The 69,682-nt window shown below is 53.3% G+C and overlaps 2 protein-coding genes across 2 annotated transcripts; both read left to right on the forward strand.

Moving 5' to 3' along the window:
• Window positions 1–4,180: 4,180 nt before the first annotated feature.
• Window positions 4,181–32,549, forward strand: SLC25A33 (solute carrier family 25 member 33). The gene is made up of 7 exons (XM_070404029.1): window positions 4,181–4,453; window positions 15,481–15,660; window positions 26,197–26,274; window positions 26,935–27,035; window positions 28,824–28,890; window positions 30,310–30,590; window positions 32,065–32,549. Exons 1-7 carry the CDS (start codon window positions 4,398–4,400, stop codon window positions 32,265–32,267), a joined length of 966 nt encoding a protein of 321 aa, XP_070260130.1. The 5' UTR covers window positions 4,181–4,397; the 3' UTR covers window positions 32,268–32,549.
• A 5,448-nt stretch (window positions 32,550–37,997) lies between these two features.
• Window positions 37,998–59,501, forward strand: TMEM201 (transmembrane protein 201). The gene is made up of 11 exons (XM_070404030.1): window positions 37,998–38,203; window positions 43,868–43,988; window positions 44,545–44,739; window positions 45,799–45,975; window positions 47,337–47,689; window positions 48,455–48,658; window positions 53,239–53,471; window positions 54,924–54,995; window positions 55,548–55,847; window positions 56,227–56,361; window positions 57,288–59,501. Exons 1-11 carry the CDS (start codon window positions 38,091–38,093, stop codon window positions 57,383–57,385), a joined length of 2,001 nt encoding a protein of 666 aa, XP_070260131.1. The 5' UTR covers window positions 37,998–38,090; the 3' UTR covers window positions 57,386–59,501.
• Window positions 59,502–69,682: the final 10,181 nt, after the last annotated feature.

Below are 69,682 nucleotides of genomic sequence, written 5' to 3' on the forward strand. Positions count from 1 at the left end.
TAGCCCGGGTTTGCTGTGAGAATTATAATAATTTCACAAGCCGATCGTGTACAGGATTCTCTTAGTAAGTCAAATAGAGAAATTACTTACTGCAAACAAATGACAGATTAATCACACTATTGTTCCCGGCAAGGGGAGGCGAAGGAATAGAGTCCAGATTTCAACAGAGGTATGCCTTTTGATGTGAGTAGGCACTGGGAGCGATGGCAACCAACCAAAGAACTGATTTCCTGCTGCCAGCTCAAAAGTGCAAGTCCTGGGTTGCTAGGGCACGTTGCTAGGGAACGGAGATGCCAGCGTTGGTGGGCGGGCTGATCTCTTTCACCTGGAGCTGAGATATCTATCCCCACTGTCTTCCAGGAGAACCTCACCCAGACAGGACAGGTGCCCGGGGTCTTCTGGACGTTTTTATATTAGCAGGAGTCCCTGCGTCCAAACTGAAACTCTCAGATCGTCCTTCCAAGTTCTCAGTATTTTGCTGGGGTCCAGCCCCAACAGGTCCAGGGATCCCCAAAGGTGTGGACGGAGTCGGCGAAGAAGGAATGACACGGAGTCAGCGTTCAGTTGATCCGCAGCCTAGCCAGGATCTCTAGCCAGGAACTCCAGCCAAGTTCTGGTCAGGATCTCCAGCGAAGTTCTGGTTAGGATCTCCAGCCAAGTTCTGGTCCCAGGTTCTGGTCAGGTTCTCTTGCCATGTTCTATCCAGGTTCTGTCTCTAGGTTCTTCAGCCAGGTTCTCTCACTAGGTTCTGTCTCTAGGTTCTCTCACTAGGTTCTGTTTCTAGGTTCTGTCTCCTATTGTCTTGTTACATCTGTATTTATACCAGTTGATTTTAATCCTGTCAATTTCTATTCCAAAGGTTAGGGTGTTTCTTATCTCCATCCCAGGGATGATGTAGCTCAAGCGTGATTGTTCTTAGTTAAGGTGATTAACTACACGCCGGGCACTTAGTGAAGGGGTTTTATTCCCTCCCTAACTTCAGGGAAAAATCCCTACCTGGAGAAACAGCCTTTCTCGGAGAGGTGACCTTGGTTAAAACACATAGCGCCAAGAAGGGGAGCAAACATATTAAGAACAGTATGCCATATACGCCAGGTCCCTTGAAACATATGCTGTGCAGATGTTTCTTCCCTGCAGCGACTGTGTCAAGCAGTAAGGATGGACCAGCTCCCGGCAGTATTTTATCATCTAAATGTCCCTTGCCATAGCTGCTTCCCCACACGTTCTAATGGATAAGCTCCCAAGGGGGCCCCAGTAGCTAGGCTGCTGACTGCTTATCAATGACAACAGATGTAAAACGATGACATCCTGGCATGACTTACTTCATTCTTATACAAAGCCACTTTTTTTCCCTTTGTCATAAACAGGTGGATTGGAAATCATATTAAAGCAACACACACCATATGCTGAACTTTACTGATTGATTTTGGGATGTGAAACCAACCTCCCATTCCTGGGGCAGATCTCATCTGACCGTGAGATACCATCCCTTTCACCTATTGCTGGGTCTGATCGCTACCGTTTTGCTAAATATTTGTACCCGTTTTAATCCCTGCTGTATCCTCAGAGCCTAGAACACTGACTGGAACAGAGTAAAAGCTCAACAAATATGTGCTGAATGGGTGAATGAATGAATGGGTGGATGGATGAATCGGAGAGCTTCCTCTGGCTGGCCCGCAGCGGAAGGGCGCTTCCTAGGCAACAGCATGTCCCTAAGCACCGAGGCATGAACGACTGTTGCATCAGCCACTAGTTAGCTGTGTGACCTTGAGCAAATCTACCCTGCTTATCCATAAAAACAGAACGAAAACAGCAGGCCACACACATTGTGAGCACCCAACAAGATAACATACATGAAAGACCTTGGAGAAACTGCAACCCAAAGGCAGCACAACTATGAACAAGCAGGTGGGGAGGCCTGTTTATATGTTTAGCTCAGCCCTAGATGGCAGTGCCTTCCCCCCCACACACCCCCACCCCCACCCCACACACACCCCGGAAGAAGGCAGGAGGCTGGGTGCTGCCTTGGCGTCAGAGGCCTGGGTCCCAGCCTCAATCACCCCTGTGAGAGAGCATCCGAGGACAGCAGTGTCTCCTCGGGGTTAGAATTTTACCAGGTGGGCACAGCTCCCTCCTGGCTAACGGGGTCGCATTACTTTCTCCTCCTCTTTCCTTCTGCCTCATAAATCTTCAGCGAAGACCAACATGGACTTCCTAAACAACCAGAGCCAGGGACCTGGGAGACCCAGAAAGCGTCGGGATCACTTTTTCTCACTGCCTGCCTTCTTTCCTTCCTTTTTCCCCATATGTGGAGTGTTGTAGGGCTTTCCCTTTCTAGGTCTGGGAGTAATGGTTTTAACATGGAGTGCTCACTGTATTTGTATTTTGGATGACTGCCCCCGAGAGCTGTTTTTAAAGAGCCAGCAATCAAATCCCCAGCTCCTGTGTTTGCACACATTCCCCTTCTACTTAAGCTCTCCGTGTGTTTACACACAGGACGTCTAGCAGCTCTGTCTGGTCAAGGTACTACTTTGACTGGAATCCGCAGCAGCCGTGGAAGGAACACAGAGAAGGGGTGGCGCTTTGGAAGGATTTTAGGAGATGGAAGTGCCAGGTGACTGGTGGACTGTTGGGAGAGGAGAGAGACAGAGAGAGAGAGGAGTTCAAGGTAACATGAAAGTTTCTGGCATTGGTGGCCGTGCAGATGGTGGTGTCATCGTATTTCCAGGACAGGAAATAAAAGAGGCCTGGAACGATGAGTTCAGTTAGGGACATTGACTCACTAGTTTTTTGGGTGTTACTAGTGTGGACGAAAGGGGCCACATGCTGACCTGACAAGCTCAGGAGAGGCCTGCATGGCAGTTTTGCAGACTCAGAGACCTAAAATAACCACAAAGGATGGTCTGAAATTAAACTTTAACTAAAAGCAGTTACGTCCTAAGCCGATATCTTCACTGATAAGGTCAACCTTTACCGTAACTGAGCCTGTCTGTCTTTTTGCATCTAAGATAAGATATCCTTGGGATGTCTGGGACTTCCCTTTTTATGGAGCCCCTGGGGCACAGCCAGGTGTGCTGGGCCCAGGACAGATGCCGCAGATTCTTTCATTTATCATGTTAATTGTTCCTGCACCCACCTAAGTATGTGCCCATCATTTTACTTTTTATCCTATCACAGAGGTCCCCCCGCCCCCTTCGCTTAATCCCACCTCCTTAAATCTGTCACCAATGAATCTCATGTATAAATACGGATGTAACCCTGCCATTCTCCGGAGCACAATCTCAATTCGTTGAGGTTCTGCTTCCCGGCATATGTCGACAGTTTGGCTCAAATAAACTCACAAAAATTCTTTACAGGTTTCAATGGTATTTTTACGTTAACACTAGCCTCAGATACTTTGCCAGGAGCAACTGCGAGCAAATGAAACAAGGTCCCTGCACTCCTGAAGCTGACATTCCACTGGCCAAAGGACAACTTAACCAAATTGATCAGCAAAGTAGCGACAGAAACCTACACGAGGAAATTACAACGGAGGCATATGGTAGACGTGGTAGCCAGGGAAGGCCTGCGTGTGGGGACCTGGAGGTGAGAAGATGCCAGGCTGAGCTGGACAGTGACCCAAGGACATACAAGCAGAGAAGCAGTCTGGAGATGATCAGAAACGATAGGCCAGAAAGCGTATTGCAGCATGTAATGCTATTTCTAGAAAAATAAGAAGTATACAAAATTATACTAGGGGCACACTGGGGATTTTAGAGCTTTTGATCATGGTTTTTTCCCTAAACTGGATGGTGAGTACAGAGCTGTGAGATGTCATATGTAACTTATATACCTTTTTGCACATCGTATCACAAAGTAAAGGAAAATATAGACTAAAAAGGGAAAAAGGCCAGGGCCTCCCCAGCCGGCCAGGCCCAGGTTCTCAGCCTGCGAGCAGGTACCAGGCTGCTGAAGCCGGTTCTCCTTCCACCGCGAGGGCCCAGGCTGGCCCCGCCCCGTCTCGCGCTCCAAGCGGAACCCCGCCCCGGCTGTGCGGTAGCCCCGCCCACATCCGCCCGTCGACCAATGGGAACAGAGATCTGGGTTCACACCCCCGCTATTCACCGCCCCTACGCGCGCCGCCGCGTGACGTCGGACCCGGCCCCCGCCACGTGACGGCCGCGCGGTGGGGTTCCACTGGACGCCGGCCTCCTGCCGCAGAGGCCGGTGAAGGACCGGCGGCCACGCCGCGGGGTGTGCCGACCGAGGGAGCGGGTCGTGGGGACGCGCCCGCATGGGGACGGCGCCGGCGGACGCCTGAGAGCAGCGGGGCTAGCGGAGCGGGCCGCCTCGCGCATCCTTCGAGCCGCCTCGCGCCTGCGGCACCGGCGGCGGCGGGCCGCGGCACCGGCGCGGCCATGGCGACCGGCTCTCAGCAGAAGGAGAACACGCTGCTCCACCTCTTCGCCGGCGGGTGAGCGTCCCGGCCCGACCCCACCCCGCGGCTCTCTGGGCCCGTCCCGCGCCCTCGGTGCGCCCTGGCCGGTGACCGGCCCTCCCCAGGCCGACGCGCCGGCTCCCCGAGGAGGAAGCCCCGGCGTCGGGGCGGCGAGGGGGCCTGGGAGGCGTCGGCCTTCTTCCCTCCCGGGGCCCGCATCCCCCGAGCGTGGCTTTGCCCGGAGCCTGCCGCGTCCCCACGCCCCTCCCCCTCCCCGTGGCGTCTCCGGCCATTAGTCCTTTTAAACAATTACCGGCTGGTGTGACGAGTGCCGCTCGGGGCAGTCCGGCCCGCTCCCCGTGTCTCAGCCGCCCTTGGCAGCCCCTCTGCCTGGATCTCCCCACCCAGGGCCCGGGGGTCAGATGGATGCTCGGGTTGGCCCCGGGGTTCCGCGGGGTAGCTCGGGCCGAGTCCAGACAGCCGGGTGGGCTGTAGGTGTTGGGTATCCGCGAGGGCCTGGGAAGCGCTGGCGACCGAGATGCAGCCAGCAACCTGTGGGAGTCTCTTGGGGGACCCCCCTCCCCCACCGCCGGGAGAAAGTAAGGCCCGGAAAGCGTGTTGAAACGCTTCTTTCCTGCGGGTAGACGCCTCCAAGGTAAGTCGTTTCTGTTTTGAGAGCCGCGTTCTTCGTTTGATCATCACGCTGCTGCTGCTGCTGCTGCTGCTGGTTTTCAGTGGAGGCGACGCATTGTTAAGGAGGTTGGGTGATGACGGGGTTCATAGGGGAGCTGATTTGTTGGTTTCTTCAGAAAATAGATGAGTAAATGGTTCTGAGTATTGTTAGCTATTGTTTTCTTTCAACGCAGCCGGTGGCTTTGCGTCCTTGAGTCTTCCTGGAGGACCTCGCAGGCCTGCCGCAGCAGTTGTTAAGGACAGGGCATTCTGTATAAAATGGAACTTATTCTGGACTGTCATCTTGACTCGAGGGTGTTAGTTGCAGCTTAGACTGCGGCCTAGATATGTTCCTTGTTACAAACGGGTGATGGTTGAGAACTTACCTGTGAAAATAACTATGGCGAGAGGGTTCTGAGTTCTATGTGCTTGTTGTTGTAGGTGCTCAGGCAGTGTCTTCTGTTTTTCCAGCCAAAACATTCATCTCTTCCCCATCATTCCCTCTCATCCTTTCACTTCATCTCCCCATTGATGTTTTCTTCCCATTGATATTTCAGCTTGGGGAGAGGGGCAGGCAGCAATTCTTAAATTATGACAGTGTTCATGGGTCATTCCGGAGAATTTTAAACAAGCCGGCCATGTTATTAAAGCCAAGAAGGATAATTCTTTCTAATGAGGTTCTACTGTGATTTCAATTTATTGTTTTTAGTGAGGTGGTCTCTTAAGAATCCTTTGTATTTCACACTGGAGAGTTGCCCGTCCGGAGCAGTCTCCGCGAGGAGGCGGAATGGATCACCCTGTCTGGGTGAATCTCTCTGCACGCCCTTCACAGTGCCCTCTGGCTGCTGATTCTTCTACGGAAGCGCCAGCCTTGTGATGGAGGAAAACTGATTAACATTTAGAGAGTTCATTAGGGTAGTGCCTGCAGCCCTGAATGTAACAGGATTTAGTTCCTTCACTAGCAGCACTTCAGGATTCCCTAAGACACTCAAGAAAGAAAGAAATCTTCCAAAAGGAGGCTTTCAGAGTCACTAAATGGATTTTGATTCCTTCCCTCTAGCCTAAAATGCATTTCTTTTAGGGAAGAACATTATAGGAGCCAGGTGTTGAATGGGTATATTATATATACAGTTACAGTCAGTCAACCCCCAGCTTGGTCCAGTGGATGACATGCTGCTTTGCTGGAAGTAACTAGTTTCCATGTTGTTAAGCTGGCATCTTTCCAAAGAACTAAGCTCATTTCCTTTGAAAAGAAGTCAGCCCCAGCTCTTTAAATGTCACATGTCTCCTTTTATTGAATAGCCATTGGAAACTAACATCTAACAAGTTTAATGCTATCCCTAATTAATGATATTGAGTAAATATTATATCAGGTATTACAGGCTTATGAATGGATAAAATTAATTTTAGATCCTTGAAAATAAAAGCTACACCCAAAACAACTCATTAGTCTTTCAGGTTTAATTATTTCTTTTTTAAAAGGCAGTTTCTTGGGTTCTTTGCAAAGGTGAAAATAGCCCTACGTTAAGCTGCAAATCATCTTTTTAACATAGTGTTGCCTTTCAAGAAAAGAACTGGAAGAAAAACCACCCACAAACCAACACCGAGAAGTAAGCACTTTATTTATTTATTTATTTATAAATATACTTTATTGATTTTTTACAGAGTGGAAGGGAGAGGGATAGAGAGTTAGAAACATCAATCAGCTGCCTCCTGCATACCCCACACTGGGGATGTGCCTGCAACCAAAGTACATGCCCTTGACGGGAATTGAACCTGGGACCTTTCAGTCTGCAGACCGACACTATCCACTGGGCCAAACCAGTTAGGGCGAGAAGTAAGCACTTTAGAAAAAGGTTCTGTGCATGTATCTGGACCAGATGTAATTCTTTTTTTTAAAATATATTTTTAATGATTTTCTACAGAGAGGAAGGGAGAGAGACAGAGAGTCAGAAACATCGATGAGAGAGAAACATCGATCAGCTGCCTCCTGCACACCCCCCACTGGGGATGTGCCCGCAACCCAGGTACATGCCCTTGACCGGAATCGAACCCGGGACCTTTCAGTCCGCAGGCCGACGCTCTATCCACTGAGCCAAACCGGTTTTGGCCAGATGTAATTCTTTAGTTAATTTTAAAATAGGCTCATATTTTCAGAATTGCTTTCTTCCTCGTAATATATTACATTTTAATGGTAGTGAACTCTCCACGTATACCTTTAGTGGAGACTTACTGTCCAGTGGTTGCAGTGAAGAGGCAAACCAATTCCAAGCCCATGACGAGTTCAGTGAGGATGTTAACAGTAACTTATGACAGGGCTACCTAACTTACTCGGATTACATAACTTCTGATCTCTCATTGCTGTTTGTTTGTTTGTTTGCCAATGTAAATAACTGGACATCCTTATGTGTGGATGTGTAGTTCTTTGATGATTTCCTTTGGATAAACATTAGTATAATTGCTGAGTCAAAACACATTTTTAAGGCTTTTTTTTAACTTTTAAATTTTTTTAATGTGTTTGTATTGACTTTTAGAGAGAGGGGAAGGGTGAGGGATAGAAAGATAGAAACATCAATGAGAAACATAATTGATCGGCTGCCTCCTGCACACACCCTTACTGGGAATCGGAGCCTGCAACCTGGGCATGTGCCCTGACCAGGATTCCAACCAGCGACCTCTTGGTTCCTGGGTTGACACTCAACCGCTAAGCCACACTGGCCAGGCCATTTTTAAGGCTTTTGCTATCTACCAGCACGTTCATAAAACCATGTCTTAGGGTGGTGACCTCTGTGTGAATGGACCTCATTCATTCGATGTTGACTTTTAGTATGGTCAGGGATTTTACTGTTTTCTGCTTTCTTTCCTCCTATCTCAAAATCTGGGTAGTAGTATCAAAACACAAAATGTCCTCACACAGATTTTATTGTTATTACATAGCAAAACCTATCATTCCTTTTCTACTATTTAAACTTAACATCTCATTAAGAGAAACAGTAACAGTCTCTCCCTTGTCTAGGCCTTAAGTCTGTTGAGAAAATCCCTTACATTTTCCCTGCCTGATGACGGGGCTCTGGTGCACATGTAGCCTTAGGGATGTCCTTCCCCTGCTGAGCAAGCGGTAACATCCGGGTGCGATTAGGAATGTTCTTGGCACCTGAAATAGACGAAGCTGTCATTAGCTCTCGAGGCTAATGGCCTGGATTATATGCTTTAGGTTTTATTTTTATGCCATGATTTTTTTTGTCATCAAACATACTTATAGAGGCTTTAAAATATATCTTAATGCCACTATGGTATGTTTAAATATATAAGATATTTTTAAAATTCAGTATTTCCCCCCCCCCCCCCCCTATTATGGACAGCTGTCACCTAGTATACTCCTGTACTATGCTTTTGCCTACAAGTTTAATCTGTACAGGCTAATGGTTACTTTTGAAGTGTTGGGCATGTGTTAATATATTTGCTAGGGGGACAATGTAGAGAAGATGCAAGACTTATTTCAAATGCTTAAAGAACTTTTGATAAGACAAATATGTGCACATATTTTGTATATGGCTCATATAAGTATGCTAAGACTATACATTGATTTCATCCAAAGTATTTCATATCTACAATAAACACTTTTAAAAGCTGCGTGGTGTTCGGATGAAAGATTGCTGCTAGAATTTAGCTTCCTGAGCATAGTAGCCATGTCTGTTTTCTTCACTGGTACATCCCACGTACAGTGTCCCACATGTTACAGATGCTTAATGGACACTTGTTTAATGACTAATTAAGTGAGTAAAGAGTATTGTGGGTCATGCCTGGGAGTATAGATTGATGTGGCTTGTTAAATTGTCCCAAATTCAGAGAAGTACTTTATTTGTGAATTGTGAACATGGTTCTATATTAAGATTTGCTGAAACTATATTGGCATAGGTAACATGTATTTTTTTTTTTTTTTTATTGATTGAGTTTAGAGGGAGAGAGAGAGAGAAATATCGATTTGTTGTTCCACTTATTTATGCATTTGTTGGTTGAGTCTTGTATGTGATCTGGTCTGCAATTGAACCCGCAACCTAGGGATGATGCTAACCATGAGATAGAAGACAGGAACTAGCATCTAAAGGATAATTAGCTGCATCAAAAACTATGCATTTTGCTTTGACCGAATGAATACAGAATTTGCATAATCAAAATCATCTAAGCCTTATGCCAGAAAATTCTATGTAAAGGAGTACTAGTGTTTTTCAAGGAGTGACTACAGAGATAGCAGATGAAAGGGGAAACTACAAAGAAAGCTCCAGAGGTTGGAGTCACAGGGTCTGCCAGTATCTTTTGTGGGTAGAGTCCTTGTCATAGTCATGAAAAAGCTGTGAGTCTGAAACCCAGTTTCCTATCAGTCTGGTGGTGATTATAATAAAGAGTGTATTGGTCTTGACTATATTGCCTAAAAATGTCCGTGTGTGTAGAAAACAGAGGTCTTATTGCAAATATCAAAGTTTTTAAAAATGGTACTTGTTACTTGAAATTCAGAGTTAAAGAGTAAAAATTTGTGTGCATAATTTAATATGTCTCTGATCGCATAAAGCTATATATGTACTAACAGTCTAGCTTTGTTCTGCTATAAACTGGAGAGGAGCCTAATTCACAGGGTAGGGCGGAGTGTGTGTGTGGAGGGGATCAAGACAGGCCTATGTGGGTAAAAAGACAAACAGTTAAACCTATCTATGTAATAAAAACAAGACTTCAGTTCTGGGCAGGAAGACAGAGAGAATGGGAGGATGAATGTCTTCATAGAAAAAGAAACAAGTAGTAAAAGAGGGAAAAGGCCCAGAAAAATCCAGGTGATAGAGTTTTTAGGAGACTGGGCAGGTAGGCTTCAGAGAGCGACAGTGGCTCTCCTGGTCTTTCTGCTGCTCGGTGCAGAGTCTTTGGGTGGTTTTGCTGAATGGAATATCCCAGAGAATTTCCTCTGGACTTTGATGCCAGTGACTAGAGCGCTACCTTAGGGGCAAATTAAATTAACATCCAGGGAGTTCCTCCTGGCTGCTAGAAACCTAGCCTAGGAGAAACACAGTCCTAACTGCCTTTTGGAAGATTGCTGATAAGAGTAAAACCCTTTAAGCAAAGCATGTCAAACTTGTGGCCCCGCCGCCTGCCCCCGCCAGTCCTTGAAAAGCTTGTGTGTAAGTAAGGCTTTTTGACTAGGCTCATTTAGGAGGCTTTCAGTTGTAAATAATAAGAATTTCATTTCCTACTGGCTTGGTTATTGAATTCTAGAGAAAGCTAGGCGTGGTGAGGACTTATCTAAATAGCTCGACAGCATCACTGGGACCTCAGCGATGACTGCTCTGCCTTCTAGAAATGCCTTCTTGACTCCAGGGTTGGTCCTTACATGAACACAGCATGGCTAACAGCAACTCCCAGTGTTTGCCCACCATTGAACAAGTCTGGCTGGAGCTTAACTCTGGACCAACCTGGACATGCACCGGTTTCTAGACTAGTCATTGCTCCCAGGGTATCTATGCTGCTTGGGCTGAGTCGGGTGCGCATTGCTGAACACGTGGCAGTGTTGTTGATTGGGTCGGGGCTAAACCTAGAAATGGTTCAGTTGCATCCAGACTGTATGGCTTAAGACATCTGGGATCAATCTTCTTAAGACAGGAAGAGGGCATGGATGCTGGGAGACAAGCAGCAGTGGCCTCCACGCTACTGACACTGCCTTCAAATATCTTGTCCATTTTATTGCTCTCCAACCTCAGCCAGATGCTTATTTGCTTGGCGTGGGGCAGGGCTGTCCTGTGCATTGTAGGGTGTTCAGCCGCCTCCTGACACCCACTAGATGCTAATACCCCTTCCCCCAATGTCAACATCCAAAAATGTCTCCAGGCATGGCCAGATGTTACAGGATGGGGGCACATTGTTCCGATTGAGAACCACTGGCCTAGAATAGTGGTCTTTAGACTTTGATCACACAGCCCTATGATTAACATGTTTGTGCATATCCCCATGTGTGTTTATTACTCTTATTATATATGTATGTATGTATGAATGAAACATGCATTATATATATATTAGAAAACATGCACAAAATAGAAATTAAAGGTAGAGATGATAATGGTTAATGTAACAACTATTTCTCTGTACTACTTCCTTCCTGTATGTCTGTTGACCCTTAAGGATGTCCCCCACTTTGGATATTAGGTCTAAAGTATTGGTATCTCATCAGGATTAATCTGTTTCCTGATGCCCACACTGTGTCACTGTGTGAGTGGATTGCCGGTTGGCCGAGCATCGGCTTCCGGGCCCTGGGCTGGACCCCAAGAAGCCTGCTCCGAGACCTAGAGAGGGGGCAGAGTCTGCCGCCTGCACCAGCTGTTCCACCCGGCTTGTGTGTGCAGAGCAGGAAGGTTATAGCTGTCAACGTGGTGACATGTGGTGTTGAGAGGCCTTTCCTGTCGCCGTCTCTCCCTGTCCCCACCCCTGCCCTAGGGGCCTGGGCTCCATGCATTGAGGGAGCTGGTGAGGCTGAGAGGTCGCTTGCTCCATGGCAGAGGCTTCCTGCAGGTGGGAGGCTGCTGCTGCATTAGCCTAGGTCTGCCATGGGCAAGCTACGGCCCGCGGGCCGGATGCGGCCCGTTTGAAATGAATAAAACTAAAAAAAAAAAGACCGTACCCTTTTATGTAATGATGTTTACTTTGAATTTATATTAGTTCACACAAACACTCCATCCATGCTTTTGTTCCGGCCCTCCGGTCCAGTTTAAGAACCCATTGTGGCTCTCGAGTCAAAAAGTTTGCCCACCCCTAGCCTAGGCCACCCGGATGAGAAGGACTCCGGTGACTTCCTCCCTAGTGCCAGTCTTGTCGCCTTGTGGCCGGCATGGGCGGATACTAGGGCCCCAGTGGCTTGGTGGCAAGGAGCATGAGGACCAGAGGAAGGAGAGGACCTAGTGCTGTTTGAAGGGTTGCCAGGCCAAGTAAGGCTGAAAGGTGATTGGGGGAGGGACTACTGGTGGAACCGATATGGGCGTTCCCAGTGTTGGGGCTAAAAGTTACCAGAAAGTCATGGAACCTGCCTGTGAATCACAGGGGGCATTCAGTAGAGCACCGCTGAGAAGCAGCTATGGGAGGCTGCTGCCTCTGCTCTTCGTGAACTGGGCCCCCGGAAGAGTCCTCTTAGTGAATTCTGCCAGCGGTGGGTGGGGCTTCATCCAAGCTAGCGACCAAGGTTAGGAGCCAGGCTGACGCTGAAGGGCTTCTTTGTATCAAACAACTGAGAATTGACAGGAACTCTTCCACAAAGAATGTAATTTGTTGTACTCTTAAGTGCTCTGTAGCCAACATGATGAAATATTTTTAGAAAATTTTGGAAAGCCAGTCTGGAGAAGTCAGCATTTTGGTTCAAATGATTGTCTTGTATGTGTTGGCTCATGAAGAAAGAAAAAGAAGTTGAGCTGAAAGATACAGAATTTTGCTATGAAAGGTTTAAGTTTCAGGAAGACTTCTTTGGACATTTCAGTTGAATATCAGGTTCTTCTAAGAGTATTATTATACCACAGCTTAACGATTTAGAATATCCTTTGGACATTTTTTCATCTGAGTTTTTTCCTGGTGGGTAAGAAGGGACTTACTTCTGATAGTAACGTTGTTTAGAGCGCCTTACTTTGTCCCCTGGTTAGTGGTCCAGAAGACCCGGCGGGCGGGGCCTGTCACCACCACCACTCAGCCATGGGCAGTGTGCAGCCCATGCCAGTGGCTGGGAGTGAGTGTGGCTTGCCATCCTCAGAGTCCACCGCCTGGTTGATAGTAGGACGTTTGCCTAGTTGGGCAGCACACCGCCCCGAAGGTCATCCTTTGATCAGTGGCATAGGTTTGGATGACAGTTGGCCAGATACGGAGGGCAGCTGACCTGCGGGCAAAGCAGAGGTGGTTGACCTGTGCCACATTCAAACTTGTTGGCTTTCTGATGAAAGAGTTTCTCAGAAGCTGTTTTATGTTGGGTTTTTTGTTTGTTTTTGGTGACATGGAGTCATGTTATTGAGCATAAATAGGTTTCAGCTCTTCCTTTATCTGATTTTGTAGCATCTAAATGTTCTCATGTTTTAAAATATACCTTTTAAGCACATGTTTATGGTAATAGATAAGAGTAATTATTTTGTGTAAATAGACATGGTTAGGAAGGTATTTTTTTAAACACTCCACATTATATCCTATTTTCTTTAGAGCCAATTATTACAGAACAGCATTCAGTTGGGCTCACAACTTTTCTTTTCTTTTTTTTTTTTTATTGCTTAAAGCATTACAAAGGGTATTACATATGTGTCCCACAACTTTTCTTGATACAAAAGGACACATTAGAGTTTTGAAGCCCTACTTGTTTGATCAACAGTTTTCCATTTTGAGGAAGAGTGAAACAGCGTACATGAGCTGGCAACACTGTCTGCACTACCCTCTTCCCACAGTGCTCCCAGAGAGGAAACCTGAGCGCAGGCAGGCGAACCAGGCTGTGGACACGGGGTCTGGATTTGGGTTTCAGACTAGATACTGAGCTGCTTTGTGACCTCACTGAGACCTAGGTTCCCCTGAGGGGTAAATGCTGGCCGGTTCATACATCGAGCCCTTCCTGCCGGCCTCCCGCCCGTTCTGACCGACCCCCTGCCTTGCTTTGTGGTTGATGGGCTTTGGCTCACAGTTCAGAAGACACTGTGTATATAAACGGTTTGTTTTATCGTGACGGTGTATTGTCATCATGACCTTAAAGCAGGCTTACCGAAATAGCCCAGAATGGCTGTCCCCACCCCAATCTTTTACTCTCTTTTTTTCTGACATTTCGATTCCTTGGGGTGATTTGAGGCTAAAGAGTTCCTACCTTGAAGGATTGTTGGAGGACTGCATGCTTACCATGAGGTAGTCATTCACTCCATGGTAGAAATGCTAGCATTTAAACCGCTAGCTTCCAGCTCACTCTGTGGGGCTGCAGGCTCTTGATTTTAAAATACTTCACAGGGCTTTACTCTGTTCCTTACTCAGGCACCATGCTAGGTGCTGGGTTCACAGCCAGATTTCCTAACTTAATATTCAGACCTTCTGTTCCTGTCACCACTTTTCCCCTCAGAGATACTGGTGCTGCATCGTTTCTAGTGTGCCAGGCACTACTGTCCCCTAGCGAGGTGCTCCTGGGACAGTCACCTGTGATAGCAGGCAGGAGGAAGTCCTATGTTCAAACATATAGATCCCATAAAAGACACTCTCCTTGAAACTTCAGTTTAATAATTCCTTTGCTTAGCAAATATTGTGTGTGAACTTGGAAGTCCTGCTGCCAGGGAAACAAAGATGAATAGACACAGGCCCTGAGCTTCCATGTTTTCCGAGGGGTAGAACCTGCGTGGCTGGTGGTGCGGGGTGGCTTTCGATGATACGTGACATTGTTAATTCTCACCAGCCCTTAAGAGCGCAGTTTCATAGGTATTGTTTAAGAAAAGATGGAAGGAGATATTTTAGAATAAGTGAGTTGTCTTGAAGAAAAATACTTAAAAATTTTAATACAGGTAATATTTTGGTATAAAATATTGTAAAGGAGTTCCCTGACTCAGACTGTGACTAAGGAAAACAGGGTGAATTGATTGGTGGTTAAAAGTAAGCTTTAAAAAAAAAAAAAGTAAGCTTTAGCCTAACTTTCAATGGAGTCCAAATTAGACTTTATTAGAAGTCCATTGTAGTAGACAATGATTTTCAAATAGAAGCATTGCCTGAAGAACTATTTTGTTTGGCTGAAAAGATGCATTTTCTAGAATATTCATTGCAACAGGGTAGTGAAATTGGAAATGACATTAATGTCTAACATTCGGAAATTGATTAATATATTATACATCAATATAGAAGAATAGTATTCAGCCATTACAGATGATGTAAGTGTACGTATATATTGACATTCACAACATCTAGACAACTGGGGATTGAAGAGCCAGTACGGAAAAGCCCTAAAGGATGTGCTGACATAGTAACAATGGTTATCTCATTAGCTGCTGTGATTTCAACTATAATTTGTTTTTTAACTCGCGTATGTTCTAATTATGAAATGAACATAAGTCTCTTTTTTAAAAAAATATTTGTATTGATTTCAGAGAGAGGAGGGGAGAGGGAGAGAGAGGTAGAAACATCAATGATGAGAGAGAATCATTGGTTGGCTGCCTCCTGCAAGCCCTACACCGGGGATCGAGCCCGCAACCTGGGCATGTGCCCTGACCGGGAATCGAATTGTGACCTCCTGGTTCATAGGCCAACACTCAATCTGGACTCAACCGGCCGGGCTCTTTTTTTAAATAAAGAAAATATAAATTTCACATTTTGCTTCTGTAGAGAATGGTATGGCTTTTCTGATCCTGTTGTGATTTCTTTTCTTACAGGTGCGGGGGCACGGTTGGTGCTATTTTCACTTGTCCACTCGAAGTCATTAAGACAAGACTGCAGTCTTCGAAATTAGCTCTGCGGACAGTCTATTACCCTCAGGTTCACCTGGGGGCCATTGATGGAGCTGGAGTGGTGAGACCAACATCAGTGACGCCTGGACTTCTCCAGGTTCTGAAGTAAGTTCAGTCCCCAACCTGGACTCCTGCCACACCCCTGCCCCCAATGTCAATACCGAATGTTTATTAAGCCTATCAGATGGATCTCCTGTTTGCACAGCCTAATTCCAAACCTAAGAATTAGGTTTCTGTACCAATACCTTTGAACTCTGACCTTGCTCCCTTGGCAGCTGGGCACCCAGTGTGCATGCGGTCACCATCCAGGGACAGTTAAAGCAAACCTACAAAGCAAACTAAAATATCATGTTCAAATTGTTGCATCAAAGTGTTCTTGCTCAAAATCTGAGGGCTAGCGGAAGCTATGGCGTGATAGAATGAAATTAAAACTTTTAAATTTCACAAGAGAAAGGTTTTGAATATTTGAAGGGGAAGTAATCTGGAAACAAAATGTTTTAATTTTTTACTTTTTATTTGGAAATACTTGCATACTTATAGAAAAGTTTCAATAGATACTTAGTAAAATGGTTTTTAAAATGTTTGTTTCACCCTAGTTGGTTTGGCTCAGTGGATAGAGCATTAGCCTGCGGACTGAAGGGTCCCAGGTTCAATTCCGGTCAAGGGCACATGCCCCAGTTGTGGTGCGGGCTCCATCCCCACCCAGTAGGGTATGTACAGGAGGCAGCCAATCAATGATTCTCTCTCATCATTGATGTTTCTCTCTCTCCCTCTCCCTTCCTCTCTGAAATCAATTATATATATGTTTTTATTGACTTTTTACAGAGAGGAAGGGAGAGGGATAGAGAGTTAGAAACATCGGTCAGCTGCCTTCTGCACGTCCCCGACTAGGGATTGAGCCTGCAACCAAGGTACATGCCCTCAACCAAAATCAAACCTGAGACCTTTCAGTCCAGAGCCTGACACTCTATCCACTGAGCCAAACCGGTCAGGGCTAAAAATATATTTTTAAAAGAAGTTTTGTTTCATACCTTGGTTACCTGCCTAATTTATTATTTTTACTTCATTAAAAATATCTCATTTGCTAATGAAGTAGCTAAAGGTTCATAAGTTGAATTTGACTTACTGGTATCTATGCTTAGAATCAGAAATCAAGACCTCTTGATGGTATCTGAATTTTACCGTGGGCCTGTGCTTTAGAGAGATGTTCAGCCCCGGCCAGTGTTGCTCGCTTCATTGGGCATTGTCCTGTGCACCAAAAGGTTGCTGGTTCCATTCCCAATCGGGGCACATGCCTAGGGGATGGGCTTGATCCCCAGGAAGGGGGCCGTGCAGGAGGCTGCTAATGGATGTTCCACTCTCACATTGATGTTTCTCTTTCTCCCTTCCTCTCTCTGTAAAAATCAATAAAAATATTTTTTTTAAAAAAGAGATGTTCAGTAAATGATAGTTGAATTTCACTACACCTGATATCTGAGACTTACCTCTGGAAGAGGGTGAGCCCAAGAAAGACATCGCCGTTTAAGAGTGTAGGCGTTCAGCTGGGAAGTGTTCGAGAAAGATGCAGTAAAGTGGAAGCACTTTGGACAGAGTGCAGTCCCAGTTTAGATAAGGAGGATGCGTTGGAAAGCACTGGGTTTATTTTTAGGCATGTTTTGTTTGTAAAGCCTGCTTGCAAGGCACGCAGGCCTCCATGCCAAACGTGGATGAGCTGCATCCAAGCTTGTCGAGCAAAACTGAACGCAAGACCAGCTGCGGAGGGCAAGGTCCCAAGTGAAGAACCAGAAGCCCAGCGAGAGGAAGAGGCTGGCACCCGGCACCCCAGAACCCCCTTTTCAAATTAAACCCTGAGGAGGAGCGGAGGCACAGAGCAGCAGGTTAGGGACGGGCCCAGGAGGCAGGGACGGGGTCAGTGATGGGAGGCCCACTCGGACCTCAGGAAGGAAAGGGACAGCCCCACATCCTCTAGAGGACATGGCTGTGAAAGCATCCCCGTCCTGTTTGTCTTTGTACACGTGTGGGCAGGGGCAGTCTCAGATGGCACCTTCTGGAGAACATGAGCGCTTTGGACAAAAGGAAAGACGGGTAATTTGCCAGCTTTACTAACATCCTCCATGAACTTCCTCTTGCATGCTTGCAAATAACTCATGACTAGTGGGTTTATAGGCTTACTGTAATTGGGACACGGTTACCCAAAAGTTGTGGGTGTCAGTGGGCCAGGCCTGGAGGTAGGTCAGGTAAGAGGCTTTCTGTAGCTCAGGTTTTTGCATGTTCTACATATATCTCTGCTGTCTCTCTAGCTCCAACAAATCTCTCTCTCTCTCTCTCTCTCTCTCTCTCTCTCTTTCCCTCTCTCTCTCTCTCTATATATATATATATATATGTATGTATGTATGTATGTATTTTCTCTCCCCAGTTAGGACCATTGTTTATTAAAATGTAAATCAAATTTAAAAAGCTTCCTGTCTTGCCTGACCGGTTTGGCTCGGTGGATGGAGCTTCGGCCTGCGGACTAGGGGGTCCCGGGTTCGATTCCGGTCAGGGGCACACTGCACGGCCACCCGTTTCACCGCAGTTATTGGTTAAAGTAGCCACAGCTACACAATAACGAGACACCACTTAACACTTGAGTACTTTTAAAACCATTTATTCTATATCCACATGAAAATATAAATAATGGGATTTTAAGTAAAATTCTTGTTACAATATTTTGTTAAAAGGGTTTGTAAAGTGGCATTTTTTTATTCAAAAGCATTTTATTAAAGCTTTATTTCATCGGCTTGATCTATGTACATTATTAAGATTCTCAGCTGATATTTAATAGCTTTCTATTGAAAATTGCCACTTTTATGTAGTATTACTTTATTGATTTTTCACACCAACCCTATGAGATTAGCACTAAGGTGGGATATCACCCCATTTTATAGATGAGGAAACACAAATTGGAGTTACACAACTTACTCAAAGGCCTTTTTTTTTTCTTTTTAAATATATTTTATTGATTTTTTTACAGAGAGGAAGGGAGAGGGATAGAGAGTTAGAAACATCAATGAGAGAGAAACATCAATCAGCTACCTCCTGCACACTCCCCACTGGGGATGTGCCCGCAACCAAGGTACATGCCCTTGAGCGGAATCAAACCTGGGACCCTTCAGTCTGCAGGCCGACGCTCTATCCACTGGGCCAAACCGGTTAGGGCATCTTTTTTTAAATATATTTTTATTGATTTCAAAGAGGAAGGGAGAGGGAGAAAGAGATAGAAACATCAATGATGAGTGAGTCATTGATCGGTTGCCTCCTGCATGCCCTACATGGAGCCCACAACCAGGGCATGTGCCTTGACCAGGAATCGAACCCTGACCTCCTGGTTTATAAGTCGACGGACATTCAACCACTGAGCCATGCCGACTGGGCTCAAGGCCATTTTTAATGTCTATTCACCTATTTCAAAGGAAGACTTGAAGGGGCTCGGCTTCTACTGGAGCCCAAGGTCATTCAGAGACGCTGGGACCACCGCCCTTCCCCCCTCCCCCCACCGCGGACTAGCAGCCTCTGGTTGGAGGCCCAGGGCTCAGACCCGGCCTCTGCTCAGCTGCAGTCCTGCTGCCTGTTTGACAGCTCCTCCTGGCTGTGCGATGGCACCCAAAGCAGAACTGAGCTCCCAACCTGCCGCTCCCGGAGTCTCGAAGCAACTCCGGCTTCCCGCTCCACGGACCTAACGCCTCAGTCATCCTTGGATCTTATTTCTCACACCCACAGCCAGTGCTGTCCCTCTGCCTTCAGAATATGCACAGCATCTGACCCTTGCCCCTGCTTGTCAGCACCCACACCTGATGGAAGCTGCCAGGTCTCACCTGTGTGACTGCATGAGCCCCTCACTGGTCTGGCCTGAGGCCTGCTCCCCTCCCATCCTCTGTCAACTCAACCCAGATCCTCGCTCAAATCCCTGCAGGGACTGCCTGTCCTCTGTCCCTGCGGCCTCCACACAGCTGCACCGCTCCCATTGCTTTGCTGATGTTTCTCCTCCTCCACCCCTTCAGCTGTTCCTTTAAAAGGCCAGGAACATTGGCACATTCCGCCTCAGGGCCTGGGTACCTGACCTTATCTGCATGGCTGGCTCCCAGTTGTCACCTTAGCAGGAAGGCCTTGCAGTGACTGTGCTATTTAAAACAGCCTCCCTCATGCTCCATCCCTCCTTCCTGCCTTGTTTTTATCCCCAGCACTTCCCTCCATCCAACATGGAGTGTAGCTTACTTGTTAGTATCGTTTCTTTTCTCTCCCCGTCCCCACCAGAATGGAAGTTCCTCTGCGTCAGGGACTTTGATTTGTTTTGATCACGGAGGTGTCCCCAACCCCCTAGAAAGCTGCCTGGCACACAGTAAGCATTTAGTACAAATAGCATGAATGGATGCATTTTGGCACATCAGTAAAATATCACATATAAAGGGCTCAATATGTAAATAAATATTGGCTGCTATTGTAATACCTACTTCCTGTACTTTTTAAATACAAGGTCTATAACTGAGTTTCTTGGTAGCCAAGGCAAAAAGGGGACTATCATATTACACAGTTCTCTCCTAAAGAAAGCACCCTCGCTCCAGGGGAAATGCGCATCTTCCTGCCACAAAGTCCCAGCAGTGGTCTGTCACCCGCACTGCCTGGCAGACTGCCAGCAGGAGCAGCACTGTCTCGGCGCTGGCAGAAGGGCACTGCTTGGCACTCTGCCACCGCCTGGTTGCAGCCATCTCTCTTCTCCTAGCAGGGGCAGGGATGCTGGTTAGGTTGCTGCTGCTTAGTCTTACTCTGTCAGGAAGTACTACTTTAAAAGGCTTAACAGAACTTGTTTACAGGAAGTTTATTTTTCAAAATGCAAGTCAGCGTTTGCATCACAGGGTAACCCGCTAGAGAATCCATTTTCTCCATTGCAGCACCATAAACCTTTATATTTTGAAGATGGTTACTTAAAAAGGCTCTCACCATTAAATTCACCAAAGGGGAATAATATATCAGTTTATTTCATGTGTCTGCTTTAAAGTCTTATGACTTAATTTGTGTGTGTGTTTTTTTTAATATATTTTTATTGATTTCAGAGATGAAGGGAAAGGGGGAGAGATAGAAACAACAATGATGAGAGAATCACTAATCAGCTGCCTCCTGCACGCCCCACACTGGAGGTGGAGCCCACAACCCGGGCATGTGCCCTGACCGGAATTGAACCTTGACCTCCTGGTTCATAGGTCAACACTCAACCCCTGAGCCATGCCAGCCAGGCTTTTTTTAAAAAAATCAGCTCCTCCTATTTTTTCCCATCACTCAGGTAATTTTTTACTCAGGTGCCTTTTTGATCTGAAAAGTAGTATATTAGTGATCCAGTCTATGTTATAAAAATAAAACTGAGTGTTCAGGTGAGATCTTTGTCTTGGATCGTGGTCTACAACCAGTGAAGATGAAATGCTCCAAATAAGTCCCCGTTTCTCTCTGCATTTCTGCCTCAGTGACAGTTCCTATGACTGTGGGGAAATCGGCCTGGGTCCTGCTGCTGTATTTTGAGGTGAAGTGTACCATTTATAGTAGGCACTTGATTGTTCCAGAAGAGTTTTGTACACAGCCAGCAAGGTTAGACGTTTGAATTATGTAATAGGTTTGACTTCTTGCCCACTGTTAATGTGCGTCTCTATGGCGACAGCCTGCCCCGTTCTGAAGAGGCCCGAGTCACTTGAGGACTGGTGTTCCCTGCTGCATTATAGATGCGAGGCTCGGGCTTCCGGGAGCCAGAGAGTCCCGGAATCCTGTTTAAATGACCCCTGGGCTGGCCGCACAGTGTTCGTTAATGGGAACCACAGATAGAATCTAAACTTGAAACATTTTGGGTATTCTGACCATTTGACAGTCTTACATAAGGTGTAGATCACTTGCAGGTGTTATATAAGAAAAGATTTTGTTCAGAGAGCTTAGCTTTTTAAATCAGGCCTGTTGTAAGAAAGATAGAAGTCAAGTATTTAAAATTGAAAAAACTAATTCTCACGCCTCTGCTAAGGGCCCAGTGACTTGTTTTTGGCTAGTGTGAAAACTCCCTGCAACTCCATGACCTTCATCTGGGGGTTTGATTTACAGAACCTAACAACTGCCTTTACCCGGCCCTTGTTCCCGTAACATTGGGCTGTAATCATGAGTTCAATATTTTTATAACCTATGGCTTGCCTATAACTTACTTTTATTAAAGAATTTTTTTCTGAAATAGTTTCAAACTTGTAGAAAAGTTACAGGAGTGGTACCAGTAACTTGCTATACTCTTGATCTTGAGTCACAGATTTTTAACATATTGCCACATTTGTGTTGGCATTTTGTACTGTATACATCCATATTTTTTCTGAACCATTTGAAAATAGGTTCACATTGTGCCCCTTTTCCCTTAATTCTTCCGCATTTATTTCTTAAGAATAAAGGTATTATCTTAAAACCACAGCGGTTTTCAAATTCAAGAAATTTAATACTGATATATTATTTTCTGTTGTTGTTATTGTTAATCCTCACCTGAGGATATTTTTTCCATTGCTTTTTCAGAGAGAGAGAGAGAGAGAGTGTGTGTGTGTGTGTGTGTGTGTGTGTTGGGCGGGGGGAGGGAGGTGTCAGGTGGAGAGACCAAGAGAGAGAAACATCAATGTGAGAGAGACACATCGACTGGTTGCCTCCCGCACGCACCCCTACCAGGGTCAGCGAGTGAACCCACAACCCAGGTATATATGCCTTTGACTGGGAATTGAACCTGAGACCCTTTGGTGTGCCGGCCAACACTCTAACCACAGAGCAACACCGGCCAGGGCTTGATATACTGCTTTTTTAACTCATCTGCAGTCTATATTTCACTTTTCTCAGTTATCTTTTGTAAATGATTGATTTACCACAAAAACTAAATTTTGTTTAAAACTCTGTTCCTGCTGATCGCTGTCTTTTTTAGTGAGCCTTTCTTCCTTTTTCTCCCTGCAGGGTTTTTTAAACAGCTTACTAATATGTAATTCACATACAACTTACCCATGTAAAGCAGACAATTGACTGTTTTTAGCATGTTCACATAGTTTTGCGCAACTGTCACAACAATGTGATTTTAAAACATGTCATTCCCCTAAGAAGGCCCTCACCCGTTTGCAGTCACTCCCCATTCCTCACCCCAGGTCCCAGCTCTAGGCAATCAGCCACTAACCTACCTCCTGTCTCTAGGGGTGTCTCCTCTGGACTTTGCATATAAATGAAGTCATGCAGTGTGTTCATGGCCTCGTGTCTGGCTTCTTTCCCTTGTAGTTACTGTCGAATAACATTCCATTATTATGGCTGGGTCTTATTTTAAATACATTGCTTTGACCTTGCCCTTATGCGATGAAAAGAGAAAAGAAACCTACTGTCCTTTAGTGAGATATGCCTCCCTGGTTGTCTAGTGTGTCCAACAAAGTACCTTTATGTGACACGTAGGGTGGCCAGAGGGTTTATTCTGGACCACACAAACAACAGTGTGTCTTGGGATCACTTAACGCAGGGGTGGGGAACCTTTTCTGCCAAGGGCCATTTGGATATAACAACATTCGTGGGCCATACAAAATTACCAACTTAAAAATTAGCTTGCTATATTGGGTCAAACATTTAATTAACTCACCCCTAGTGCCTTTGCAGGGCCAGACATTCCCGACCCCTAACTTAAAGGGTCTGAGTTTCTACCTGCCAGCAAGGAAAATATTTTATGATTAGAAAATATAACTATTGTCTCCCTAATATTTTGTAGTGTAGTAGCTTTATTGAGATATTATTCAGAAGCATACAATTTGTCCTCCTAAAGTATACAGTTCAGTGGGTTTTAGTATATTTAGAGTTATATGACCATCACCATATCTTCATTCTAAAACAATTTCATCACACCAGGAAGAAACACGTACCCATGAGCAGTCATTCCCCATTCCTCCTCCGCCATCCCCTGGCAACCACCCTTCTATTTTGTCTCTTTATAGATAAGTATTTCATTCTTTTGATGCTGCTGTAAATGGAATAGCTGTTTATTCCCATTCTTAGATTATTCATTGCTTCTGTGTAGACCTACAATTGTTTGGGCATTTTTTGTGTGTGTGTACATTGATCTTGTATCCTACAACCTTGCTGAACTAGTTTATTATAGTAATTGTTAGTGGACTCTTTAGTATTTCTATATAAAATATGTTTGTGAATAGAGATAGATTACTTTCCAATCTAGATACCTTTTATTTCTTTTTTTCTTGTCTAATTGCTAGCCTGCTGCTTTTAAAGAAAGCTCTTAAAGGTATAAATATTCTTTCTCATCAAGCAATTGAACTATTTTATAAACATCAAAAAACATGGAGAGGAGAGGCTAGGAATCTAGATCATGAAAATTACACTGCTCTGAGGAAGGAAAGAACAGGAGCGAAAACTACAAATGGAGAAAACTTGAACATGACTAGCATGCCAAGGACTAAAACATCAGCTTAAGCTCTTTTGCACCAAAAATTTCAGGTTCGTTTTGGAAACCTTTTCTCTGTGTGAAAAGTCGAAGTTGATAGAGTTAGAATTGACAGGATTCATTTTGTTAGTTTTATAGGAATATCTTTTCCATGAAGTGTAAGATGTCTTTCTATCTGACCTTCAGTGTCATAATGAAGGTAAAACAGTTATAAACTCTTTTGAAAACAATGTGATTATTTCTGAGCTTGGCCAACTTAGAATGCTGTCAAATTGGAAGTACCAATTACCAAGTAAATTCTCAGAAAAGGAGATTGAATTAGAGAGGACTCTAATTTAACAATGTAAATTCTCTTGGATACCATGAAAACCGAGCCATTGAAAAGAGTAAATTTGCCCAGTCGAAGTGGCTCAGTGGTTGAGCACTGACCTGAACCAGGAGGCCACAGTTCGATTCCCTGTCAGTACACATGCCAGGGTTGGGGGCTCGATCCCCACTAGGAGCCGTGCAGGAAGCAACTGGCAAGGATTCTCTCTCATCATTGATGTTTCTCTCTCCCTCTCCTTTCCTCTCTGAAATCAATAAAAATACATTTTTTTTTAAAAAAAGAAAAAGAATAAACTTAACTAACTTAAAGAATTATGTTGCAGTGGGGAATATGCTTCTAACGAATGTTCTAATGCTTTTAGGATTTTCTTAGTCACTGTTGATCAGAAACTATATTTAACAGTTATTTTTTAAAGCATGTTGGCAAGTATTTGGAAAAATTGGAGCCCATGTGTGTTGTTGTTAGGAATGCAAAATGGTGCAGCTGCTGTGGTTGATAGTATGGCCAATTCTCAAAAAATTAAGCCTAGAATTACCATATGATCCAGCAATTCCATTTCTGGATATAGAGACTTGAATAGATATTTGGACATTTATGTCAGCATTTTTCCCAGTAGCCAAAAGGTGGGAAGCAACCCAAGTGTCGATTGACAGATAAATGGATAAACAAAATGTGGCCCATTTATAGAATGGAATGTTACTCAGTTTTTAAAAAGAAGGAAATTCTGACACGTACTGCATCATGGGCGAACCTTGAGCCATTATGCTAAGTGAAATGTGCCAGTCGCAAAAGAACAAATACCGTGTGATTCCATGAGGCCCTAGAGCAGTCAGGTTCATAGAGACAGCAAGTAAAATGGTGGGTGCCCAGGGCTGGGGCAGGGGCGGCATGGAGGGTTGGTGTTCAGTGGGTATGGAATTTTAGTTGAGAAGATGAAAAAGTTCTAGAGGCAGATGCTGGCGATGGTTGCACAACAGTGTGAATGCACTTAATGCCCCTGAACTGTACATTTAAAAATGGTTAAAATGGTAAAAATTTATGTTACATATATGTTACCACAGTGAAAAACATTAAAAAGAAAAAGCAGGCACAGTATTCTCTTTGGACTTGAGGTACAAGGCTTTTCCATCCCGCCCATGAAATTACTAGCCTTTTCCATTCCTTATATCTGTTTAGGGCTCGCCCACAAAAAGTAAAAATCTAGAAGATGGGGTTACTGTAAATAAGGCATAAATCCAGAAGAAGTCCCATCCAAAGAACTCTGAACGTGTTTCTCAGGGGCCCTTGTTAGAGTGGGGCCTTGTCCCTGTGTCAGCCCCTTCGCCAGTGCTCGTTGCTCCTACGCGGTCTCCTCGTACAAACCTTGAGTGTCTTGCTCCTGCGTGAACAAGGAAAAAGCTTCTTGCAAACATGTCAGACTGATGCTGCCGAAGCGCGGATTTCCACTGTTACTGCAGCTGTGTTCTTCAGCCTTCCGATTCTGTGTTGTAATATCATCGTAAATTAGCCTGGGGTCTTGTAAACAATCTATTAATCTTTTTTTAATTTTTTAATATTTTTATTGATTTCAGAGAGGAAGGGAAGAGAGAGAAACATCCATGATGAGAGAGAATCATTGATCGGCTGCTTCCTGCACACCCCGACTGGGGTCAAGCCTGCAACCCGGGCATGTGCCCTGACTGGGAATCAAACTGTGACCTCTTGGTTCATAGGTGGACACTCAGCCACCAAACCACGTCAGCCGTGCAACAACCTATTATTCTTTATGCAAGGCGCTAACGGAAGGCTGACACTTGCTTTGCATAGACCTTGCCTAAGGATTTTAAAGCTGGATCTTTTTTGTATTATTCAGGTCGATCTTGGAGAAGGAGGGACCAAAGTCACTTTTTAGAGGCTTGGGTCCAAATTTGGTTGGAGTTGCACCGTCAAGGTAAGCATTGAACTTTCAGCTGGCTCCCTTCATACGAATGTAATGTCCTGAGTCCTTTCCCACGGAAGGGCCGGACTGCTAGGTGGCCAGCCTCTTCTGTGCAGGATTTGCCTAAACACACCTGACAGATGGGAACAGTGAGAACTGTTGGTGTGTCTTTAGTGGATGGTGAGAAAGAGATTCTAGTTATTGTATTGAGTTGGAAACGAGTCTGCTCTCATCCCTGGATCTTCTCTAAGTGAGTGTTTGTGGTCAGCAGCATTGCCCCTTCCCCAATCACATGCTCATTTTGGTGTGAGGCAGGACGAGTGTGGTATATTTTAGAAATACTATAAATTTTAAATGTTACAGTATATGTTGGTGCTCAAAGGATTGGCACCAACAGAATGAAGACTATAAATGGACTTTGTATGTATATTACCAAAGTCTCATTTTCCCCTGTTATGTTGGACTCTTCCCTCCACCATATACTCTCTGGGGGGCGAGCAGGACCTTCTGAAGGCGCCTGCAGCAGGTTTGGGTTTAGCACGGATGAGGCCGAGCTTTTGTTCCGTGGGAACTTCTCGCCCGTATTATTTACCTGACGGTTCAGAGGTTGCGGAGGGACATCCTATTGGCAGTGCGTGCCGGTGTCTTACCGCTCTCCCTTCGTTCTGACAGGGCTGTGTACTTTGCATGTTACTCCAAAGCCAAAGAGCAGTTCAATGGCATTTTCGTGCCTAACAGCAACATTGTGCACATTTTCTCAGCTGGCTCTGCAGGTACGTTACCCCTTACCCGTGGGTGGAGAAAGCATGTGGTGCCCAGCAGCCTTTTCTCGGAATTAGAAATGAGCTCTCTGCCTCTTTTCCATCTGAAATCATTTTTCTAACGCTTTATGTTAGAGCCGATAAAATAATGTGTCTAAGATCGGTTTGTAACCTGTTCCTCTCTCTTTGGCCACTAAAGCTTTTTATTCTGCCTCAACATGTACATGTCCCACGCATGCTAGTTGGGTGCAGTGCTTCTTTCCAAGGAATTTTTATGTGCTTTTCAGGTCTGTTTCATGACATTGTTTTCTAAAGTTCAAGCTCCTTTTCTCATGACTCCTGGTGCCCAGCACACACTGTGCACAGCTGGCACTTTGTCGTAATCACTGGGCTCTAGGATGAGGTCCGGGCTGGTGGGCTTTTAGTGGGACCAGAACAGGCCAGAGAGCGCTCCTCATGAGGGAGTCATCCTACTCACTATAGGGAACTTATAACAGGGTTTCCCCCCAGGAAATGCTTGGCCAAGAAAGCATGGACTTGTAGATTGCGGGGAGAAGGCCATGCCTTACAGATTTATGTTTTGTTTTTTTTTGTTTTTTTAATTAATTTATTTATTTATATTTTATTGATTTTTTACAGAGAGGAAGGGAGAGGGATAGAGAGTTGGGAACATCGATGAGAGAGAAACATCGATCAGCTGCCTCCTGCACACTCCCCACTGGGGATGTGCCCGCAACCAAAGTACATGCCCATGACCGAAATCGAACCCGGGACCCTTGAGTCCGCAGGCCGACGCTTTATCCACTGAGCCAAACCGGTCAGGGCAGCCTTACAGATTTATGTTTATGTCTGTTTAACTAGAAAGGTATTTTAGAGAACTTAAATTGGCATTTTATAAAGAATTTCCGCCTCTGCCAGCCTGTAAGTGTATGCACCTCTCTACTCAAATAAAGCACCAGCAGCCCCTCTGAGGAGTTACAGAGGATGCTCTGGACCCCTCAGAACCACTGTTAAACAAGAAAGGTGTGTGCTGAGTGCGGAGCTCCGAGGAGCCTGCACTTTGAGGCCGATAGGGGTTGGCTGTAACCTAAACGCTGGTTATCAGGCTTAGAAGAACCCTCAGTACCTAAAGCAAACCTGTGGCAGTGTTTCAGCCTCGCCCGGGTTCCTCTGTCTGACTGCTGTGCCCGGGACTGGGGAGGGCGAGGTCACAAGGAGGGGCACTGGCTGGTGCCTGACTCTGCTTCGCTCTGTTGCTCCGGAATGACGAGCAGTGTTGCGATGGGGAGGCTCACTGACAAATGGTTCTTGTAAGACACAGATCAATGGTAAACCTTCACTTTCCTGAAACAGTAGTGGGTATTAAAATGTCTGCCTTTGGATTCAGTTACATGGGTATTTAGTTGCTTTTATTTGAAGTTTGATATAAGGCAACCTTTTGGATTAAGACAGCAACTTCCCTTAAAAACAAATTGTTTCTGGATCTGATGCTTATAAATTGAGTTGTAGAGTGGTTCATGTTTACCATGGGCATCACATTGACAGAAATACCAACAGCACCACCTACAGGCTGGACACCCTAGGCAGGGCTCCAGAAGTTGGAGAGACTTCAGGTCCAGCATGCCAATAGAAGCTACACTTGAGGGACTGGAGCTTCCTGTGCGATACAGAATGTCCTGCTTCCTACTGTCCCTTTTTACTATGAAGCCACGGAAAGCCTGATTTCAGATGGAATAGACAGCTTTCATCAGCATTGGCTGTGTTCAGTGATGACTTTTTCTGGTGTGTGTTTTCTTCCAGCTTTTGTCACAAATTCCCTAATGAACCCTATATGGATGGTTAAAACCCGGATGCAGCTAGAACGGAAGTAAGTTATTAATTGTTGCTTCCTTAACATAAGAATTCTTGGGGATATTTCTCCCCCAGCTCCCTGTGGAGTGCAGTACACAGTCTTGTTCTTTCTGAATGTGAGCATACAGCAGCTCCTTTTGCTTGGAGAGTCGTGCTGTCAAGCATTGTGGGGACAAAGACCAGCAGAGGTGGTCGCAAGTTCGCTCAGCTGTGGCCCCTGGTGTGCAGTCCTGACCTCCGCAGACTGTCGGGGTCCCTGCGCTTGGCGGGCCCCACCCCAGTTGCAGCGCTAGGGACTCTCCCCAGATGCTTCTCTTTCAGGCAGGAGGGCGCCTTACAATGAGGGAGAGCAGCAAATGCCTCCAGGCCTGGGAAGGGCCATTTTCTCTCCAAGGCCCTCGGACTCTGGTTTCTGCCTGAAACCCGTTGCAGCCTGCAGATTCCTTTGGTGGTCCGGTGAAGTCTGCAGGCCCTTTTTAGAATAGTAGAAGCCATGGACCAGTTGCTGAAATGCAGTTATTAATGTTTTTTAAAATTACAATATAGTAATATACCTACTTAATATATTAAGTCAAGCCGTGGCCCAATAACCACTGTGATTTCAGAGGAGTAGTGATGGTAAGTGAGGTTTGTGATGGGATTCGATCTGAGAGCCCTGTGTAACTGTGTGGGGCACTGGAGACTTCCAGCTCATCCAGTCCAACTTAAGCTCCTAGAAAGGACAGAGGAGAGAGCAGGAACCCTGCAAGTGGTTCTTCCTCAAGGCTGTTCCCCCTCTCCAGTGACCACAGTAGCCTCGATATTGGCCTTTGACTCCACATTTCCCCGTCCCATCCTGCCTGAAAGAACCTTCTGAGATGCAGCAGTTCTAATAATTTTGAACATATCATTTGCTTAGAATCCTTTGATGAATCTCGATTACCTCAGGGTTGAGAGCGCCCTCACACTCTCCTCCCTGCCGAAGGCTGGCGGGTTTTCCTTCAGTGTCGTCTTAAAACATCTGCATCGTAACTGTAACTGCCTCACATACCAGCTAGTCCGCCTTCCCCAGCACTGCCCGCCTCCTGCCCGCACAGCAGTTCCTCTCTGGCCCGGTGCCCAGTTTACCTCTCTACGCCTCGTGAGGTGTTTGGACGGACTTGATCATGTTGGTTAGATTTTCTCTGTGAGGAATGTCTTCCTCCACGAAGCTCTTTCCAAACTCGGGCCAGAGGCTGTGAGCGTGTTCTTGTGACTCTTGTACGAGTGCACATTCTCTGTGGGCCGGCCGGGTGGCCCAGCCCGTGGACCTGGGCGCACATTCTCTGTGGGCCGGGCACAGCTGCCCTCCATGCGGGGAGGACACGTGTCGCCCACTGATTGCCTTCCATCCGGCGAGTGTCTGTGGAGCCCGCTCACTCATGGTCTGATGGCCTGTCCTTGGTCTCTGTCACAGGGTGCGGGGCTGCAAGCAGATGAACACGCTCCAGTGCGCACGCCATGTGTACCAGACGGAAGGCATTCGTGGCTTCTATCGGGGATTAACTGCCTCGTATGCGGGGATCTCAGAAACTGTCATCTGCTTTGCTATTTATGAAAGTCTGAAGAAGTATCTGAAGGACGCGCCATTCACCCCCTCTGCAAATGGGACTGAGAAGAATTCCGCAAGTTTTTTTGGACTCATGGCAGCTGCTGCTGTGTCTAAGGGATGTGCCTCGTGTATCGCCTATCCTCACGGTACGTCCACTCTTCTCCCAGAGCAGTGACAGCTGTCGGGTTGTGCCATTTGTCAGTGTGCCTGGACCCTGGAGCCGACTGAAGTACACATGCCACAGGTAGTGAGGGACCCGAGCCCAATGGGCCTGGTCGCCCCCGCGCCCCTCGGCGTGTGTGTGTGTGTGTGTGTGTGTGTGTGTGTGTGTGTTGCAGGGACTCAGTGTCACTCAACCCCAGTTCCCAAAACTTGCTCTGCAGAACGTGGGCCTGTGTTGTAGAACTTCTGATGTTTTCAAGAAGCCAAACATCTGGATTTTATCCTTGACTTAAAAAAAAAAAAAAATGACGAAGGAGCCAAACTTAAAATCTCTCAGCTTCCACTTTGAATTTTATTTTCCACTAAAAGTTTATTTTTTAAGTTTATTTATTTAAAATGTATTTTATTGATTTCAGAGAGGAAGGGAGAGGGAGGGAGAGATAGAAACATCAATGATGAGAGAGAATCATTGAGTGGCTGCCGGGACTGAGCCTGCAATCCAGGCATGTGCCCTTGACCGGAATTGAACCGGGGACCCTTCAGTCCGCAGGCCAATGCTGTATCCACTGAACCAAACCAGCTAGGGCTTTTAAGTTTATTTTTAAAAAGAATGATAGGCCTACTGTCCTTCTGAGCTACTATTAAAATAATAGCTTTGTTTATTGTGCTATGAAAAACCAGCCTTGCTTTCAAAAGCCTGCTGTGCAAGTGCATGTGGTGAGCTCGGTAACGGGTGGCGGAGTCCCGGTGTGTGCCAGGCATGGCGGCCTCGGGGCTCGTGAAGAAGAGGCAGACGGCTGCCTGGGAGGAGACAGGGTGGCAGAGGTCTGCTCGGCAGGCGGTGACAGGCAGTGTCATGTTGTGGGCACCCAGGTGAGGCAGGGCCAGGTGGGCCAAGGTTTGGAAAAGGAGGAGGCAGCGTTTAAGCTGGGCAGAGCAGAGGAGGACTCTAGGAGGAGAAAGTTGGGGAGTACATGAAAAGAAAGTCCTGTGGAAGATATTTCCATACTTAATACAAATGCCACTTTCGGTGAAATTACAGCATTTACTTAATTGGAGTAGAAAACTATAAACTATCTTAAAATCGAGTCCCACTCAAACTAAGCTTTTTTTTTTCTTTTTTTTTTTCTCTTTTTTTTTAAGAGAGTAGGGGGAAGGGAGGAGAGAGAGAGAAAGAAACATCAGTTTGTTGATCCACCTACTTATGCATTCATTGGTTGCTTCCTATATGTTCCCAGACCGGGATCAAACCCGCAACCTTGGCATATCATGACGACACTAACCAACTGAGCTACCCGGCCAGGGCATCTCTTGAGATCTTAACATAGTTTATTATTTTAGGTGGCACGTGGGCAGAGGTATACGTTGATCATTATAAAGCTGTGTGCTTTGAATTCTCCTCGTATTACCCGGAAATGCAATTTCTCTGTCACATAAAGCGTGTGTTTCTCTCCGCAGAAGTGATCAGGACGCGGCTGCGGGAGGAGGGCACCAAGTACAAGTCTTTTGTCCAGACCGCTCGGCTGGTCTTCCGGGAAGAGGGCTACCTTGCCTTCTATAGAGGACTCTTCGCCCAGCTCATCCGGCAGATCCCAAACACGGCCATTGTGCTGTCCACCTATGAGCTAATTGTGTACCTGTTGGAAGACCGTCCTCAGTAACAGGCCCGAAACTTGTGCTCCGGAAGAATAAAACTGAAAAACTCGATACAGAATTTTTTTTTCCCATTGATGTTTAGAATGTTCGAGGCCGATACAGGAAAGGCCATAAAATATGTGGCTCAGTCACCTGTTGGACATTTCCTTTTGGATTCATGTTTTCTGGAAGGTTTAAATTCATTAACGTTAATAGTTAATTTTAACTTTTGTTGTTGTTTTTTAATTTAAGAGGATTCAGGATTAAGCAGCAAGTAAATTAAATCATGCTATTTAATTTAAGTATAACATTGGTTTTTGTGCTCTTTCACTTCACGGTACTGTAAACATAGGATGGTAACGCTAGAAACACAGACCACCGCTAAAATCAAAGTGCACGTGTTTTCTAATCTGAGTGTCAAATCTCGCGGCAGGTAGGGGGTGACACGTGTCGGTGACACGGGCTGACCAGAGCAGATTGCCCAGCTGTTTTCTCTTTGTACATTTCCAAGTCTCATACAGATTGATACTCCCAAGTTTTCAGGCTGCTGAGTTTTAAAAAACAACTTTCTGACATTAAATATTTTAAACTATATACATTTTCCTGAAGTCATCCACTATCCCCAGTTTGCACCAAATGTGAGAGTTTCAAAGAACTGTTTACCAGTGGCCTCACTCCTGGATGTGTTTCCGGAAGTCAAGCCCAGGTGCTTTGCAGGTATGTCAGAGCGCGGCCGGCCATGGGCGGGAATGTGGGCAGCGATGCAGTCCGTGAGGGGGTGAGCCCTGTCCTTGGTCCCCGCTCCTGGGACCAAGGCTGATTGCCAGCTCCTTGAAGACGTAGCTCACTTTTATTGTGCCCGGAAGTGGTGGTGGTGGTGGTGGTGCTGCTTAAATAACCCTAGTTCAAAAAAATATTTTTTAAATCTAGACATGAGAAATTACCAGAATTATAAGTCCATCCTCCCATCTTATAAGGAAGTTTAATAAGGGACAAAAAGCTAAGACAGAGACAGGTAAGAGGGATTGTCTCCCGTTAGCTCTCTCACCGGACTTTGCTGAACATTGGGTTTGTTTTCAGTCTGAATGTCTAGAAAGATAGGACTCAAATAACCGATGCACAGAGCTTCCGATTCAGGGGCAGACGCTCTGGTAGGGATGAGAGGCGGATGGTTTCTAATTATATTGAGTTGAGTTTATTTTGTTTCCCTTGAGTCATGAAGGAAGTTTGTCGGTGGTGTTGAGCTCCCTAGTATAATTCACCTGTCAACAACTACGCATGTTTCATGCTTCCAAAACACATGACAGTAAAGAGATTTCTATTCCAGAACCTCATTTTAACGACTGTTTAATAGTGGCATTTATCAACATCTTTGTTTGAATATTCATATTAAAACCTGAATTTTTCCTCAAGATTTTATCTAATATGAACATTAAAAATTAGATTGCTTAGCCACAGCTGCTTTGGCTCAGTGGATAGAACGTTGGCCTGCGGACTGCAGGGTTCCGGGTTCGATTCCAGTCAAGGGCATGTGCCTTGGTTGCAGGCACATCCCCGGTGGGGAGTGTGCAGGGGGCAGCTGATCGATGTTTCTCTCCCATTGATGTTTCTAGCTCTCTGTCCCTCTCCCTCTCTGTAAAAATCAATAAAATATATATTTTTTAAAAATGAGATTGCTTAACATTCACTAAACTAGGTAAGAGAATTATTTCAAAATAATTTTCACTGACATTCTTGAATTAATAAATTTGATGTTGACCTAGTACAAGTTAGTTCTCTGCTTGCTTCTGCCCCGGGCGCTGAAATGCAAGAAACTCAGCCCCAAAGGTAGGATGAGAATAGGCAGAAAAAAGGGATGCTTCCTCCATAAAGGGGCTTTTTGGATTTTTATTTCATTTACTTTTTTAAAATATATTTTTATTGATTTCAGAAGAGGGAGAAACATCAATGGTGAGAGAGAATCATTGATTACCTGCCTCCTGCACGCCCCACTCTGGGGATGGAGCCCACAAAGCAGGCATGTGCCCTGACCGGAAATCGAATCATGACCTCCAGGTTCATAGGTGGACACAACCACTGAGCCATGGCGGCTGGGCAATTTATCTTTCTATCCTCACCCAAGGAGTAAGAAATGTTTTCTTCATTGATCTTTCAGAGAGATTGGAAGGGAGAGGAGGGAATAGAGAGGAAAACATCCATGTGAGAGAGACATCAATTGGTTGGCTCCCCCACACACCCCAAGGGGAAGGATTAACTTGCAACCCAGGTACTTGCCCCTGACTGCCCCTGATGGGGGAATCAAACCCTTGACCCTATGGTATGCAGGCCAACACCAACCCCTGAGCCAGACTGGTCAAAGCTGGATTTTTTAAAGTAATTTTTATTGATTTCAGAGAAGAAGGGAGAGAAAGATAGAAAAATCAGTGATGAGAGAGAATCATTGACCAGCTTACCTCCTGCACGCCCCCCATTGGGGATTAAGCCTGCAACCCAGGCATGTGCTCTGACCAGGAATCAAACTGTGACCTCCTGGTTCATAGGTCAACGCTCAACCACAGCCACATCAGCTGGGCCAGGGCTGAATTTTTAAACGGAAAATGTCACTGAACTGTTAATGGAGAAATCCCTTGATTTATTTCTCCTCTACAAGCTTAGTCATTGGAATTTTATTATTTTTAAGCAATCTATAATAATAAAAGCGTAATATGCAAATCGACCGAAGGGCTGAACAGCAGAATGACCTGGACAAAGCCGGGGCTGCCAGGGCCTACTCTTGCACGAATTTCATGCATTAGGCCTCTAGTCTACACTAATAAAAGAGAAACATGGTAATTGACGTACAACCGCTACCCTTCCCATTGGCTAATCAGCATATCCTTATGCAAATTAACTGTCAGCCAAGATGGCGGCCAGCTGCCAGGCAGATGGAAGCGAACATGAGGCTTGCTTGCTCCAGTGACTGCAGACTCCAACGTTCCCCGCCTGACTTGCCGGCCTCTGAGTTGCAACTCTAAGCAACTATGTACTATGTTGCAAATGTAGAAGCTAAACAAAACCCCAGAAATCAGCTTTCAGCCTGCCGGGATCTCAGAGCTGAAGTTATACATTGTTTCGATTATAGAACGGCAAACAAACCAGATACGAAGCCTCAGAGCTAGACCCAGAGCTAAAGCTGGCCCAGAATAAAATTAAAAAAAGAGAAAAAAAGGAGCGGTTGGGAGCTTCAGTCAACAACCGCCAGCCTGAAAGCAGCCCTCAGCCCCTCACCCAGACTGGCCAGGCACCCCAGTGGGGACCCCCACCCTGAAGGGTGTGTGACCAGCTGCAAACAGCCATCATCCCCTCATCCAGGCTGGCCAGGCACCCCAGTGGGGACCCCCACCCTGATCCAGGACACCCTTCAGGGCAAACCAGCCGGCCCCCAGGCCTCTATCCTGTATAGTAAAAGGGTAATATGCCTCCCAGCACCGGGATCAGCGGAGCCATGAGGCCTCTTGGCACCAGATCAGCATGACAGGGGGCAGCGCCAACCCCCCTGATAGCCCTGCAGCTCTGTGTGTGACAGGGGGCGGGGCCACAACCTCCCTATCCACCCTGCTCTGTTCGTGACAGGGGAAGGCGCCCCAACCCCCTGATGGGCCCTGCTCTGTGTGTGATAGGGTGCGGCACCCCAACCCACCCCCCCCCACCCCCCCACGGGCCCTGCTCTGTGTGTGACAGAGTAGAGCCATAACCTCCCCATCGGCACTGCCCTGAGTGTGACAGTGGTGGCGCCCCAACCCCCTGATCAGCCCTGCTCTGTGGGTGATAGAGGGCGGCGCCCCAACCCCCTGATCCGCCCTGCTCTGTGTGACAGGGGGCGGTGCCCTAACTCCCCTATCAGCCCTACTCTGTGCGTGACAGGGGAGAGCTCCCCAACCCCCTGATGGGCCCTGCTCTGCGTGACAGGGGGCAGTGCCCAACCACCTGATTGGCCCTGCTCTGTGTGTGACGGGGTGGCGCCGCAACCTCCCCATCGACCCTGCCTTGAGTGTGATAGGGGGCGGTGCCCCAACCCCCCAATCTGCCCCACCCTGAGCGTGACTGAGGGTGGCATCACAACCTCCCAATCCGCCCTGCTCTGTGCATGACAGGGGGTGGCGCCCCAACTCCCCAATCAGCCCTGCTCTGAGCCCGACCAGGGGCTGCACCTAGGGATTGGGCCTGCCCTCTGCCACCCAGGAGGAGGCCTAAGCCAGCAGGTCGTTATCTCCTGAGGGGTCCCAGACTGCAAGAGGGCACAGGCTGGGCTGAGGGACCCCCCCTACCCCTCCCCCCAGTGCACAAATTTTTGTGCACCGGGCCTCTAGTATATTTATAAAAGACAACACTTATTGCTTACCCAGTGTGTGCCAAGCACTGCAAAATGTGTATTTTCTCATTTAAATTTGTTCTGACAACCTTGTGGGGCAGGTATTATCGTCCACATTTTACAAATAAGGCTCAGAAGTTCACACGACTTGTTTGAGGTCTCGGAGGTGGTGAGTAATAAGCTGACAAGTAGTAGGTCTGACTGCTAGTCCAGTAGATGAATGCAAAGCAGCAGGGGCATCTGAGCCTGTGGAATGACCTGACTGAAGCCAAGTTCCAGCAAAACATTCCGTCCAGTTCCCGTGTCCACAGGCGTTAGCCCCGAAGAGCTGCGCTGGCACCACAGTGCCCAGGACCAAGCCCTTCCTGTGAGTGGGATCCTCTGCAGACGCCGGCTCCTCCTTGGGAAGAGGGTGCTGCACTCAGAGAAGGCAGCTTCATGCTGTTCGTTCCTTCCTCTGTGCGCTCCAGGCTGGAGAAAGCAGCGAGACTGCAACCTGAGGCCTTTGCTCTGACACCCACTCCCAAGAACGAGGAGCTCCCATTGCAGACTCTAATCAGCCCCAGGTTTCCTGTGGGCTCCCTCTCCTCCCCACAGGCAGCTCTTTAATGCACAGAACTAGGGTGTGGGACAGATGAACTGGCCACAGGAAACCCTCAACCCACCACTGTGCACAACTAAACTGTAATGACCCCCCAAACACTGGAAAAGTTGTGGGGACAGTGAAACGTAATTAAGTACGAATATTTCCTACTCGTTTCTTTTTAGTTATGAGTGATTTAATGAAAATCCATAATGCTAAAGCAAAATATGCTTCTTCCCCACTAATTCCACCTGGAGGCAACTGCAGTTCGTTTACCCATCTACTTCCTACAAGCATACACATCTTATAGGGCTTATTTAGTTAAACCGGATATTATTAAAACTAATGTGCATGTTGCTCTTCCTGAACAGTGTATCACCCATCCCTGCAGGCCAACACCTGTGTTGAGATGTATCGTCGCTATCTTTCTATAAACATAATCATGTTTCTATAAATTATTTGGACCGTTGGAGTGGCTTCAGTGGAAGTGGCTTAAGGAACTGCAACTTGCAGCAAACAGTGCTGCGCGCTGCGTCCGGCCGGTTTGGCCCAGGCGTTGGGAGGCCGGACCAGCGGGAGCAAAGCCTTCCCAGTGGTCAGTAGCCCGACGTGCGGGAGGGGCCTGACGAGCGCGGGAGCGGAGTGCACCGGACAAGGCTCCGCGCCGCCTCCCACCTCCGGCCGCCAGAGGGCACTGTCGGGCCGCCGCCGCTTCCCCCGGCGCCCCGCCCATCGGGCTCGTCCCACTCCCCGATTGGCTGCGCGGCGGGAGCGCGCCGAGTCAAGGGGCGGGGCCGCGCCCGCTACAAAGCGACAGAGGTCACGGCGCGAGGAGGTGCGCGCCGCCGCCGCCCGGTAATCCGCTCGTGGCCCTTGGCGTCGCCGCCTCTGCCCACCGCCGGCCGCGGGGGACCCATGGAGGGAGTGAGCGCGCTGCTGGCCCGCTGCCCCACGGCAGGCCTGGCCGGCGGCCTGGGGATCACGGCGTGCGCCGCGGCCGGCGTGCTGCTCTACCGGATCGCGCGGAGGTGAGTGCGCGGGCCCGTGCGGCCTCGGCCCCCGCCCCCGCCCCCGCCCCCGCCCTCCGCACGCGGCCTTCCCGCCTCGGCGGTTCCGGGCCGCACGGCGCCTCCCTGCCCGTGCCCGGCGAGGCCGCGGCTTTGCGTGGGGCCTGGCCTTGTGCCCACGTGCTGAGACCCGCTCTGCACGCCCCCACCCCCCAAAAGAAGATCGGAAGCGGCCGAGGAATGGGTTGGGGACTCCAGGAATGCGGGGTGGGCGCGCGCAGCCCGCACGTGGGTTACAAACTTCCCTCTCCAAGGAGACCTGACCTGGGAGCCGCAGGATCTGCAAGGCCCCCCGCCAACCCCCACCATCACACCCCCGGGGCCCCCAGCCCTGCGGGAGACCTCAGCGGGGATCAGACCGCTCTGACTGCTTTCCGCCCTCATCCCGGCTCCCAGGTCCCCGAGAGCAGGCGGGGGTGGCCTGGTCGTAGGTGGCACTTTCTGGTCCGCTCCAGTCTCAGGTCTAATCTCACGTTGGCCCATTGCAGTCCCCCGGCCCCTGCTCCCCCCAGAGAAGCTGAGGGGCAGGGGGACTGAGTAAACCGGTAACTAGAGGAGTCAGGGTGGTCCGACCCTGAGGGCAGCATCCCCAACCCCTGGTCTAGACCCCCCACCCCACCCAACCCCCAGCCCTGGCCAGGCTCAAAGACCCTGCCAACCCCCATTCGGAGCCAGCCTGTCGCAGTGCTTCGGGCTGAGCGCTTCGGCAGGGCCCTCGGACTGTGCCTCCATCTGATCCCCTTCCCCAGCGACAGGGAGAAAGGGGGGGCTGTGAGAACATTCTGGGGGCGCGGTGGGCGGGGGGTGTGAAGCTCAGATCTTAGGTGGAAGAAGCGAAGGCACCTGCCCACCAGCGACAGCGCTGGGACTTGAACCTGGGTGGTCTGGCTGTCCTTATTTAACCACCACCATGTACCAGTTCTCACCCAAGGGGAGAAGGACGGAGGGTGACTGAGGCACAGGCCTCTCGGAAGGGGGGGCGGGGGGCATCAGCTGTGTGCAGGCTGAGGGGGCGCAGTCTCCAGGGCAGGGCTGTCAGGCATTGAAGGAGCCCCAACTCGGGGGGTCCCTGACAACCCACATCTCCAGTCTCCCAGTTCCTGCCCGGGTTCTGGAAGCCGGGAGGGCTGGTGGGACCAGCAGGTGGAAACGAGTCATTTTATACCGAAGGGGACAGCAGGCAAGGCGCTTTGCTCAGGGTTGCAGAGCCTGGATGCTGCTGCCTCCCAGTGAACCCGGGAGCAGAGCCTGGGCTGGGCACTGACCCCAGCGTGGCCGCGCCTCATTTGTGCGTAGTGTGGCTGCCGTTTGGACTGTGTGGCGTGCTCCTGTGTCGTGTGCTTTGGCCGTTCTCAGACTGCCGGCCACAGCTTTCCCTGTCCCCGAGGCCGGAGGCTGGGCCTTGGTGCAGAGAAGGGCATGCTGGGCAAGGGGATCGGGGAGGGTCCTGGGAGGCTTGTGACCCAGCAGCAGGAGGGTGCTGTGGGGTGGCCTTGGGACCTGAGAAGGACCAGCCCTCCCCAGGATGCTCTGAGATGCTCATCCAGCACTGGCCGCTGTCCTGATGGACGCATGACCGGCCCCCTGAGGCTGAGCCCTTGTCCCCCAGGAAGGAGAGCGTGTGACAGGAGCGGGGGCTTTGGCCACAGCATGGGTTGTGGGTGACCCTCCCGAGGAGAATTGTGTTTGGAAAGTGATTTGGTCTCGGGGGTTGCGAGCCCAGCACAGAGGTGGAGGGGACGCTGGCCAGGGGGCCACCAGGAGGAGGGCCCCTGCCTGGAGGGTCGCGGTGCTCAGAGCCTCAGGCAGGGCCATCCTGGCTTTCCCACTGGTGCTGCCACCTGGGCCACCGGGGGGCGGGGGGGGGGGTCCACTTTTCTCCCCTTCTACAGCTAGGGGAGAAGGCTCCCTGCCCTTCAGCACCCAGCTGTTAAACCGCAGCCGCCTCCGCCAGCTTCGGCTCCCGGCCCAGTCTTGAGCTGCCTGCTCCGGGCCCAGGCAGCCTGTGGCTGTCAGCACCAGCACAGGGGAAGCCCACACCTCAGCCTGCCCCGGGCGCACCCCCCTGCTGCTCTGCAGTGCGCCCATGCTCGGGACCTCAGGGGCCACCCACAGCACCCAGAGGGTTTTACTGGGTTCTCCACGTTGTCATGTTGGGAGGCCCAGGGGATGCAGCTTCAGGTTAAGCAGCAGAGCCTTGTCCTGGCACCAGAGTGCTGATTCCGCCCAGCGCTCTCCAGGCTCTCCCTGTGCTGCGCGCTCAGGCTGCTGGACAGGCTCCCGGGGCGCACACTGGGTGGTCCCCCTCAGCCCAGCAGCCCCGCCTATTTGAATGCCATCTGTTCCTGTCGCCCTGCTGGCCAGCAGACCTGTTCTTTAGGGTGACAGCAGATGCTCCACTTTTTGGCTTCTCTCCTGTGGCATCTGTCACCAGCTGCCCCGTGAGGTCGCCGTTCTCATCCTTGTCCAGGTCGGAAGTGGAGAGCTGGCTCATTTCTGCCTCTCTGGGGGCCTGGCTCCGTGAACCTGAGGTCTGCCCCGGGGAGGTGGGTTGGGGCTCTGTCTCGGTGTGGCAGGGCTGCTGTGGCCTTTGGCTTGTTCTGCCCGGAGGCCCCTGGGGTCCTGGCTGGCGTTCTGATCCTGGGGCCCAGGAGACAACTTCTTGGATTCTCCCTGTTGGATAGGACAACATGTGTTGCTCACTCAAGGCACAGAGGAGCAAGCGAGAAGCCTACGAGGGGTTCAGCAAGGACTCCCCTCCTCCTGGGGCCCTGCCAGAGGTTGGCCTCTTGCCCCCTAAGGGAACCAAGTCTGACTCAGGGAGACCACTCTCCAGGCCCCTTCTGGGGAGGCTGGGCACCCTCAGGGCCTGGTGGGAACGAGTTGGCACATTGGCTCCCCAGATTCAGCCCCCGGACAGGCTGGTCTCCTACCTGTGGGCTCACAGCGGGCCCAGGCCCTGGAGCTGCAGCCCCAGGGGGGCCTCACTCCTAGAACACGCCCACCTGCAGGGAGTGGTGGGATGTTTCGAGCTTTGTTTTAACTAAACGTCTGTGATGGGGGGGGTGGGGGGGTGCGGGTGATGCTGTGTCCATTTTCCTTCCTGGGGTGTTCAGGCCTGTGGAGGACGGTCCAGAGCTGCCGCCCCTGCTCCTGAGGGACCCCTGCCCCCGCTGCTTCGGGCTCCTTTGGGCCCCCCAGAGCCAAGAGCTGAGCACAGGGTAGTGTAGTGGGAGCCGGGCGAGCACCTGCTGGGCCCCGCGCTGCCTCATTCTGTCTTGTCACATCAGACCTTCTGCACTGGGAGTGGGTCGTCCCAGAGTCCTGCTGGGGCAGAGGTTTTGGCTTGGGGAGGAGTGGGTTTAGGGGTTTATGGGGGCGGGGGGGGTGGTCATTTCCCTGAGCAAGAGCGGGGACAGGGCTAAGCTGGCATGGAATAGGTGGACCCAAATGCCTTACAGCAGGCCAGGTGGAGGTGGGTGTAGCCCAGAGGACACCATTCCCGTTCGCCCACGTGTCTGACGCAGGGGGGCCAGTGCTGGTGTGTGGGGGCTGCGATTCGCCCAGCTCCCATCGCTTTGCTAGCTCATCTGCTGCTCACAGGCCTGCGGACCCCAGGGACAGCCCTGAGGCGCTGAGGGGGATGACTCCTTGACCTGCAGACCCCCACCTGCCACGGTGGCCCCTCCCCCGCTCGCTGGAGCCGCTATCCCCAGGGACCAGGGCTAATCCTCCTCCCTTCCTGCCACCGGCTTCCAGGCCAGGCTCATTTCCCTAGCAACGGAGCTGGGGGTTCCTGGGGGAAATGGTGGCTTCTGGGTGGGAGGGGCTTCGAGGCTGGCTCCCAGGGCCGAGGCTGCAGTTCCTGCGTCCCCGCCACCGTCCCCTGGGCTGGCGTCTTTGTCCCCTTCCCCATCTCTTTATTAATGTGCTGCCAGCTCTTCTGCTTGGCTGCAGTCCAGAGGCCGGTGCGGGGTGATGGGGGTGCGGGGTGAAAGGGCTAGAGGGTCCCAGGGGCAGATGAGAGGTCACCTGCCTGCATCGTTACCACTGGGACCCCACCCCCCACCCCCCCTGCACAGTTACAGGGGAGCCTGTGAAGCAGGTGCTGATTAACAGAAAGCCCAGGGCTTCGTTCCCGGGGGTGCCGAGTGCTGGCACCTCAGCGAGCAGGGGCGTCCACACCTCCTGCCAGGGCTGACCTTCCAGGCTCTTCGCCTGAAGCCCGCGAAGCTGTCCGCGTGCTGCGCGGTGGCCGCCTGGCCCTCTTAGCTCCCTAGGCCTCGGGGAGGGATTGTCATGATCCCACTGGCCAGATGGGCAGGATGACTCCCCCAAAGGCCACACCTGGGACCGCAGTGCTGCTCCCGGGCCCTGCCCTCTGCTGTGGACAGGCTGACATAGCAGCCCCTTGTCCATTGCGGGGGCTTTCAGAGCTGGGCCGGGGTGCGGGTTGCAGTACAGGGGGCAATCCCTGGTTCCGTCTCCTCTGTCCGTCTCTGGCTTGGGGGAGAAGTGGTTTGAGGGGTTTCTTGGGGGGCACTTCCCTGAGCCGCCGCCTCTCTCCGCCCACCCCCCGTAAGTACCCTGTGGGGCGTTTGGCCAGGCACAGTTACGCACTCCCCGGGTACAGGTGGTAAGACGGAGGCTTGGAGAACTCCTGTACCCGCGTGGTCCGGGGCAGGGAGGGCAGGAGGCGGCTGCAGTGTCAGGAGTGGGAGCTGCTCTCAAGGGGCAGGATGGTGACAGAGCTGGCCCTTCGCGTGGCAAAGCACCTTTGTGTGGCCTGTTGGCTGGATCCTTGTGATGCACGATCCCTGAGGTGCTGTGGCCCCACACTTTGCAAACATGGCCCCAGAGAGGCAGGAGGAATGGAGGGAGGTCAGACAGGGCCGAGTGGGGGAGGAGGAGCTCCGGGGCTCACCGCCAGCAGTGGCTCCTGGAAGCTGGGGGCTGTGCCGCCCTGTGGGCAGTAGAGTCGTCTGTGTGGTGTGGCCGCCACTACAGCCGGGTCCGAATGGCACCCCCAGAGCTGGAGGTGGCCTGGCCAGGACCCCAGGGCTCAGGCAGCTGCCTCCCGTCACCTGCTTGTGTCTAGATTCCGAGGACCAGGGGTTTGCTGGGCAGTTGCTGCACACACACCCTCATCACACCCATAGCCAACGAGGTGGCGGGAGGGGCCCGGCGCACAGATCCCTGGTCTCTGGGCTGGGATTACCCTGCAGGCAGCACCTGTCACCGCATGTGTGCTGTCTGCGCGTTCCCTCCACCGGGAAGGGCTGGCCCCAGCCCACAGCTGCCTCTAATCCCCGCCCCTTCTCCTCCCTGGAGGCTCTGGGAACACCATTTCCTCAGCCTGGGAACAGGCCTCACAGGGAGGAAGCCAGGGCTGGGCTTGTGGCCTGACCAGCGTGAGCCCCCGGATGCCAGCAGCCCTGGGTCCCCTCATGGGTGTGCTGGAGCCCAGGGACCTGGTGAGTGGCAGGACCTGGAGGGCCGAGGAGAAGCCCAGGCCCGTGTGGCCTCCTTGCTGGTCCTCCCGGTGCTGCCTCCCGCGCCCCTTCCTGGTCCCCGTTGGGCGCAGGCACAGAGGTCTTCGCTGACTCCACTCTTCCCTGTGCACAGGACGAAGCCGACACACACCACTGTCAACTGCTGGTTCTGCGCCCAGGACACGGTGGTGCCCTACGGGAACCGCAACTGCTGGGACTGCCCCCACTGCGAGCAGTACAACGGCTTCCAGGAGGTGCGGCGGGCCCCAGCCCTTGTCCAGCCGTCCTGCCCCCTCCCCACCGCCCGGGGGGCCCAGGTGACTTGCCCAGAGGCACACCACCGAAGTCGGCAGGTCGGGGCTGAGCCCCGGATCTTTCTGGCTCACGCTCACGCCCACTCTCTGCTTTGCGCTTGACCAGGGGTCAGCGGGCTCCCTGCAGAGAACCAGGGAGGCTCTAGGCTTTGCAGACCACACTGTCCCTGTCCCCAGGACTCAGCTCTGCCAAGCCACCATCACTATAGGAACCTGGTTCACAGACACAGCGCCCTCCACGTGCCCTCGTTTGCAGGCCCCTGCACCACGCGTGGGTCCGGTCTGGGCTGCGCTCCCTGGGGCTGCACTCGACAGCTTGCCTGTGGGGGTTCCTAGTAAATTCTGTGGAGGACAAGCAGCTGATTGTTGCATGGAAAGAGAGAATGGGAACATGTGAAGCTGCTCCACTGGGGTGTCACCGCCCTGGGCCTCTGGCCTCACGCAGAGCCCCCTTTGGGTCGGGCTCCCCGCTGATTCTGTCCCCCCCCCCCCCCAGAATGGTGACTACAATAAGCCGATCCCCGCGCAGTACCTGGAGCACCTGAACCACGTGGTGAGCAGCGCGCCCAGCCCCCGCGCCCCTGCGCAGCCACAGCAGTGGGTGAGCAGCCAGGTGCTGCTGTGCAGGAGGTGCAGCCACCACCAGACCACCAAGATCAAGCAGCTGGCCGCCTTCTCGCCTCGGGATGAGGTGAGGCCGGGACGGGGAGGAGGAGCCTGGGGGGGGGGGGGGGCATGCCCAGGGCTCTCCAGACAGTGCCCCCAGGGCCTCTCCCCACCCTGACCTGTGCTGGCCCCCCTCCAGGTGTGTTTTTCATCTCGTCAGAGCGTGCCTCCATTCTCCTTCCTTCTCATGGTTCCTGCTCTCTTGGCTCCAAGCCTGGGAACATCATGGAAACCTAGTGCCTACCAGTCCCGAGGGGTTTGTCCCTGGGCAGGGGCAGGTGGCTCCAGCTGGGCCCTGTCAGACCCACCGCTGGCCGGACACTCTGCTCTGGAGTTGGTGGGGGGGAGGGAGGCTGGGTGTTAGGCGTTCACCTCCCCTGGGCCGCCGTGGAGCCCAGCAGCCTTGCCCTCTAGCTGGTCCTGCCTTCCCACCCCCAGGCCGGTGGTTGTGACCTCAGGAGCTGAGGCCCCGAGACGCTGGCTCTCCCAAGGCCCAGCCTGGGAACGAGGCGGGGAGGGCGGTGAGGGATGAGAGAGAAGGAAGCATGTGTGACTTGGCAACCAGGGCAGCTTTTGGTCCCAGCAAGATAAGATCAAACTAATAACCCCTCTGGCTCCTGCAGACAGATGTTTGTGGGCTCTGGAAATGGAGGGGAGCGTTGCTGCATCCTTAGGAGGAGGGGAGGGGAGGGTTGGACTGTCCTCAGGCTGTTCCTGGAGCCCAAGGACCCTGCAGCTCCCACTCGACCCAGCCAGGGGCCTCCCGTGCTCTCTAGACCCAGGGCATACCAGTGGGCGGCCCTGCCTCTGAGTGTCTGTCTGCTCCAGTCCAGGTAGCGTCAGCCCAGAGCCCCCTTCTGCGGCCTCCTCTGGAGCAGAATGGCCGGAGTGCCTGCCTCCGTCCTGTGGGTCCCGCTGCGTCCTGGGCTCTGGGCCAGCCCTTCCTCCCGGTAGCCACGCACTCAGGGTGCTGTTTGTCCTGTTGGGCAGTGGAGGAAGCAGGATCAGAGTGGGGATAGCTTGCCCATGGTCACCCCACTTGTAAGTGAACCCAAGAACCTGAGCCTCTGTCCCCGGCCCGCAGGGCAGGTATGACGAGGAGATCGAGGTGTACCGGCACCACCTGGAGCAGATCTACAAGCTGTGCCGGCCGTGCCAGGCGGCCGTGGAGCACTACATCAAGCATCAGAACCGCCAGCTGCGCGCCCTGCTGGTCAGCCACCAGTTCCGGCGCCGGGAGGCCGACCAGAGCCACACGCAGGTCTGAGCGGTGCGCCCACGGGGCATTTGGGGCGGCACAGCCCTCGGGCTTGTGCAGGGAAGCCCCTCACAGAGGGCTGGGCCCACTGACTGGTGGGCAGCTCTCCAGAGCCAAGACCCTTCTCCCTGGGAAACAACTTTCCTGTGGGGCCCTGTCCCCAAGCCCCTGCGTCAGCAGCTGGAGAGGGTGTCCCCAGAAGAGCGGCTCAGTATTGGGGTCCACCATCATTTACATACTTGACGGTCTTGAGCCCCGATGTGTCTGGGCACTTTCCCTCACCTGCATCTGTCCCCCACACCTGCATCTGTCCCCCCCCACCTGGCATTTCCCCAAAGCACCGTGTGGCGGCCGCGCTCTTAGGCTCTGCGACACCCACTCAGCCAGGAAACCAAACGGGGAGGTGAAGTAACTTGTAGAGGGCCCCACACCGCGTGTGCCAAGGCACCAGCATTTGAACCCGGAACCAGTTGGTTAAAAGTCATTAATTTTTTAAAAATATATATTTATTGATTTCAGAGAGGAAGGGAAAAGGAGCAAGAGATACAAACATCAATGATGAGAGAGAATCATAGATCAGCCTCTGCACACAGAGAATCAAGCCCAAAACCTGGGCATGTGCCCCACCAGGAGTCGAACCATAACTTCTGGTTCGTAGGTTGACGCTCAACCATTAAGCCATGCCAGCCGAGCTAAAAACTCATTAATTTTTTATCACAGTATTCAGTTAGTGGAATGTTCTGGGTTTTAAAAATCTGATTTAGTGGTGAGTGGATTTAGATAGAACCCACCCCCTCAGGTCCCCAGATGTGCCTTGTGTCCAGTGGCATGTGGTTTCCAGTTCACAGCGGCTCCTGACCACACGGCCCGCAGCCCGTGTTTGCACAGCAGGACGCTCGGACCTGTGGTTTTCTCCTCACCACGTGTTCCTACACTGAACAACTTATTGCCATATTTTTAAACTTGCCTTTGGCCAGAGTTATTTATATGTTTATTATAATTCCAGTTGAGATTCCAGTAGGAATTTATGGTGAGAATTTGGCAAAAACAATGAAAAATGTACTAGAAAGAATAAGGTCACCATAATATCAAAAAGCTTTCTTTAAAGAATGTGGTGGACCCCTCCCCACCCAGTGGGGTGAAGAGCCAGCCATGGGCCGGGTCAGTGGTCTCAGCGGTGAGCCTAGAGACGGCCGAGAAGGTCCGGGGATCTCGGGCCTGGCCAAGACGGCATCTCGGATCATCAGGTCCGGGGTGGGTTCTTCAGCGAGTGCTCTGGGGCCCTGGCCAGACCCCGAGCACAGAGTGCACAGTGGCAGTGGCTCTTGCCATCTCGCTGACCAGTCTCTCTCTCCCTCCCTCAGAGCTTCTGCTCGTCCGCGGTGAAGGCCCCGGTCCAGGTCATCGTGCTCCGCGCCCTCGCCTTCCTGGCCTGTGCCTTCCTGCTGGCCACCACGCTGTATGGCACCAGCGACCCCTTTGCCCCGGGGGTCACCCTGCCCCCAGCTTTGCCCCCTGGTGGCAATGGCTCAGCAGCCCCTGACAACGGCACTGCCCCTGGGGCTGAGGGCTGGCGGCAACTGCTGGGCCTGCTGCCGGAGCACATGACAGAGAAGCTGCAGGAGGCCTGGGCCTACGGGCGGAACCACCAGACGGGCGTCGTGGTGCTGGGCCTGCTCACCTGCCTGCTGGCCATGCTGCTGGCCGGCCGCATCAGGTGCGTGTGGGGCTGGAGCCAGGAGGGCCTGTTGCGGGCACAGCCGGGACTGGGCTCCATTGTGTAGTGGAAACAGCTGTCCCTCCTCCCAGCAGCTGGGAGTCCAGTGGGCGAGACAAAGTAAATGACTTGCCTTAGAGGGGGCAGCGGCACTCAGAGCAGGCCCCCACTGACCTGCTGGTTGGGGCCGCCAGGGCCAAACCGCCTCACTTCTCCACCTCAGACTCCTGATAACCACTGCCTAGTGGGCGGTTGGAGAGTCGAGTGGGTGCCCTTGGGCCCCTGATTTGCCTCCATGTTCCGATTGGTGTCCACGTCATCTCAGTGACTCAGGGAGGTTTCTATATTTATTTATTTCAGAGAGGGAGGGAGATAGAAACATCAATGATAGAGAATCGTTGATCTGCTGCCTCTTGCACTCCTCCTACTGGAGATTGAGCCTGCAACCCAGGCATGTGCCCTGACTGGGAATCAAACCGTGACCTCCTGGTTCATAGGTCTATGCTCAACCACTGAGCAACACTGGCCGAGCTGGGGGAGGTTTCTTAGCCCCGTTTTACAGGCTGGAACATTCAGCTCAGGGAAACTGGCCTGCTCAGAGCTGAGCAGCGTGTCAGTGCTGGAGGCGGGTCAAGAGGCACATGCGCTCTTGGCTCTGGATTCCGTCCTCTGAGCAGGACGGGGTGGGTGAAGGGGCAGCGAGTGGGAGGGTGAGGGGACTAGTCTTGCCCAGATGGGCCCTCACACAGCCCCGCTTCCCCTCAGGCTCCGGAGGATTGACGCCTTCTGCACCTGCCTGTGGGCCCTGCTGCTGGGTCTGCACCTGGCCGAACAGTACCTGCAGGCCAGCTCGCCCAGCTGGCTGGACACGCTCAAGTTCGGCACCATGTCCCTGTGCTGCCTGGTGGGCTTGATGGCAGCCGTGGCCACAAGGAAGGCGACGGGCCCACGGAGGTTCCGGCCCCGAAGGTCAGAGAAGCAGCAGTGATTGCGGGGGGAGGACAGATGGACGGACAGCCCCAGAGCTTTGCCCCCAGCCCAGAGCAGGGCACTTCTCTGTCTTGCCTCTTTCTTCCTGCCTCACTCTCACCCCTGCCCAGCCTCGAGCCCCCGTCCTGGCCCAGCCCTGCACTTCCCTGAGGAGTCGGGCCTGCCCCCTTTTCTTTCCATACCAGTAAGTCCTCCCCCAGCCTAACACACTCTCGAGTACCACCATCTCTCTGGCCAAAAACCCTCTCGTTGCCCCAAGGCTAGAACACGGGTGACACCCACACAGGCTGCCTGTGACGTATGGCTTCCCCCTGGCAGCTCCAGGCATCCCATCCTGCCACGGCCCCTGCCTGGCTCTGACACGGTGGGATGAGGCTACTGTCTGCTTCTCCTTGCACCAGCCCCATCTCTGAGCTCCTGGCATGGGCTGGTGATGGTGGCTGCAGGCTGAGCCCTTGCCACATGGCCTGACCCCTTGGGCATCTTGACACGGGCAGCTGCTACTGAGCGGGGTCCAGAGGAGAGCCCCGCACCTCGTCCCCATGTCCCTTCTCTGGTCTGTCCCTTTGGTCCTGCCCAGTGCCCGGCCAGCCCTGCTGGAAACCGTCTGGGCTGCCCCCTGGGCCCACTGCCCCATTCCCACTCGGACCTCCCTGAACCCCTCTCGCCCTCAGCCTCCTTCCCTGGGAATGGAGGGTGCAGTTCTTGGGCCCAGACTGGCCTTGATCATGAATTTGTAGGGCAAGGGTCTTCTCGAGGTGAACAGTAGGAAGTCCTGCTTCTGCTGTGGTCAGCAGGGTTCTGGACAGCCAGCCATGGTGGGAGCTTGCCCGGGTTGGGGGGGTCTGGAGAGTCCTGTATTCATCTATTTGGCACGGCTATGGGCCACACAGGCAGGATAGGGCATGCACACCCTGCCCACTCTCCTGGGAGCCCCTGGCTCTGCCCTCAAAGTCAGGACCCCAACCCTCATGGCTGGGCCCTCCACCTGCCCCTGCAGGGTTCAGGCTTCCAAGCCAGGGTTGCCCTGACTGGCTGGCCCTGGCACTGCCCCAATCGATGCCCGGGACGTCCCCAGTTCTCTCTACCCTCCATTGGATGCCTGGGAAAGATCTAGTTGCCCAAGGCTAGTGCGGGATAAGCAGCCCAGGGACGGGCAGGTCCATGAGGGCACCAGGTCATTGTCATTTTTTGACTCTCTTGCCTGTCACAGTCACTACTACTCTGCCCCTAGAGCCCTCACGGAGGGTGCTGAGGCTCCCAATTTCTACTTTCCTGTGGGGCAACCAGAGTCCACAGAGGCCTCGGCGGCTCCTGGGTCAGGGGAGGGGACAGCCAGGGCCGAACCTCAGAGTGCGCCACACACTCCCTCCCGGGCCCATGTCCTGCCACTCTGCACGTCGGAGCCCAGGGAAGGCAGGAACAGGTGACACCGGCATGAGGGCCACTCAGCAAGGGGCACAAGAGCTGCACCTGAGCCCGCTGTCACTCATCCTCATGTTCACGGGGTCCTAAGAGGCTGCCCCACCCCACTGATCCCGTGCCCCTCCGCATCCATGTGTGAGGAGCCCAGGGAGTCAGGAGCTGCCCCCAGCAGCTGTGTGGCCTCAGACCAGGCCTGCCTGCTTGTTGTGTGTGGAGGAGGAGTGGGGATGCAGAGCCAGGACCTAGTCCTACTGGCACGTCCACCTGTCCCTTACCAGCCAGCCTCTGAGGCAGGGGAGGCGGCACTGCCAGTGACGGCTAGGGGTGTGCTGGGCTGTGCGCAGCCCTCGTCTCTGGAGCCTCCAGTTCTCAAGGAAGCTAATGACTGCTTTTCTTGGCGCTGAGGAGAAGCAGGACATCTGTGTGTGTGTGTGTGTGTGTATTTAAGTTAAGTTATTTATAATCACCACAACCAGCTCCCTAGCTGGCCAGGAGCCCCCACTGAGCAGATGTCTGCCTGCCCCGGCGGGGATGGGAGGACCTTCATGAAATGAGCCTCAGCCTGGAAGGCTTCCTGGCCTTTTTAGAGTCGGTGACTTTTTTAATTACCTATCAGTCCCCTAAAGTTTCATTACTTGGAGCCTATTCCAGCCCCTTCTGACGTTAGCGGCAACAGCTGAGGAAGTGCAGGCACCGCTGAGATCGTGGCTTATTAGCTGGGAGTGTGTCACCCCTGCCAGGGACCTCTGTCCCCAAGACCGGAGGGAGGTACACGCGCTGTCTTCTCCCTCTGGGTCTGGGTCCCCACCCCGGCCCAGCAGGCTCCTCCCAGGAGCGCTCCACCTCGCAGCACCGGCCCGGAGGAGCGTGTCCCTCTGTCTGTGCCTGTTGCCTGTCGTCTGTCCCTGGTCATGTGGAGCTGCAGATGATTGTCTAGTGGCCCTTGAATCCCTGTAACCGCAGCTCCCGGCCCGACGTTGTGTGTTCGATGCTGTATTTTAAATAAATGCCTCCGGGGCCCTGCTCTGACCCGTGGGCGTCAGGTATGGAGTCTTTTTTGTTTTTTCTTTCTGAGGCGTCTGTGCCAGGGGCGGGACTTGGGGGTACAGGCAAGCCCCGGGAGTCAGGCTTGGGAGCTGGCGACGTGGAAATGGAAGGACACAGGGCCCAGCTGTCCTTGTGTGCCCTGCGGGTGGGGTTCTCCTGTCTCAGCAAACTGCTCCTTAAACAGCTTGCTCCTTCCCCTCTTGGCGTGGACTGGGGTTGGGTTGAGAGAGGCCAACGTCCCTCCCTGTCAGATGGGACACTGTACAAGCACCCGGCCCTCCCTGGACCCCTTTATCCGGGGACGTAGACTCAGATTCCAGGCTGGTGCCTCTGGAGAGGGTTCCGGAGCGCGGGCGGTCTGGGCGCCTGGCCAGTGGAAGTGTCGGTTCATTTGAAGCTCTCGGGAGCCAGCCGAGACGGGCCCTTTAACAGGAGGCTCCCAGGAACCGGGCTGCAGTTGGGACCAGAGCTCACACTCAGCACCTTACAAGGATCCGCTAGTTGAGAGGGTCAGACTGAAGAATTGTCTCCCCCTCCGTGCCAACATTTTTAGTGGCATCAGAGATGGACAGCCCCTGTGCCAGATCATGCGAGACGGGTCTTCGGCACGGGGCGGGTCGTGGAAAGTGCTGGCAAGACCCAGCTTGTCCTGGGCCAGCTGGCCACCTGGGAAACCTGTCGCCCGGCTCGGACCCTCTCCTCGCTGCCTGGGGCGGGGGGGGGGGGGAGGGTGCAGGAAGCCCCCGAGGAGGGGCCTGGGCGCGCCCTGCTCCTCAGCGGCTCAGGACACACCTGGGTCCTCTTGGAGGCACGGGCCCAGCAGGGAACAGCTTTATGCACCATCAGAGCAGGTTGCCAAAGGTCCCGGCGTCCTTTGCTGCCTCTAAATGCCTAAAGCTCCCCCTCTGCCACAAAACCGTAAAATCGTGCCTTTTATTTTGGGGGGTGGAGGGGAGGCTTCAGGAGGAGGCTGGGGCAAGCGGCTTGGCTTGAGCTCCTGCCTTGATTTCCCCATGCTCCCCGCCTTGGGTTCTGGAGTCCAGGAAGCCTGCTGGCACTCCGGACAGCATTCAGAAGGTCACGTGACCTCCAGGAGGGCAATGCTGACCCTGCACTTTCCTCAAAGCTTGTTGAAGGGGCGGGGTGAGAACTAGCGAGGAACTCCTCGGGTGCAGCTTGGCTAGCGATGGGCCTGGGGGGTCCCTTAGCCGCCCGGGCTCTGCTGCAGGGCCTGGCCAGCCTGCCCATCCGTCGGCACACTGACCGTGGGCTCCTTTGTCCCTGGGGACCGAGGTAAGGCCGGACCTCCCGCAACTCCGTCCAGACAGTGAGCAGACTAATGTATTAACTGCCTCTGTCCCCGCCTCTGTAATCGGTTGCCTTAATCAGAAGCATGGTTGACAGTCTGGCTTGGGGCCACCAGGTCCTGTTGTGTGATTTGTACCATTCTCGAGTTAAAGGGACACTGTCACCTTCCATCTTTTGGGCAGCCTTGTGGTCGCTTACGGGTCTTCTCCAAGTTCAAGCTTGGCTTGTGTCCTGCGTGTCTCTTCCTGGGGATCCTAAGCCTGGCCACCCCCCTCTGCTCTACAAGACACTTGAGATTCATGTCCATTTTTTGAGTCCAGGGGGCAGCAGTCGGACCCCCGGAGTCAGGCCCAGGGAGCAGGGCCCCAAGCTTGGCCACTGTCGGAGGCTCTGGGCACGAGCAGGAAGGACAAGGAGGAGCCCCAGGCCACTGGCCGCTGTGGGAGCCTGGCAAGGGGCTGGGCATTTTTGCTTCAAGGCGAAGGGGTGGCGTGAGGTTGGCAAGGGCGACAGTGTCACTTTAATACCGAGACTCGTAGTGGAACTAGTTTGCTGTGACGGATCGGAGGGGGCATGCGGGGCGGTGGGTCATGCTGCACCTCCCAGCCACCCGATCCTAATGGTGTGAATGTGGTCGGACTGCTTTCCGCTTCAACTAACGCACGCCTCCTCTGGGACCCCGACTCGGGCCCCCCCTGTGCCGAGGGCGAGGGGACAGCTGGCGGAGGCCGCTCCCGGGCCCTCCAGGCTGACCTCTCCCTGCCCGCGGCCTCTTGCAGGTACCTCCCCGGAGACTCGGCCGGCTTTCTCCCCACGTGCCCCAGCCTGGCCATCCCCTACCCGAGCGTTGCAGCCTCTTCACCGTCTCTCTTCCTCCCCACCTCGCCCGGCTTCCTGCCCCTCACCAACCAGCAGCTGTTCCGGTCTCCCCGACGGGCCTCGCCCTCCTCGCTGCCAGGCCGCCTCAGCCGGGCCCTCTCGCTGGGCACCATTCCCTCTCTGACCCGAGCAGGTAAGAGGCACTCGGGCATTGGCGGGCCACACGGGACTGGGGGAAGCTGGGCACCGGGACTCCAGCTGTGTACAGGCTGGAGGAACTGGGTTCAAATCCTGCTGCATCCACTAAGGAGCTGCCCTTCGCCCAGGGACTTACCCACTCTGAGCCTCAGTTTCCCTCAAGGAAATAAGACCAGTAGTAGGACCGGCCCTGTGGTGGTTGTGAGAGAGAAGCGAGAGGATGTATTTAAAGTGCTCAGGAGGGCAGTGCGTCCAGCAGGCACTTGGTAAACGTTGGAGCCCTTCGCGGGGTTTATTCCGCCTGTTCTTGCCCTGTTGTTACTGCTGCTGTTTTCACACCTGAGGCTGGAAGTTTGCCCCAGCCGTTTCGTGTGATCCAGGGGACAGAGGGCAGGATTCAGTTCAAGTCCTTCCTGAGTGCTTGCTGCCGTGGGCCCTGCCGTGACCGCCCCCTGGTCCTGGTCGTGAGCGCTGTCTCACTCTTCACCTTCCCCGCAGGATCGTCCTGGAAAGGGGCTGTGAGCTCAGCCGTTTTCCTACTAGAGCTCTGTGTGCTCTGTGATGACCCTCAGCCCTGGGGGAGCTGCCTGGAGCAGGCTGGGGGTTGCCCTTGGGTGGGGGGCCCTGAGCAGGACCCCATCTTCTGAGACTGTGGGCGCCTCTTGGTTCCCCAGGGCTTGCTGACGTGCAGTCATGTCTCATTTCAGCCGCTCTGCCGAGTGGGCCAGTCAGACACCCCTGAGCCTCGGTTTCCTTCGTGACTTGCCCGGGGTCCCCCTACTGCCGGGCGGTGGGGGTTGGACCCAGCTGGGGGTTGTTGCAGGTGGGGTCCCGGTAGGTAGAGGGTGGGCCACAGGGACGGTGTTTGAGCAGAGGCCTTCGGGTCGGAGCGAAGGTGGGATTGCACCGTGGGCCTGGACTCTGGACATTTCTGTTAACCTCACGGGGCGGAGCGCTGGGGGAGGGGCTGCTGCCTGCGCTCCTGCCTGGAAGCCGTTGATTAGCAGAGTTCCCGAGTCCCTGCGCGCATCACAGCCCTGGCCTGGCCCAGCTCAGGCCTCCTGGGCCCTTCGTGCGCAGCGGCTGGGGCAGGGGGACCATGGGGGGCCTTGGGCAGGGGGACCATGGGGGCCCACGGCTGCCCTTCCCCACATGACTGTTGTTGGAGCTTCCTTCGGGTGGGAAGTGGTGGGTTTGGGCCCACAGTGGTACAGACCCCAGAACCTTCCCAGAACCATCTGGAGGGAGAGAGTTGTGGACGGCTGGGGGTGGGCACTCTGCGTCGTGGTTTATCCTTAAAAAAGGAAATGACTCGGGTTAAAGGGCCCTCGGGTGAAAGGCAGGGCTGTGAGTGACAAAGGCTGGATGCGGCAGAGCAGGCCATGGGGCGGGAGGGTGGGCGCCCATTGCTCGGCAGGCCTGACCTGTGCCCTTTCTTCCTTCCCAGACTCAGGGTATCTGTTCAGCGGGAGCCGGCCGCCGTCTCAGATGTCTCCATCCGGGGAGGCTCCTGTTTCAGGTAAGAGGAGTGACGGGGAGGCTGCCTCAGGTGGGGAGCGTATGGGCCGGGGTTTCCAGAGGGTCGGGCAGGGGCACCCTCTGTGTGTAGGCCCCCTGTGTGCAGGCCTGGGCAAGTGACTGACAGCCCTGTGCCTCCATTTCTCCTGTGAAATGGGCGGATCGTTAGGGTTAGATGGAATGCTCTCGTCCTCATCCTTGACCACGTGGGGATGTGCACTCGGGGTCCCGCCTTCAGCAGGGCTGGGGAGAGCTGACCTTAAGCCTCAAGAATTGGTTGCTGTCCCGGCCTTGCTCTCAGCTGAGGGCAGTACCAGGGCCTTTGGAGAGAAATCGCAAGGCAGAGGGGACATTGCTGAGGCTCCGCGGTCCTCTCCCCGCCCGTGGGCCTGGCGGGCGCAGGCTCCTCCCCCCTCTGCCCAGCCTGGCCTTTCTCCTGGGGTAACAGGAACAGAAGAGCCGTCAAGCTGACTGTAACTGCACGTGCAGACTGACCTTCACAGTCGCAGGCGCCTGCGCTACAGGCACGGTGTTTGTCACCTCCTTCCTCCAGATTACTACTCTCTGCTGCTGGGGAGCTGCCCCTCGTCCCCGTTCCCTTCCCCGGCGCCCTCCGTGGCCGGCTCGGTGGCCTCCAGCGCCGGCTCTCTGCGCCACCGCAGGCCCCTCATCAGCCCTGCCCGGCTCAACCTGAAGGGGCAGAAGCTGCTGCTGTTCCCGTTGCCGCCCGGGGAGGCCCCCAGCACCCCCAGCAGCTCCGATGAACACTTGCCCCTCAACGGCAGCCACTTCAGCATCGAGCCACCCCAGGTCCCACAGAGGCAGCCGGCGCAGGACACGAAGCACACCGTGGGTATGACCCTCTGACCCCTGCCCTGGGGGCAGGAGAGCCCAGCTGGGCTGTGGGGGCGCCTCTGGGATCAGAGGTGGGGACCCCCGTTAGGAGGCTGCACAGGGCCTGTCCTTGATCTTCTCCCCAGCTCCATGGCCCCTGGCTGGGCTTCTCATGACCTTGAACCCTCCAGGACATTGCTCTCTGTTGGCTGATATTCTTCTCTTGTTTGGCAATTGACCTTGAGGCTGGTCTGTTCCTTAGGATGGATCAGAGACGTATTATGCCCTGCCAGACTGTGTCTGATAACAGATTTTTTTTTTTTTTTGCTCAAGTATTGTCTGACTGTCCTGTCCTGGGGTGGCCTGTGAGCACCCCCTGAGACACCCCTTCTCTGCAGACATGAGGTCCATGCGGGGGAGAGGCAGCGCCTGCAGCAGCCACTCCATCAAGAAGGAGGACGACTCGTCGCAGTCGTCCACGTGCGCGGTGGACACCACCACCCAAGGGTGCCCCGAGGAGACCACCTGGAGAGGTCTGCGCCTGAGTTGTTTCGGGGGGAGGGCAGGGCAGCGTGGGGCCCCGGTGTTAGCCAGAATCACCTGTTCTGTCTGGGACCTGACAGAGAAAGACCCTCGAGGGGCCCCCTAGTGACGGAGGGCGGTCAGGTAACCCGCCCAGCACCTCAGGATGCAGTCCGTGCTCCGCAGGCTCCCTCCCTGTTAGGGCCGGGTCTGCACGCTGTGACAGAAGCCTCGGGTCACATGGTCACAGGCGGCTATTTAAATCTTAACAACATGAAAATTTGGTAACAGTAAACGCTGAGCTCCTCAGCTGCACCAGCATGTCCCAGTGCTCCAGGAGACCTCACCTTCGCAGATGCTCCAGGAGGACGCTGGCCTGGGCCGGGCATCAGTTCACATCCTGCCTCCTCCGCCTGTGGGCCCCGGGGCGGCTGGGAGATCCAATCCTGTCAGCACCTGGCACTGCCCTGGGGGAGGGGCACATGGATGGCGAAGATGGACACAGGGAGGTTTCCTGGAAAGATTGGGTGCTGCCCCAAGTCAGGTGGGGTCTGGGGATGAGCGCGGCAGCATCAAGGTCATGCTGGGGCACAGAGGCTGGGGGACCTCCGTCGCCTGCTGACCTTGGAGGCCTGGGGGGTTCTAGTCCCCTAACGCCCTGTTTCCTGTGTGTGACGCCAGGTCACAGCCCCATCACCACGGTGAAGCACAGGGCACCCCAGTCAGTGCTGCCTGAGGCACGGACTCAGGAAAGGAGGCACCTGTAGGGGCAGGCCTTGACCATGACCCGGGCTACAGTGTCCTGAGTGGGGCGGCCTCCGAGGGCCAGGAAGGAGCTGAGCCTGTGGTGGGCCAGGGGCTCTCATGTGCAGAGACCCCACCCCGGGTCCCCTTCTGACCTTCGTGCCTTTGACTGGGTGTCTCTACTCTCTCCAAGGTCGGTTTGGCCCCTCCCTGGTCCAGGGCCTCCTGGCCGTGAGCTTGACTGCCAACGCCCTCTTCACCTCGGCCTACCTGTACCAGAGCCTGCGCTGACCGAGGGCCCGGCCTCCTGCACTGGAGAGCCAGAGAGAGTCCAGGTGCATGCTGCTGCCACTGCCGCCTGCCCGCCCTCCTCCGGGCCCTGCCCACTGGACTGAGTTCCTCCTCGGAATGCCTTCTCACGTAACGGAATGGACTGCGGGGCTGAGGGGCCTGTGAGGCCACCCTCCGCCCGTCCATCTTGCTGACATCAGTTGTGTTTGGTGCTGCCACGGAGCCACGGTCCCCGGGGGCTGCACTGTCCAGCCCTGCCTGTGGGGCCGCCACCACCACTGTACCTGCAGCAGGAGCCCTGCCCTCGGCCCCGCTCCATGGGCCACTGGCACATCTCCGTTCCGTGCGCCCCGTCCCCCGGGGGAGGCGGGAGGCATGGCCCCTGTGTCCCCTGTCCTCCACCAGCCCCTTGAGGATGAGCTTCCTCTGCCCCCACCTTACCCCTTCCTGCTAGTCCTGGGCCAGGCCTGCCCTCCAGCTCTCCCGTGAGCACCTCAGAATTCCTGGGTCACCGGCTCCGCTGGGCCTGCAGGACTCATGTGAGCATCTTGCCCCAAACTCCCTTCTGCCCAAGTGCACCCGTTTTAGTACCTCTGGTGGCCTCTCGGGCAGTAGCCCTAACCCTGAGAACACTACCCAGGGCCTTGCTCAACCCTCAGCTGGTTGCGCCGTGGGACTGCCCAGGGCAGCCTGCAAGTGACAGATGAGACCACACCCCACCGCCATGAACCCGGCTCCTCCCCACGGCTGAGACCCCCTGTCCTCTCATTCTGCTGACACCCCGGGCCGAGTGTGGCCTCTCGTCTGCAGGCCACCTTGGCTGGCTTTGTTCCCTCCCGTACCCTCTGCCCCTCCCATCGGCCACTACTGCACGATTGCTCCCCCTCACCCTGGTGCGGGGTCCTGCCCACCCCTGAAGGGGAGAGGGACCTCGGGATGGCACAGCGACCCTCCATGATGCTGTGGCTGTCAGACCCCCAGTCCCCGCTGCCCTGGGCCTTGGACAGAGGGTGGGGCAGCACATGTGTGTATGTGACTGCACATGTACATGCGTGTGACCGTGCAGGCATTGGTGCTGCTTGGGGAGGAAGTGGCTGCCTGGATGGATTCTGCGACACGTGATAGGGGCTCAGGCGGAGGAGGGGTCTTCGCTCCACCATTCAGGGATAAAGTTTAATTTTATTTTTCTACACATTTCTGCCAAGGGAGGCATTTTGCTGGGAAGCAGGATGCCCCCATCCTCCCAGCCAGGGAGGGTTAGTTTTTTTAAGCTTTGGGTGCTTTTTTTAGTAATTTTTTTTTACCACGTGGGGAAGGAGATTGCTCTGGCTTCCCTCTCCCTTTTTCCCCCACTCGCGTCCTGAGAGCTACTGTCTCCTGCCCTGACCCGCCCCGAACACAGGGATCGGGGACCTGAGGGCAACGCCAGGACCTGAGTCCAGCTGCCGAGACGGTTCCAACTCGGGTGTCTCGGCCTCCATTTGTACAGGGGGCATGTGTCAACTTCTTAATTTTATTTTCTGCCTGATAAAGCCAAACTCCATTCTAAATTCACTTCCTCTCTGGCTCTGAGGAAGCCCCCCACGGAGCCCACCCCACCCCCAGGCCTGGCCCCTCCCAGGCCCTGGGTCCCAGCTCTTCACCAAGACCTAGAGGCTGGTGGGGAGGGGTTTACTTAATGTTTTCCTTCAAACAAAAAAACCCAGCCTTATTTTTACAAAAGCAAAAAAAATCAAAAAGATACCAGCCTTTGAACTGTACTTGTCTTTATTCTGCAGCTCGGCCCCTAAGGACCCCTCAGGGTGGGGGCCAAGTCCACTGAGGTGGAAGTCATGTCACATTTGTTCAGCGCAGAGCTCCAGGGTCCCCGGCCCATGGAGTGGGTGGCAGGTGCAGTGCGGCCGTGTCCCCAGGAAGGCTCAGGGATTTGAACAGGAGACCAGCGCGAACAGGAGGGCGGGTGTCCCAGAACAGCGTGAGTGAGGCAGGAAGTGCTCCGCTGTCTCAGAAAGGCCTGGCCCAGCCAGTGGCCCCAGGGCTGTCAGAGGCCTGTTTTCTCCTGAGCCCACTCGAGTGGCCTGGGGGGCAGCACCTGGGCTCCCCATCAGCCCTTCCAGGATGGACCCCCAGGCCTCATGGCTGGGCTGAAGTCAGCTGGCCCAGGGTGGGCACTGGGGAGGCCCTCAGAGGTGATGAGCCAGTTGTCGCGGAGCCTGCAACCCCTGGAGGGGCAAGGGGCAGCCTCTGGGGTGAGCCTGGGCCTGAGTTTCTATGGGCTTTGGGTTAACAAGTCCAGGACCGCCATCCAGGGCCAAGGCGGGATCATTAACCCACAGTACAATGCAGGAGCCCCAGTACATGTGAGGGACTCACTCTGGCCCAGCACCCAGGGGGAGGGTGGCTGGTGGGTGGTCAGCTCTAAACCTGACCTTGAGTTAGACGGTAAAGAGCAGGGCCAAGCTGCCTGCAGGGGGGCTCCACAAACACCTGAGTTCACTGACCACAGGGTCCTTGCGATGTCCCCTGAGGCTTAGACACCTGGGGCCACAGGAAGCCCACTTCTTGGAAGCCCTCTCTCCCAGTGACTGCAAAGTCCCCTGGTCCAGGGCTCCCCCTGGCCCTGCGCTGTAAGAGGGAAACAAATGGGCAGAGATGGCTCCTTACTCTGGACCCGGACGGAACCAGGTGAAGCTGCAGCCTAGCCTGGGGGTGTTTGTCCTCCCGCTCAAGCCAAATAAGGACCATTGATAAGGCTAAGGAGCTCGGAAGGGAAACCGCTGGTTTCCCAGGACCAGCCCTGAGGTTTGAGGGGAACCTCCAGCTGTCAGAGCTGCTCTTACTCCCAAAAAGGCACATTCGATGTCACAGATAGCGCCCCTGGGGCAGAAACGGTGTGGCCTCCCCTATGAGCTTTGAGTTTACGGAAAGCAATGGGGGTGCCATCCCAGGGTTCATCTGCCTGGCTCAGCATGTGAAGTAGCCCAACTGCTCAGGCTGAGGATGCGGGTGAGGATTTATTGGGGTCCCTTCATTGTGCCCCTCAATGTGAAGGTGGAAACCGTTCTCTGGTGTTTGGGTGGGCTTATTTTGAAACGAAGTTCGGTTTTTGGAGAAGTAAGAAAGATCTGAGTCGAAGATCTCCAAGTGTAGCAGCATTTCCTGTGGTGGTGTCCCCTACGTAACGGAATTCATATTGGTGCTTAGCATCATGCGTGGAAATTAAGAAATTAATAACTGCGTAAATATGAAGGGGCTTCCTTAGCCCGAGGCATCTTAGCCAGAACCAGGCGCCTGTGTGTCTGAGGTGGGCATGTCACTGGGCCACTTGGTGCCTTTAAAAGAAAAAAAATTTTTTAATCCTCACCCAAGGGTATGTTTTTACTGACTTTTAAAGAGAGAGGAGGTGGGAGAGAGAAACATTGATGTGAGAGAGAAACATCCATCGGTTGTCTCCCATACGGGCCCCAACTGGGGATCAAACCCAAAACCTAGACATGTGCACTGACCGGGAATTGAACCACAACCTTTTGGTGCACGGGACAACGCTCCAACCAGCTGAGCTTCTGGACCAGGGCTTGGTGCCTTTTATACAAATGTCTCTACGCGAATCTAACTCTTCCTTCTAATACTAGTGGGTATTTCCAAACTCTCAGCTCAATTATACGCATTAGCACAGCTCCAGGCTGCACGGCCCCAGCCTGCAGGTCTCATTGCCAGAACGTTCCGGGAGCTGCTGTGGTAGGCCCCATGCAGGAGGAGTTACCGGGCTGAGGTAAGGCGATGGTTTTCTGAAGTTGATTTTAAGGCAGAGTCTGGTGCAGAGCAGCCACCCCAGGGCAGAGCTCTGTGGCCTCGGGTCTTCCCCGCAGCTGCTGAGACGTCTGCTAGGCTGGGATTTTGTCTGCCGATTTGGTTTTTGTTTTTTATTCAGAGACACTAACAGCTTGTCATGAACTTGCAGCTTCCAGATTCATTGTGGTTGGGCAAGGGGACAAGGGTTCTCTGTTTTGACCTTATAAACAGTAAAGGGGGGAGCTGGCTTCAATATGTCATTGTCATTTGGCCCCTTCACTCAGACCCGCCCAGCTACGCGCTGCGTTCGTTCGCTGATGGCTCTACAAAAGGGCCTGTGTAAATGTCCCCGCGAGACCCCTGGCTCCACCCAGCGGGATAGGAAGAGACCAAGTTAGCACGTCCCTGTCTTGCTTCCTGCTGAGGAACCAGTCAGCAGCCTGAAGTTGCCTTCAAACACGTTTTTTCGCACTTCACCCCACCACACACAAACGTACTAGAATGTATGCAGTTAGCATGGATTTCCTAAATATTTTTTTTTTTTTTTTAATTAAATCTTTATTGTTCAGATTATTACATTTGTTCCTCTTTTTTCCCCCCATAACTCCCCTCCTTCCAGCTCCCACCCCACCCTCCACCCTCACTCCCCACCCACTGTGTTCATCCATAGGTGCATGATTTTTGTCCAGTCACTTCCCGCATCTCCCACACCCCTTTTTCCCCCAAGAATAGTCAGTCCATTCCCTTTCTATGTCCCTGATTCTATTATAATCACCAGTTCATTCTGTACATCAGGTTATTTATTCACTTGATTCTTAGATTCATTTGTTGATAGATGCATGTTTGTTGTTCATAATTTGTATCTTTACCTTTTTCTTCTTCTTCCTCTTCTTAAAGGATACCTTTCAGCATTTCATATAATACTGGTTTGGCGGTGATGAACTCCTTTAGCTTTTCCTTATCTGTGAAGCTCTTTATCTGACCTTCAATTCTGAATGATAGCTTTGCTGGATAAAGTAATCTTGGTTGTAGGTTCTTGGTATTCAGCACTTTGAAAATTTCTTGCCATTCCCTTCTGGCCTGCAAAGTTTCTGTTGAGAAATCAGCTGACAGTCGTATGGGTATTCCCTTGTAGGTAATTGAGCCTCTTTCTCTTGCTGCTTTTAAGATTTTCTCTTTGTCTTTTGCTCTTGGCATTTTAATGATGATGTGTCTTGGTGTGGTCCTCTTTGGATTCCTTTTGTTTGGGGTTCTCTGCGCTTCTTGGACCTGTAAGTCCATTTCTTTCACCAGGTGGGGGAAGTTTTCTGCCATTATTTCTTGAAATAGGTTTTCAATATCTTGCTGTCTCTCATCTTCTGGCACTCCAATGACTCTGATATTAGACCGCTTAAAGCTGTCCCAGAGGCTCCTTACACTATCTTCACACTTTCGGATTCTTTTTTCATTTTGCTTTTCCAATTGGGTGTTTTTTGTCGAATCTTTGGTTTGATTATTGTACTCCTCTGGTCTGCTATTGGGTATAATATTCTTTATTTCAGTCCGTGTATGCTTACTTTCTAATTTCTTTATCGTAGCATCGAGGGTCTCATTAGTTTTCGTGAGGTTCTGCACAAATTTATGGCAAGCCCTCAAAATTGCGATTCTTAGCTCCATATCCTCCATTTCTGTCATGTTTTTTTGTCTCCGCATCTTTTATGCTTTCTTGGTGCACCCCCTTGTGGTCTCTGTGCGCAGTCTTGTTCTAGCCAAGCCTTAATTGTTGTAGTTAACACTAGGGGGATTTGACCCTCAGGCCGGCTGGCTATAGTAATCAGCTGTGCGGAAAACTCTGTCTTCTGGGGAGGCGCTAATCCAGCCTTTGCCTGAGGCGATCAGCAAATGGCTGTGCGCAGGCTTTGGGCGGGGCGGGATCAACAGGGCGGGCGGAGGGAGCAGTTATGGCCACGCTCAGTCCCGTTCCCAGAGGCTCTGCTTCTCAGAACCCCGGCAGCCGCTGCAAACCTCGGAGAGAAAGCTGCCCTCAGGTTCCAACTGATGCCGGGTAATCCCGCTTCTCCCGTTTGAGTCTGGGTCCCTAGAGACTCGCCCGGATCTGGAGCCCAGAGTCTGAGACTCAGTCCCGACAGAAAACGACAACCGCGCCCTCAGCCACCAGCCCGCTTTCGCGCGCACCTCGGTACCTTTGTATTTTCCACACTGCGCCGCCTCTGAGCCTCGATTTGCTGTTCTCTTTCCTTCTAGTTGTAGAGTCTCTCTTCAGCCAGCCTTCCTGTGGTTCTGGGTGATGTCCGTTCAGTCTTTTAGTTGTATTTTTGAAATGGTTGTTTGCGGCAGCGGTCTCCGGTGTTTACCTACGCCGCCATCTTGGTCGACTCCCCGGATTTCCTAAATATTATCCTATGTAAAAACAAGAGCTTATTGTAGAGTTCCATAATAGTAATATCAGTTCCCGCATTGGGACAGATGCTGTAATAACGTGAGAGGGTAGCAATGGGGGAACCAGAGGTGGGGCACCCAGGAACTCTGCCCTTTTCTGTGAACCTAAGTCTGTGCTGAAAGAAAAGCTTATTGCAAAGCAACTTACAGAATCGGGGGTCCTGACTGATACAACACTGCTTCATGGGACAGTTGCTTTAACTATTTTTTTTATTATTATTGATTGATTTTAGAGACAGGAAGGGAGGGAGGAAGAGAGAGAGAGGGTGATTGTTGTTCCACCCACTCAAGCATCTGGTTGAGTCCTGTATGTGCCCTGACCAGGGATCGAACCCCCAACCTTGGCACATCAGGACAGTGAGCACCCAGCAGGGCTGTCTTGAAATGCTCAGTACTTTTTGAACAGGGAGCCCCCACATGTTCATCTTGACTGCACCTCTCAGTTATGTAGCCCGTCCTGCCCCGAAGGAACTCACACCCGACTGTTGGCAAAAATTACTCCTGGCAGCCAGGATGGGAGAGTGAAAGCAGGATTTCCTGCATCCTGTGCACAGTATACATGTCCACAGCATTTACAGTTTGTAACATGTGTGTATGTATGTATGTTTCCAGAGCACAGGAGATGTGCAGAGAAAGCTCGCTGCCAGTGCAAAGCATGTGCATGTGGAGCCGGCAGCTGGAACTCGGCCTCTGCAAGTCAGTTACTGAGCCGCTCGCCTGGGATGAACTGATTACTCCACTGAGACTCCGTTTCCTCCTGGAAAACAAGACCTGTGTTCTCCCTCTCAGGGCTGCTGTAAGGTTCAACCAGTCGCTAGCGTAGAGGTGCTTGGTGTGAGACCCCTGTAACAGCTGCTCGTTACATAGTGACTGTGATTGGGGGGTGGGGGCGCACGCCAGCGCACAGAGGCTAACAGCACACCCTGATTTAAACCCCAGCTCAGCCACTGCCCACGTCAAGTCGGACCCTTTAGTCCTCCTGGGCCTGGTTTCATCACCTATGAAATAGGGATGGTGGAGAGTCAATTCCGTAGACGTGGCTGCAGGGCCACAGAACCTGGAGGGGCCTCTGCAGACGAACAGTGTGGCTCCTGGGGCTCCTAGAGGAACAGTCACCCCTCCGCTTTCCGCCCCCAGCCTCAGCACCTCCGCCCTCCTCTCTCAGCTGATGAACTTGCTTCCTAATTAACTGGGGGAAAATACAAAACTCGGGAGAGAAGTCCACATGCTCTCACGCTATCTCTACCAGCCCCAGGGACAGCTGTCCAAGGCCGCCCCTTCTCCCAGCGCCTAACACTCCTCGCCTCCACGCCCCGCCCTCATCCAGGCCCCTCCCCAGGCTCCTCCCATCCAGGCCCCGCCCTCCCCACCAGGTCCGCCCCCTCACCTCCAGGCCCCGCCCCTCTCCCCAGGTCCACCCTCCAGGCCCCGCCCCTCACCTCCAAGCCCGCCCCTCCAGGCCCAGCCCCTCGCCCCAAGCCCGTCCCCTCCAGGCCCCGCCCCTCGCCTCCAGGCCCTCCCCTCCAGGCCCCGCCCCTCGCTTCCAAGCCCGTCCCCTCCAGGCCCAGCCCCTCGCCCCAAGCCCGCCCCCTCCAGGCCCCGCCCCTCTCCCCAGGCCCTCCCTCCAGGCCCCGCCCCTCTCCCCAGGCCCTCCCCTCCAGGCCCCGCCCCTCTCCCCAGGCCCTCCCTCCAGGCCCCGCCCCTCTCCCCAGGCCCTCCCCTCCAGGCCCCGCCCCTCTGCTAGGTCAGGGTCCGTTTTCCTCCCGCGCCCCCCCCCACCGGCTTTCGGCCCAGCTGTGTCCTCCCATCTGAAGATGTCTTTAGGGCATATGGCGTTCACTGAACAACTCTCAGCTTTTTGAAGGGTTTGAAACCGAAATATCAAGTTGAGGTTCCCCTTTCTGTCCCTCCTTCTCCCCGTCATGCCGTCTCTTTCCTTAATTCAATTCAAGAGGCCGGTGCGCAGGGACAGGCGCTGCCGCCGCTGCCCGGGTGGCCGGGGGTGGGTGCGGGACCCCCAGCCCGGTAGGGAGAAGCCACGCAGGAGGGCGCCTGGGGGAGGCTGCAGAGCGTGGGGTGGGGTGAGGAGGGAGGGGGTCCGTAGCCCAGAGGAAGGCAACATAGGGGAGAGGGCACGGCCCCCTGTGGGTGTGGAGGGCCAGGAGGGGAGGCGGGCGCTGGGGTCTGTGATGCGGCTCCACCGGATCGGATCGCCACGCAGGTGCTGTGAACGGGCGCTTTCTTTCTGGCTTATTTCTGTATCATCTGACCCCCTACACTCCCCACACACACACCGTACCTTCCCCGCACAACCCCCTCTCCCCCACACACAATCCCCTCCCCACACACAACCCCCTCCCCACACACACACCGTACCTTCCCCGCACAACCCCCTCTCCCCCACACAATCCCCTCCCCACACAACCCCCTCCCCACACACAACCCCCTCCCCACACACAACCCCCCCCCACAGAACCCCTCCCCCACACACAACCCCCTCCCCACACACACACCGTACCCCCCCACACACACACACTGGAATATCCTGGAGGCAGGGGTTGGGTCACTGCTGTGTCCAGGGCCCAGGACCGTGTCCGGTGGCACTGACAGCACCTGTTGGATGAATGAGTGAAACCTGTGACCTCCCCCCCCCCGCCCCACGGCGGGGGCACAGACAGTGAGGCTTGGACACCTGCGTGCGGCGGCGGCGAAGAGGGAAGTGAACCGTGAGGCCGGTTCCTGCTTGGGCCGCAGGGGAGAGGGACAACTTTCACCGCAGCAGGAAGCGGAGCGGCGGGCAGGTGGGCGGGCAGTTGGGTTGGGGCCGCTGCCCAGGGAGGGTCTGCCGATGCCCTTGGGCGGCTGCTGGGCACGGGGGGGGGGGGGGCGGGGAGACGCTTGGGAGCGAAGCCGAGAGGGAGGTGCACCCGGCGCCCGCCCCGCGGAGCGGAGCCCCTGGGAAGAGGGGAGAAGGCAGGAGCCGGGCCGGGCAGCCCAACAGCAAAAGCCGAACCGGGAGAGCGACTCCGGCAAAGCCCGCCTCGCGCGCAGGAATTCAGGAAGGAGCGGGAGTTGGGGGACACACCCTGGCGTTTCAGCAAAATGCGCACCCGCAGCCCAAGCCCAGCAGCACAAGGGCGCGCTCGCCCCCATCCCGGACGAAGCGGGCGGGACCGGAGCGGGATTCGTGTTCTGTGTCTCACGAGTTGGGCGGAATCGCCGCTCACCTTAGCCCACCCGGCCGCCGGAGCGCGCTGAGCGGGGGTGGCGCTAACCCCCGTCGCCACCAGGTGGCGCCCGTGCCCCCTGCAGCTAAACCCCGAGGCCCCAGAGGTTGGGGGAGAGGGAGCTGGGGAGAAGGTGGGCTGGGCGGCAGGAAGGCTCCCCCCGCCCTCGGACCCTGCCTCTTTGTCGGGGTGCCGCCTCCCAGCCCATCCAGTGCAGAGCACAAGCTTCCAACAGACTTAGGTTCAAATCCCTGTGCAGCCACTGCTGCTGTGTGAACTTACGCCCGTGGCTTCGCCTCTGCTTCAGTTTTCTCACCTGTGAAGTGGGCGCATCCTACTGCCCTCGCAGGGTGGTTGTAAGCATTCAAGTCGACGATTAGATGATGGCGATAAACATGTATGGAGCCCTCACTAGGGGCCAGCCCTGTTCTAAGCGCTTTACTTACATCCAGTCATTTTTAGGGTTCGCTTTCATAGGACAGTGGCTGGCTGGGACCAAAGGCTGGGTCTCCTGCACAGAAGAAAGGAGGCCAGGCTTCCCCCACTCCACCCCCGCCCCCCGCCCCCCTGCATCTGCCTCCTGCTGGGCCCTGGTGCTGCTCAGTGCTGAGGGGGCGCTACCCAAGCAGGGCAGAGGGAGGAGGGGACACCACTTCTGGTTCTGCAGCCCAGCAGCCCATCTGAGAGCGCGTGGAGGCAGAGGCCACCCGCCCCACAAGCAGCGGAGGCACCGCTGAGGCCTCCCGTCCTGGCCCCACCTGGCCTCCTGGCCCCGCATGGCCTCCGCTGTGGCCTGAAGGTCCCCAGAGGCGTCTAGGAAAGGTGCCCTGTCATGGCCGGAGGGTGGTGTGGTGGTGGGTGGTGGGTGAGGGAAGGCCAGCACAACACTGCGGTTTCAACCTCAGGACCATGTGGGCAGCTGCCTTCTAGGGGTGGTCAGGATTGGGAGACTCTGTGAAAGTTGGGGGGATGCCCAGAGGTCACTTGGAGGTGAGGGTGATGGTCAGGAAGTAGACCTGGGCAGCTAAGGGGGCTGGGGCACAGGGTGGGTCAAGGCCTGAGGAACCTGGGCGATAGGGTGACACACACTCCCTCCCTCCCCCCAGAGGCTTCAGGTCTCAGGAGCCCCAGGACGGAGAGGCTGGGGGCTCTGAAGGAGAACCCTGGTTTGCATGCTGTGATGGGTCCCCGGGGAGCGGATTGAGCCGAGGGTGAGGGTGGGGCAGCCAGGGTCCAGGTGAGGCTTGGGCCTGGCAGGGATGGCCTTCAGGGGGCCACTGGAGTCCCCCCTCTTCTTCTCATTCAGTGATGCCTCTCGGGCATGATGCTCGGGGATTGGGGTTCCCCCAGTTCCAGGCCTGAGAGGGAAGGGGGTTCTGACTTACCTGAGTTCTGAGTCCTTTGGCCCATCAGCCAGGTGAGGTCATAAATACTGAGGGGTGGGCGCCCTCCCGCCCTGGTTCCCAGCGAGGTCCTTCCAGGTCACACATCCCAGGAGCCTCAGGGGACAGGCCCTGGACTGCCACCCGCTCCCCCTCCACCAGCTCAGAGGTGCTGAGACGAAGGGGCCAGAAGCAGCCCTCCCCTCCCGCCCTCACCCATGCGCTCACACCAGAACAAAAACACACCACAAATAGCCACCAGAGTCTGAGAAAGAATCCAGGCGCCATGCCCCGGCCGTGGGAAAGGCTGTTGGCCTCAGCCTCGCCACTCAGCGTCTCTATTTGCTCATCTGTACAATGGGGTCATTGTACAGATGAGGTGCTGCTGTGAGAGGTGAGAGGACGGGTACAGTGCAGGAGGCAGGTGTGATGTTTGGTCTAAAAATAAAGCCCCATTTGGCCAAAGGGTCCCATGCTAGACTCTCCCCGCCGCCCCCGCGCCCCCGCACCCCAGCTGGGGCTGCCCCCTCACCACTTTCCTGTAAGGCTGCCCCTGCTGCTGCCCGGCAGGCAGCTTCTGCAGGCGGCTGTCAGGGCCACTTCCTGTTTTTCTCCCCAACGAATTTTGCACCAAACCCTTTCATCACCCAGAGCTGGGGGGTGAGGGGGCGTGAAGGAGAGGCTGCCTGGGAAGGGAGTCTGGGGGTCAGGGAGCCCTGGGGGCATCGGGAAGCCTGGAGAGGCTGTGCTGGACCCGCTGCCAGCTCTGGACTCTGGTCTCCAGCTCACCCAGGAGATGCTGCTGGTGGAGAGGCTGGGGGGGGGGGGGGGCGGGGGGGCAGGGGAGGAGGCTGCAGGGGAGGCGACAGGGGAGGCTGGGGGAAGGCAAGGGGGAGGAGGCTGCTGGGGAGGAGGCTGCAGAGGAGGCTGCAGGGAAGGCAAGGGGGAGACTGGGGGAAGGCAGGTGAAAGGCGGCTGTGGGGGGAGAGGCACGGTGTCGGGGGAGAGGCAGGGGGGGAAGGCAGGGAGGCTGGGTGGGGAGACTGATGGGGAGGCTGGAGGGAAGGTTGGGAGGCTGGGGGGGGGCTGGAGGCTGATGTGGGGAGGCTGGAGGCTGATGGGGGAAACTGGGAGGCTGTGGGGGGACATGAGGAGGCTAGAGGTGAGGCTGCCTGACTCACAGGAGCAGAGGGGTCCTTGTTCCCATCCTCAATCTGGAAACAGCATTTTCCCCACATCTGGGTGGGACCTCAGGATGGACTAGCCAGGTTCATAGCTGGTGATGTGAGGGGGGAGGGCCACTCTGAAAGGGGACACCTGAGGCTGTCAGGCCTCTGAGCATCCAGCTCCAGAGTGCTGGGCGGCAGCCCCCCCACCCCCACCCTACCCCCAGTCGGTAGATTAAGTGCTCCAGTCCCCTCTCCTGCCACAACTACCCTGGGTCCATGGAGAGGGAA

Source organism: Myotis yumanensis, unplaced genomic scaffold (genome assembly GCF_028538775.1).
Source record: "Myotis yumanensis isolate MYYU_CA2020_CCGP unplaced genomic scaffold, mMyoYum1.0.hap1 SCAF_2, whole genome shotgun sequence".
NCBI lineage: Eukaryota > Metazoa > Chordata > Mammalia > Chiroptera > Vespertilionidae > Myotis > Myotis yumanensis.

Excerpts from the sequence above, each read along its gene's own strand:
- SLC25A33 (XM_070404029.1), top strand. The coding sequence starts at position 4,398 with ATGGCGACCGGCTCTCAGCAGAAGGAGAACACGCTGCTCCACCTCTTC. Across the intron at positions 28,891-30,309 it reads CGGATGCAGCTAGAACGGAA|GGTGCGGGGCTGCAAGCAGA; the intron begins GTAAGTTATTAA and ends TCTCTGTCACAG. Across the intron at positions 30,591-32,064 it reads GTGTATCGCCTATCCTCACG|AAGTGATCAGGACGCGGCTG; the intron begins GTACGTCCACTC and ends TTCTCTCCGCAG.
- TMEM201 (XM_070404030.1), top strand. The coding sequence starts at position 38,091 with ATGGAGGGAGTGAGCGCGCTGCTGGCCCGCTGCCCCACGGCAGGCCTG. Across the intron at positions 48,659-53,238 it reads CGGAGGTTCCGGCCCCGAAG|GTACCTCCCCGGAGACTCGG; the intron begins GTCAGAGAAGCA and ends GGCCTCTTGCAG. Across the intron at positions 54,996-55,547 it reads CGGGGAGGCTCCTGTTTCAG|ATTACTACTCTCTGCTGCTG; the intron begins GTAAGAGGAGTG and ends TCCTTCCTCCAG.